Source organism: Trachypithecus francoisi, unplaced genomic scaffold (genome assembly GCF_009764315.1).
Source record: "Trachypithecus francoisi isolate TF-2019V2 unplaced genomic scaffold, Tfra_2.0 Lachesis_group2, whole genome shotgun sequence".
NCBI classification, from domain to species: Eukaryota; Metazoa; Chordata; class Mammalia; order Primates; family Cercopithecidae; genus Trachypithecus; species Trachypithecus francoisi.
In genome coordinates, this window is record NW_022681465.1 from 159,526,501 (window position 1) to 159,583,152 (window position 56,652).

General features: G+C 48.7%; 2 protein-coding genes across 8 annotated transcripts; one reads left to right on the forward strand and one right to left on the reverse strand.

Annotated features, from left to right (window-relative positions):
- Window positions 1-16,667: 16,667 nt before the first annotated feature.
- On the forward strand, window positions 16,668-44,298 carry SEPTIN8 (septin 8). 7 transcript variants are annotated; one of them, XM_033181262.1, is made up of 10 exons: window positions 16,668-17,344; window positions 28,708-28,828; window positions 29,812-30,007; window positions 30,340-30,526; window positions 31,594-31,755; window positions 32,342-32,438; window positions 32,617-32,785; window positions 32,973-33,105; window positions 33,249-33,439; window positions 42,929-44,298. In XM_033181262.1, the coding sequence occupies exons 1-10, from the start codon at window positions 17,315-17,317 to the stop codon at window positions 43,092-43,094; spliced, it is 1,452 nt and encodes a 483-aa protein (XP_033037153.1). In that variant the 5' UTR covers window positions 16,668-17,314; the 3' UTR covers window positions 43,095-44,298. The 7 variants fall into 7 exon arrangements, with proteins under 7 accessions (XP_033037153.1, XP_033037154.1, XP_033037156.1 ...); XM_033181263.1 differs by having other exon boundaries at window positions 42,932-44,298; XM_033181265.1 differs by having other exon boundaries at window positions 30,346-30,526.
- Window positions 43,463-47,740, reverse strand: CCNI2 (cyclin I family member 2). The gene is given in 5 exon segments (XM_033181270.1): window positions 43,463-44,258; window positions 45,692-45,766; window positions 46,646-46,777; window positions 47,194-47,540; window positions 47,543-47,740. Coding segments are annotated over 5 exon segments (846 nt in total). The 5' UTR covers window positions 47,622-47,740; the 3' UTR covers window positions 43,463-44,045.
- Window positions 47,741-56,652: the final 8,912 nt, after the last annotated feature.

Genomic DNA, 56,652 nt, shown 5'->3' on the forward strand with positions numbered 1-56,652 from the left:
CCGAGCTGGGCAGATCAGGTCAGGAGTTTGAGACCAGCCTGGTCAACATGGTAAAACCCCATCTCTACTAAAAACACAAAAATTAGCTGGGTGTGGTGGCAGGTGCCTATAGTCCCAGCTACTTGGGAGGCTGAGGTGGGAGAATCGCTTGAACCCAGGAGGCGGAGGTTGCAGTGAGCCAAGATCACCCCATTGCATACTCAACCTGGAAGAGAGAGCGAGACCTTGTCTCAAAAAAAAAAAAAAAAAAGATAATAAAATGTCCAAACATTTCATTATTCTACCTTATGAATTGACAGCTTGTGTTGAAAATAGTTTTCTCTGGGAACTTTTAAACCATTGCTCCATTTTCTTCTAAGTAACCAATGTTACTAATGACAAGTCTAATGCCATTCTTAGTGAGGATGCAGTGAGCTATGATTGCCCCACTAAACTATAGGCTGGGTGACAGAGTGAGACCCTGTCTCAAAAAAACAAAAAGAAAAAGAAAAAAAGAAAAGAAAAAAGCCATGATGAAGAGGTCATTGGTGGCCTCAACAAAAACAGTTTCCTTAGAGTTGTGGAGACAAAAGACAACTGTCAACTGATAACTGACAAGCGTCTTTTTTGTTTTTCTTGTATGTGGCCTCCTTTTTTTTTTGTTTTGTTTATTTCCATTTGAGAAAGCTTTTAGGATCTTCTATTTATCTTGCAGTTCTGAAATTTCGCCATGGCATGTTTAGGTGTGGGTTTCTTAAAAATAACTCTGAGGCCAGTCTGGATGCAGTGGTTCATACCTATAATCCCAGCACTTTGGAGGCTGAGGTGGGAAGACTGCTTGTGCCTGGGAGGCAGTGGTTGCAGTGAGCTGAAATTGCACCACTACACTCCAGCCTGGGTGACAGAGAGAGACTCTGTCTCAAAATAAATACAAATAAATAAATTAAAGAACATTAACCCGGATCTACTCTTGGTTGGGGAGATATGAGGGGGAATATTCAATATGTGGGCGGTCAATTCACCTCTTTCTGTTCAGTCCCCTTCTGCTGCCGGGTCTCCATGGCATCTGTGGTCTCTGCGTGCAGAGGGAGGGGTGTCTGAACGGGTGGATACAGACCCTCTGTGAGGGTTCTGAGCTCCATCCAATCTGCTTTAACCATGAATAGTCACCTTTCCATTTTCTATCTCCTAGAAACCTGTTGTAATGCTTTATCTTCAGATCTCTTCTTTTCTGCGCTATTGCAAACAGGAATATACTTCAGAAGTTTTCCTAGCAATGTCTGTCATGGCATCTTGGAAAGACAGGAGATGATCCTGAGCTGGGAGGCCCTGGCCTATCTCTCAGCACTCATCCTCTACCCTTAGCTCTTCTCACTTCCTGGAATGGGTCTCCTTTTCTCTTACATTGGGATCTTCTCAAATTCTGTTCCTTCATCTTGAAATAGTTCTCCTTTCCCACCTCCCATTCCATATAGACTTTGTGCCTGGTTAATGCCTGCTGCAGTCTGTGCCCCTTCTTCAAGGGGTCCCCTATGAGCCTCTACTAGATCAAGTCCCCCCTTACGTGTACTTCCATCACATTCTCTACTTTCTACATCACTACATCTCCAACTATTGCAGCTTCTTGCTCAGTGCCTCTCTGCAGACTCTCAGTGCCTTGAAGGCAGAATCTCACCTGCCTTGTTCAGGGCTATACTCCTGATTTGAAGGAGCTCTGTGTAGTCAGCCAGAAGTCAATGTGTGGCTGACTTAGCTTCTAGGAAGCTCCTGGTGGCAATGTGGTTGATGAAAAGGAGAGATCCATGTCAGGGAGACTGATGAGGAAGTATTGCTGGAGTCCACAGGAGATGAAAAAGCCCTGGATGAGGGCAGTGCGGGGAAGGGTGGGGAGAGAAGAGAGCCTGGCTCAGGAGATGTTTCCAAGAGCACAATCAGGAGTTGGTGACCCTTCACAGATGGATGAGGGAAAGAGTATTCAGAGATGACTGCATAGTTTTTGTCTTGTGAGAAAAGAAAACTGTTTCTGTTTGTCAAGATAGGAAAGATAAAAGGAGAAGGTACAAACCGAGTTTGGACGAGTTGAAGTTTCTAAGGTAAGAGGTATTTGTGGATCACCTGAAAGGAAGCTGCCCATGAGGGTCTGGAGCTCAAGAGAGACATCTGGGCTTGAGCCAGGGGGAGTCCTGAGCTTTCAGTTGGTGGCCCATCTAGGGGAAAGGTGTAGCAAGGGCAAGAAGGGACAGGAAGAACCCTGAGGAATCCCAGTCCCAAAAAGGCAGGCGAAGGAATAGCCGTTAAACGGAAGAGGAAGGAATGGGCCTCTGGAGAGGCAGGAAAGCCAAGGGAGGAAAGAATTTCAAGATCTAAGGAAGGGCTAAACTATGCTATGGCCACCCCATGGGACACATGAGGAAGAGCTGTATGTACTGACAAGGAGGAAAGTCCATGCATGAGGTTTTCTAAATAAACCCAGCAACTTCATTCATTTACCTTATGTTTACCAAGGGCCTGCTAGTACTGGGCACTGTTCTAGGCCCTGGGGATTTATTAGTGAGCAAAACAGCAAAATCCCTGTCCTCATGGAGCTGATAATATAGTAGGGAAGACAGAAATAAGATAAATAAATGAAATACATGGTACATTAGAAGATGACAAATAGTGGCTGGGCACGGTGGCTCACACCTGTAATCCCAGCACGTTGGGAGGTCAAGGTGGGCAGATCACCTGAGGTCAGGAGTTTGAGACCAGCTTGACCAATATGGCGAAACTCCGTCTCTACTATAAATACCCAAATTAGCTGGGCATGGTGGTGCACGCCTGTAATCCCAGCTACTCAGGAGGCTGAGGCAGGAGAATCACTTGAACCTGGGAGGCGGAGGCTGCAGTGAGCCGAGATCGTACCATTGCACTCCAGAGCAAGACTCTGTTAAAAAAAAAAAACAACAGAAGAAGAAGAAGGTGACAAGTGGTAAGGAGAAAAAAATAAAGCAAAGAAAAAGGCTATGAAATGCAGGGAGGGTTGAGCATAGGGTGGCAGAGAAGGCTTCACTGAGAAGGTGACTTTTATTTTTGTTTTTGTTTTTGAGACAGGGTCTTGCTCTGTTGCCCAGGCTGGAGTGTGGTGGTGCAATTCTAGCTCACTGCAACCTCAGCCTCCTGGGTTCAAGCAATCCTCCCACCTCAGCCTCCCGAGTAGCTGGGACTACAGGTATGTGCCACCACGCCTGGCTAATTTTTCTGTTTTTCTTTTCTTTTCTTTTTTTAGAGAGGTGGGGTCTCGCTGTGTTGCCCAGGCTGGGTCTCAAACTCCTGGGCTCAAGGGATCACCCACCTTGGCCATCCAAAGTGCTAGGATTATAGATGTGAGCCACTGTGCCTGGCCTATAAAATCGTTGAAAAAATTAGCTGAATGTGGTGGCGTGCACCTGTGGTCCCAGCTACTCAAGAGGCTGAGGTAGAAGGATTGCTTGAGCCTAGGAGGTCAGGAGATTGAAGCTGAGGCTGCAGTGAGCTATGATTGCCCCACTAAACTATAGGCTGGGTGACAGAGTGAGACCCTGTCTCAAAAAACAAAAAAAAAGAAAAGAAAAAAGCCATGATGAAGAGGTCATTGGTGGCCTCAACAAAAACAGTTTCCTTGGAGTTGTGGAGACAAAAGACAACTGTCAACTGATAACTGACAAGCATCTTACATGAGTGAGTTGAAAGTAGGTAACTGTTTCCATTAGGACAGAAAAGGGAAGGAGACATAAGGAGGGCCTGTCAGGGGAGGAGGCCTCCAGACTTTTTTAGATGGAGGATACTTGATGGTGTTGGCCAGATAAGAGGGTAACTGAAGGAGGAGAGAGAGATATTTAAGATGTGGAAAAAAGAAAAAAAAAATCACTGAGACTATTAAACGGAATGCCCAGGGACAGAGCTGGGCACTTCTTGGAGCCCAGAGGGAAAGGTTGTCCAGGCAGCGCTGCTGGCACTTGGCTGGGTGAGGGCTGGGGGAAGGGCTTTGGAGGCTGGCCAGTGCCCAGCGCCTTCAGTTACACAGTAGCCAGCTTGCCCTGGTATCATGACCATCTGTACTTTTCTGAATTCCTACCATACTGTGAGGGCAAGAACCACACCTGATTTATCCCTCTGGTGCCAGCACACAGTAGGTCTTTATTTAATGTTTTTTGACCCAAGGAATAGGTTTTCTTTGTAATAAAAGAGATCAAGGCCGGGTGCAGTGACTCACACCTCTAATCCTAGCATTTGGGGTGGCTGAGGCAGGAGGATCATTTGAGGTTAGGGGTTCGAGACCAGTCTGGCCAACATGGCAAAATAGCGTCTCTACTAAAAATGAGGTAAGCGTGATGGCAGGTGCCTTTAATCCCAGCTACTCAGGAGGCTGAGGCAGAAAAATTCCTCCAACCCAGGAGGCAGAGGGTGCAGTGAGGTGAGATCGTGTCACTGCCCTCCAGTCTAGGCGACAGAGTGAGACTCTGTCTCAGGAAAGAAAAAGAAAAAGGTCAAAGCTTCAACTGAATGAGAAGGGGGCTGGAGTCAGGGAGAGTGGTTAATATTTGGGGCTGTTGCCGTGGAAAAGGGATAGGATGGTGACCAGGAACAAGTGCAGGATTTCCAGGCAGCTCTAGGAGGCCTGCTGAGCAGGGAAGCATCAGGATGTAGTGTTGTCAGGAATCAGGGCTGGTGACACTTTTTTTTCTCATGAAACTCTGTGCAGCTCAGGAGCATGCCGAGAAAGCAGATGAGTTTCGTGTAATGTGAGTTGACCTGCTGTCATTCTCTCAGTGGTGGCCTGGAAGAGCTCATGTAGTTCCCCAGGGCCCTGGCTTCATTCCTGGAGAGTGTCTTTGTCTTGGGTGGGCTCATCTTTTGTGTTTGAAACTGCTGCTGACCAGACCAAATTAGTATTTAAGCCTCAGCCCAAATGTCATCTCCAGGGAAGATCTCCCTCCTCTCATTCTCCCCTGGATCCCTGGCAGGGGGTACCAGGCCAGTGTACTTCCTGATTTGTGATGGTCTGGGTCCCACCAAGACAGCCTGGGCTGGGGGCGAAGTATTTGCTGGGGCAACGCACACATTGGGAGGGTGAGAGCCAGGTTGAGCCATCAGGTATCCACCAGTATGCCTTCAGTAGGATTGCTGAGGCAAGGAGAGCAAGAACTAAGGGGATGGCCAGGACACAGGGTTCTGGAGGCCAGCAGAAAATGAAAGGAATGTCACTCTGGGCAGGCAAGGTGAGTTTGGTGAGAACAAGGGAGAACTAGGAAAAGTTGGCAGTGAGAGACCGGAGTGGGCTGCTAGTACGAGGTGGCTCAGGATTTGGGCTTTGTAACGCTGGTATTTTGCCCTTTTATCTTATTCTTAGCATATTTTGCTTGACTGAGGGCAGATTTCTTAAAGGGATGGTAAGTTGGTCTGTGTATTATTATAATTAACACTTTTTATGTATGCTTGCCTGTTGAATTCTGAACTCTGGCAGGCAGCAGCCATGCCTTCTTTACCTTCATGCCCATAGCACACTGTAAGTGCTCAGTAAATCTTTGTTGTGTAGATGACCCCAGTGTTCAATTGTTGAGGAACTTCTATAGTCATAACCTGGGCCAGCAGGATCCTGAGACGTGAGCCAGCCCTTCCCCTCCCCTCCAAGCGGGACTTCACAGATATCACAGATAAGAACAAATTCTACAGGCCCCAAATCCATAATTCATCAGAAAAACATACTTTCCTTTATCTAAAATGAACTCAGCGTGCCTGACCTGGAGTCAGAAGGCCAGACTAAGTGAACTCTTGTGCCTTCAGGCACCTACCCAACAGCCATTCTCTCTTTTTCTTTCCTAACAGACTCCAGTTTTTCCAGATAGCAATGTGTCCAGCCCTAGTGGGAAATTATCTTTATGCAATGTAGCTTCCATGTACCCTATCAGGCAAGCTGTCTGGAGATCATGAACAGAAAGACTCACAGACCAATTGAAGATGCTTAAGTCACCCTGTTTATTGATCCAATTTAAAGCATACAGTGAGAAGCTAGGGGAAAGAGGTGGGGTAGGTTAACCCAGTTAGGGTATGGGGTAAGCAAGGTGAAGAGAGCACACTGCCTGAATCTTGTGTTCCAGGGTTCACATACTATCCCTTTCTATCCACCCCCCTCAACTCTCTTTCTCTCTCTCTCTCTCTCTCTCCCCACCCACCACCATGGGAGCCATGTGGCACATTATCTGTCCACGCTGACTGTGTGATTATGAAAACAAGAAAATAAGAGTTAGCTGGGCGTGGTGGCTCACACCTGTTATCCCAGCACTTTGGCAGGCCAGGTGGGAGGACTGCTTGGGCCCAGGAATTAGAGACTATCCTGGGCAACATGGTGAAACTCTGTTTCTACCAAAAAGATACAAATTAGCTAGGCCTGGTCCGCACACCTGTAGTCCCAGCTACTTGGGAGGCTGAGATAGGAGGATCGATTAAGCCCAGGAGGTTGACGCTGCAGCAGTGAGCTGTGATCACATCACTGCACCCCAGCCTGGGCGACTGATAGAGACCCTGCCTGAAAAAAAAAAAAAATAAGTAAGTAAAGTGAGAAAGATAAAAGAAAACAAGAGTTAAGGTTGAACAAAGGGGCTCAGCAAACAAGGTGCCTAGAGCTAACACACTTTATCAAAGAAGCCTAGGGGCAAATACATCAGGCTAGACTCATAGCATATAATTTACCTACCAAGCAGCTGGGAAAGAGTACAGGAGGGACCAGAATGGGATCCAAGTGGAGGTCTCTAAGGGGACCAGTTTGAGGATGACAGTTGTCCATCTGAAATTAGCATGATCCCTGCCTTATACCTGGGGGTTTCCATCCCTTTCTATCTCCAGTTAATACTCTTGTTTGTTCTATCCTTTTAAATCTAAGGCTGACACCCATATGTTTCATGTATTCTATGTCTAGCATGTCTCTCAAGTTACCAACTTACTATCTATTCTTAACACAGTTTTTTGAATTTTGCCTACTGTTTTTTTTTCTTTTTCTTTTGCCTGCTACAGTAAATTTAAATATTCTCAATAATACAGCCAACACACATTCCATTAGTCCAGGCCAACCTTTGGCAATCCTTTATCTTCTGTGTGGTCAAATGACTCGGTTCTGGTCACTGAGATCTCAGGGAGTGTTTTTAGTGGGGGATCTGGAAATATTTTCTTCCTTGATGAAAGGAAGAGCAATGCCGGGAAGAAGCCCTTTGTCCCCTTTCCTCTCTTCCTATGTCTTCCACATCTGAACCAGTGGCTGGCACATAATAGACACTCAACAAATACTTTGTTGAGAGAGTGAATGATGGATACTGGTGCCTAGTCTTAACAGCTGTGACATTGAACTTGTGCTTCATCTTCTGATCAAGCTTCATTTCTGAATCCAGGGTTGGGAAGGTGAAAGCAGGGTGGTGGAAATAAATCTTGTGATGTTAATTTATAATAATAATAATATTAGCAGCAGTTAACATTTATTGAAAAGCTTCCTTTGTGTCAGAAATAGTTTTAATCACTTCACATGTAATCCTCACAATAACCATATGAGGTAGAAATTATTATTACCCTAATTTTGCACATGAGGAAACTGACCACAGTATGTAAGTTTACTTACCTGAGGTCCCTCAGCTGGCAAGTGATGGCCCTGGAATTAGAATTCAGATAGCTGAGTTCAGAGAGCACACCCTTAGACACAGTGCCATTTGTATTAGCGTTCTATTGCTGCCACAAATGTTGTGGCTTAAAACAGCACAAATTCATCGTCTTACAGTTCTGGAGGTCAGCAGTCCCACAGTCTTCCTGGGCTGAGATCAGGTTATTGGCAGGACTATGCTTCTTCTAGAGGCTGCAGGGTAGAATCTGTTTCCTTGCCATTTTCAGTTCTAGAAGCTGCCCAAATTCCTTGGCTTGTGGCTGCATCACTCTGATCTCTACTTCTGTCATCACATCTCCTTCTCTGACTCTTCTGCTTCCCTATTATAACACAGCCCTATTCAAGGGCCCTTGGGATTTCACTGGGCCCACCTGAATAATCAGGGATAATCTCTCCATTTTAAAATCCTTAATTCAACCATACTTGCAAAGTGCCCTTTGCCATGTAAGGTAAGATATTCACAGGCTGTGGGGATTAGGAAGTGGATGTCTTGTGGCGGGGGCACTATTCTCACCACCATACCATCTTGCCTGTGGGGTCCCAGAACCCATACCACACTAGGTCCTGGATCAACAAGTCCCAAGTCCTGCAGCAGAAGTTCTGCTATGAACGGAAGAGTATTCCCTTGAACATTCTTCCACTTCCCCAAAGGCTTCTGCCTGGTTACCACTCCTTCACAATCCAGCCCCGCTGCTCCCCACCCCAGCAGGCGAGGAACATTTAGTAAACCGGTGATATGAGCCAAGCAGATGAGGGCTGGGCCTTGGCTTCTTGTTCATGAATTCATCTAGACTGGATTCTGTATGTTAATCAGGTCCTTAGCTTTCTCCATTTTCATTCCCCAGTCAGATGGCCTCAGCCTTGTGGTATGTGTTTTCTTTATTGTGAATTTACCATCATTTCTACTTCTAATTCAACTTCGAGTAATTTCTCTTAGCTCCCTTGAATCCTTTCTTACAACCTCCCTGGCCAGCCCCTTGGTTCTAGGTGAAACTCTACCTCTCAGCTGTCTGAACTTGGACTCAGTGGTTTCCCTGGATTCCTCCCAGCAGCAGCCTTTTCCAGACCCATTTTGTCTGTCCGAATACATTTCCCCCAGAGAGGTGGTTTTTCAGACTTATTTTTAGCTGCAGAAAAACCCTTTGTTGAAAGAAAGCCCTATATATAAAGCAGGCAGAACGGCACTGTTTGGGGAGGTTGTAGAGCCCCACCAGATGAGTCTTTGTCCCCCGCGGCCCCTTTGGACCCTGTTTGAAAAGCATTGCTCTGCAGACCCCTCTCATTTTAGGTCTTGCCTTGCCGATTTGCCTGTCCTTCGTTAACTGTCTCCTTTCCTGATGGCTTCCTCTAGCGCCTTAAACAGCGTGAAGCATTCGTTCTCTCTCTCCACTTCCCTCATGCCCTTTGAAGGTCACATTTTTCCAAAAAAGCAAAACACTTCAACTTCCTCATCTCTGCCTAGTGGTGTCACCATGTGCAGCTTCCTCTCACCTGCTTGTGTCCCACCTGTTCATCGCTGCAGAGATGGAGACCATGCTGATATGAGCTGGATGGCCTCTCTGTAATGGGAGCATCTTAAAGTCCTCCACTTCTATAGACTGTAGCTGTTTGGTTACTGGACAGTTGATATTTTTTTTTCCAGAGAATTTTTTTTTTTTTTTTAGATGGAGTCTCGCTCTGTCACCAGGCTGGAATGCAGTGGCTTGATCGTAACTCACTTCCGTTTCAACCTCTCAGGCTCAAGTGATTCTCCTGCCTCAGCTTCTTGAGTAGCTGTGACCACAGGAGTGCACCACTACACCCAGCTAATTTTTAAAATTTTTGGTAGAGATGCGATCTCTTTATGTTTTCTGGGCTGGTCTAGAACTCCTGGGCTCAAGCCATCTTTCTGCCTTGGCCTCTGAAAGTGCTAGGATTACAGTTATGAGCCACTGCACCTGGCCCAGAGAATTCATTTTGGCCACAGCTACGTTAAAAGAGCAGAATGCTTCTACTTGGGAGAGGCCCAGGGTTCTGGGAGAGGCCATGGGCAGAATCTTTGAATAAGTTTCGTGGAGCTCCTTGTAAAGGTGCTGTCAATGCCCTGTCCTTAGGCCCTCCAGTCCAGGCTTGGAGTGGGATCTGCTCCCCTGCTGGCAGCTCCGGACCATAGAATTGCTGCAGGGATCTCTGTGGACTCAGGGACTGGAGACCTGTGAGTATCCGTGGCCCATTCCCTGAGGGCACCCTGGACCTCATGGAACTTGAGGCTTGCATTTCCAGGTCACTCACTTGCTCGTGTCCCTTCTAAGTCCTGTTCTTTTCTCATTCTAAATAAGTAATTACTTTCATATCTAATTTTGTCTTTAAAACAGTGTATTCTTTTAAAGTAAACAAAATTTTTTTTTGAGACAGGGTCTCACTTTGCCACTCTGGCTGGAGTGCAGTGGCGAAATCTCAGCTTGCTGCAGCCTAGACCTCCCGGGCTCAAGTGATCCTCCCACCTCAGCCTCCTAAGTAGTTGTGGCTACAGGCCTGTGCCACCACACCCAGCTAAGTTTTTAATTTTTCATAGAGATGGGGGTCTCACTATGTTGCCCGGGCTGGTCTCGAACCCCTAGGCTCAAGCAATCCTCCCACCATGGCATCCCAAAGTGCTGGGATTACACATGTGAGCCACCATGCCCTGCCAGTGTATTCTTTTCCTAAAAGAAAGCTTTCCAAATCCCACAAGCTTCAGGCTCCACAAAACCCTGGCTGCATCCCTGAGAACCCTGGACCCAGGACTGTCTCAGTGTCTCAGGACCCAGGCACTCATGGGCTAGGCGTGCCTCTTCTATGAAAAAAAGCAGAGATTCTTATCTCCAGGGCTTTCCAAGGTGTCCCTGGTGCTCTGTCTCCAGGACATCCATGTTAAACGCTTTGGTGGAAGGCAGGGAGGAAGCCTGTCCCCATCTGCAGCATGAGGGTCCACTGTGGAATTCCGAGGCATAGGACAGCCAGAAACCCAAGAGGCCAGGGAAGGGCTGCTTTCTGCTGGCTGTTCCTTCTGTGCCACATGGCTCCCTGTACCCAGCCTCAGTGCAAACTCTTGTCAATCTTTCTGGCAGGCATAAGAACATGGTTCCTTCTCTCTAGGCTAACTTTTCCATCAGGCCAGGACTCTTGATCTAGGCCTCAACCTGGCAACACTACTGTGAGACTGTAATTCCTCAATCTGGCTTTTAAGAATTCTGGTTTTCAAAATGGGAGAGTTTGCCTGCCAGCTGAGACATCTCGGGACTTTGGAATTCAGTAGGCTCTTCGAGTCTGTTCTTGTTTTGTATTGTTTTGGCAGTCATTGGGACAAGTCAGACCTCAAAGCCAGAGGTAACATGTGCTGCTTTAAAAATGTGCAGAAAGCCAGGCATGGTGGCTCACGCCTATAATCCCAGCACTTTGGGAGGCCTAGACAGGCAGATCACTTGAGATCAGGAGCTTGAGACCAGCCTGGCCAACATAGTAAATCCCCATCTCTACTAAAAATATAAAAATTAGCTAGGCATGGTGGTGGGTGCCTATAATCCCAGCTACTTGGGAGGCTGAGGCAGAAGAATTGCTTGAATCTGGGAGGCGGAGGTTGCAGTGAGCCGAGCTCGAGCCACTGCACTCCAGCCTGGGCAACAGAGCAAGACTCTGTCTCAATAAATAAATACATAAGTAAATAAATTAAAAATAAAAATGTGAAGGGACACTGCTGCTTACAGATTATGGATGAATGCTTCTCCACAGAACTTCTCTTTCTCAATTCCTAACAAAATCAAAGAAAGTAAATAAAACAAGGGACTAAAATCTATTATCAGCAACCAATACAATAAACTTCCAAATTGACATCTAAAGAAAGATGTAGAGGATTCTGGAGTGGCAAGGAATGGCACCACACGTCTCTGCTCCCTATCCTGTCCCAAGTGCCCAGAAATGGACCAAAACCTGAACATTCTTCCTATGGCTCCTGAATCTGAAAGGAAGCAGATGTGAGTCATGCCCTGTCTTCTTCCTCTTCTGAATGAGCTGTATTAAAAAGCATGCTGGGGGGAGATGGGAAAGCAGGGAGCACGAGCCACTGAGCTGACTCGGCTGATGGAAATAAAGTCTCCAGAACAACACTCCCCATGGGGAAACTGACCCTGAGTTCTGCCCCTTCCTTGGAAAAGGTGTATAGCATCCTGCTTTCCAGCCCCAATTAGGTGGTATGAGCCTGTACAGGACATTAAACAGGCTCTCAGGACAGGAGCATGCTGAGGCATTCCAACAAAGACCGCAGTCTGCTTCAGCTCAGCTCTCCCCTCCAGACTTCCAAAAAGTGTAGAGAACCCAAATACCCATCCTTCTGCTTAGCTCAGAGGGAAAAATAGGGTCTTAAACAGTGGGGAGACGTCAGTAAGTCCTTCTTTCTGCTGCTGTGTTACAGTGGCTTAAAGAAGGTCTGGACAGAGCCACCAAACCAGAAAGAAAAGAAATGGATGCAAACACATGGCAGCAAGATATTCACGATAAATAAGGGGGAAAACAGAGAGTGAAAGATGACGGCTCCTCCCCACCCCTAAAAAAACTTAAGGAATTTTTTGCAACTGCTTCACATTATGGAATGACTTAAGAATATGAATTTATTAAAGTGGGGGCTCAACAACAGGATGCTAGAACACAAGAATGGAGTGGAAAGACCACAAGTTGAGGACAAAAAACATGTTATTATAGACAAATTAGAACTAACAAGAAAGAGAATGGACCCTATTGAAACTCAAATTACTGAAATAGGGCAACTAAACTAGGCAAAGAGATTAAAGCAATTAGAATTAGTAGAAATGAAAGACAGATAAAGCTGATCTGATACAAAAATTAATTAAGATTCCTGAAGAAGAAAAACCAGAAACAGAACCAAAAGAGAATTCCTTTAATGGAGAAACAAACAAGTACATTTCAAAACTAAAGCTGCAGATTGAAAGAACACACTATATTCCGGAAAAGCTTGATTTGAAATGTTTACTACTAAGACGTCTTAGTTAAGTTATTGAACTAAAAAAAAATGATGAAGAGTGATTTCTTTAGGCATTCAAGCAGAAAAAAATGTCTCCTATAAAGGAAAATTCAGGCTGGCCTCAGGCTTCTTCCCAGAAGGAAAAGAGGCAAAACCTACCACATTCAGCGGGAAAGATGAGACTCAACGATATTACACCCAGCCAAGATATGGTTCCAGTATCAAGGCACAGACAGATACTCTTAAACATCGAAAATACTTCGTGGAAAAACAGCTTAACTATTAAATTTAGTCCATTAAGAGATGAACAAACATAAAGAACTTGCAAATGGAAAAAAAGCCTTGGTAAAAAGACTAGCGATGACCATTGAATTCATTTTAATTAAGAATATTTATCAACTAACTATGAAGTTATGTTTATAGAACAGAATATGAGTATTATAAACATGGATAATGTAACAATAATATGTAACTAAACTTAGCAAGCAGGTCAGAGATGGACAGAATCATGAGAGCTAATTTTTCAAAGCAATGAACACACTGAACACACACACACTCACACACTCATATGTCAAGAAATGTGCATTTTAAGAAAATAACTCTAACCTCAGTGTTTTTTACAATTTTTGTTTAACCTCAGAGGTATCTTTTAGGAAGTAATATCTCTTGTGGTCAAGAAACATTCTTTGAAGTTCAACTCTTTCTTCAGTTTCAACTTCTTTTTCTTCTTTTAAATTCAAGTAAAATTAAGTACTTTTAATTTAAATAGCATCTGTATTATGGCCCAGATTCCTATAAAGTATCTCTATTATCTTTCCTCCTATCAGTAAATATACATAGAAAGTTTTCTGGAATGATATAAATATAGTGTTCATGATGGTGATTTCTGGGTGGTGGGATTGGGGTAATTTAAACTTCTCTGTATTGTTCAAATTATTTAAAATGTACATATATCACTTAAAAACAGGCAATTTTTCTTTAAAAGGGGTGGAAGGCTAATAAATTATCTGTGGCTGATTCTGGTGGTGTATGGCTGATTATTTTCTTGCTTGTCTTTTTTTTTTTTTTTTTTGAGACGGAGTCTCGCTCTGTTGCCCAGGCTGGAGTGCAGTGGCGCAATCTTGGCTCACTGCAAGCTCCGTCTCCCGGGTTCACGCCATTCTGCTGCCTCAGCCTCCCAAGTAGCTGAGACTACAGGCGCCAGACACCACACCCGGCTGATTTTTTGTATTTTTAGTAGAGACGGGGTTTCATCGTGTTAGCCAGGATGGTCTCGATATCCTGACCTCGTGATCCGCCCGCCTCGGCCTCCCAAAATGCTGGGATTACAGGTGTGAGCCACCACGCCCGGCTGCTTGTCATTTTTTATATTTTAATTTTCTAATAAACAAAAATTCAAAGTATTAGAAAAAAAGATTTTCAGGCATCTCACTGGAACGGATAGTCCAGAAACAGACTTGGCAGAGATGGCTGCAGCCTCCCAACATCTGCTCTCCTCTAACATTTTATAGACTTTTTTTTTTTTTTTTGAGACGGAGTCTCGCTCTGTTGCCCAGGCTGGAGTGCAGTGGTGCGATCCATTTTATAGACTTTTTAGCTGTGCGCATGATAGTCAGAATAAAGAGCCAATTTCCCAGCTCTGGCCAATAGCATGTAAGCAGAAGTGCCACATGGCAGCTTCTGGAATCCTCTGAGAGTTGGCTTATTTGCACTGTATTACTATCATTGCCTCTTGCTGCCTGAAATGCAGGTATCACCATATTGGACCATCAGAGCAAGACCACATAAGGCCAAGCAACAAGAAAGTGTGTGTAGAGAGTCGCATAAGCCCTAGACTACCTACCTGGACAGTGTAAGAAAGGAAGACATTTCTATCTTGTTGAAGCAGCTGAATGTCATCCTAACTGATGCACGACCTGCACACACATACAGAAATGTCGTCTGTGATACCATTTGCATTGTACATTAGCGGGGAAAGATAAAACAACTGGTTTGGCATACACATACACAAATCGCCTAGACGTGAAGGAGTTAAAAAAAAAGTTTTATAAGAAAAATTATTCTCTTCTCACAAACACTGTATCTTTGTAAAGTTAGGGAAGGGTCTTTATTTTTAGAAGCCAAAGTAAAAACAATAAATAAAATAACAAGTACATTTGACAACATCAAAAATTTAAACTTCTACATGACAAAAGAAAGTATAAACAAAAGTAACAAAAGTAAAAGACAAGCAAGAGGCCTGGAGGGCAGCATTTCCTGAAGCAAAGTCTTGTCATGTACAAGTTCAGTGTGGTGCTGGGTATGTATGCAGGGTAGAGACGAGGGGCAACAAAGTGTGGGGAGAGCTGTATATTCCCCTTTCTTTTGCACAGAAAATGCATATAGCTTATCAAAAGCTCTGAGGACTTCTACAGAACCCTGTCTGTGTGTGGAACTCAGCATCCCCCAGCTATTTGGCATTGGGACCAATCTTTTTGTGGTAAAAATCTATGAACTCACTTCTAGGTGTATACGAAACACTCAGAAATGCTGCCATAAGAAATAACACTTTGCCATGTGAGAAACGATCATTATATTCACCTTTTGAACCCTCATAGATAATTCTCACTCTTTTATAAGTTCTGACCAGCAGCAGCATAAAATGAGAAAGAAATTTCAGCATTGTGGAATAGGAGGAAGTTCTCCCGTTTACTCCTACAGAGTAGAGTGAATATATTCCAAGAGAAGGAAGTCACCTGTAGTCTGAGCTTTTCCTTCTCGTAGCCACTGGCCAGGACTGTGAGAAGTACATGTTTTGAAATATTCCCAATTAGAGATAAAAGACCATTTTAAAGATAATTTAGGGCTAGTCCCAGAGTGTTGTAATGCAGAACTGCCATACAGATGGCAGTTGGTCGTGATTTCTTGTTAGTTATAGGAAAAGAAAAAGGCAACAGTAGAAACATCTAGGATGATCAATTCAGTATTGACCACACGCTCTCTGGGCTCTGACATTAAGGCCCTTATAGTCTAGAGAGGGAGATTTTATTTAACACTATATTTTAAGTACAACTTAGAGCCCTTTACTTATGTTATTTAATCCTGTAACATAGGTGTTAAACTTGTTCTCTTTTTAGGACCAGGGAAGGGAGCCATAGTTAAGTAACTTGCCTAGCCAAGGTTCAAAAGCTAGCAGGATTCCAACCAGGAAGGTTTGCCATAGATCCAGCTTCCCTAACCACTGCTCTGCCCTATTCCTTGTAGATAACTTTAATACAGCATGGGAAACAGCAGCATAGAGAGAGGAGCAAAATGAAAACATTGTCAGGAAGGTCCAGCGGGAAGCCAGTTCACGTTGGGGACAGGCTACACTTTGCCTGGGAGAGTGAGGAGGGGAAAGCCAAATCAAGCTGACGGGGTCAAACAGCAGAGCCGGGGCTCCTCTTAGGCCAGGTGTGCCAAGTCAAACGTGGTCTTTAGGCACCTCCAGCCAGCACAAGTTTCTGAGTCGGAGAAACAGGTCAGGTTGCTTCTCAGCATACTGGGGTGAGGGGTGTGTGTGGAGGGTGGACCAACCTGGATTAGGCCAGTTGGGGGTAGGGGGTAAACCTTGCTATATTCCCAGAGAGAGCAGAGAGAAAGGCAGAGGGAAGAGAAAGAAACGGGATTTCAGAAGATTTGGGAGCTGCTTTTGTATGGATTGTCAGTAAGAAGGATACAGAAACCCCTGAGGTCTCCGACCCTGGCGTTTAGTGTTAGTTTTCCGAACGTTTTGAGCAGTGACATTAGCGGAGAGAACGTGCACCCATTGGGAGCGGTCGGCCTCTTCGCACAATGGTGGGGCTCCATTAAGACGTTGTCCCAAGCCCTTGGGACAGGCAGGGTGATGGACACTTGTAATCTGATGCCTTGACCGCCGAGCTCCGCTTTTCTATTGCACGAATCCCAGCCTAAACTGCGCATCCTGCTCGTTGGTTGCACAAGGAGCCGAAGGCTAGTGCCTTGCCCGGGAAGGCCGCCTGGCCGGACGCGCGGGTCACGCCCGGGTTCCCGCCCTAGCTCCGGCCGGAGCATCAGGTGGGGCCCAAGACCCCCGCAGACTAGGCTGCTGCGGCCTCTCCCGGATCCGACGGGCCGCCCGCAGCTCGTCCACACTCTGGCTGGTGGTCCCAGCACGTTTGCAGGCTCCAGCGGGTGGAGACGGCTTGGTGGGAGAGACCTCTAGGGCGCACGCCGTGCCCCACTTCCCCCTCACGGGAAAGGCTTCTCAGCGCGCAGACCCAGGAGACTCCCACCCCGGCGCTGCCCCAGGCTCCCAGGGACACGCAGCGGCCCGCTGGGCACCGGCCCCGAGCCCCCCGACACTGCCGTCCCGGTTCCCCAACGCGCGGACTACAAGTCCCAGCAGTCCCCGCAGCTGGCACCTCCCGCCTCGCCGCGGAGACCCCCGGCCGTCCAAGCGGCGGGGCTCCGGCTGCGCTCGTGGCCCGGCCGGGCGGGGAGGCCGGTCCCGCGGGCGGGGGCAGGGGCGGCTCCGCGGCTTCTCCCGCCGCCGCCGCCAAGGGGAGTTTCCAGGAAGTGGCCATATTGGATCCATTCAGCCGCAGCCGCCCGGGCGGAGCGCGTCCCGCTGCCGGCTGGTCCCCGTCGCGGCCCCTGCGCTGGTCCCAGCCCGCCCGCCCGGTGCGGAGCTCGCCATGGCGGCCACCGACCTGGAGCGCTTCTCGGTGAGGGCCCAGCTGGGCCGCGGTGCGCGCGGGAGGCGCAGGGCGCAGGAGGGGCCGCCCTGCAGCTGGCGGGGGGCGCGAAGCGGGCTGTCAGCGCCGCACTGCCGGGCCTCGACGCCGGGCCAGCTCGAGGACCCTGGCGTGGGCTCTCGGTCGCGCTAGCGGGGGGTCTCGAAGCGTCGGGCGGCCTGCCTTGCCGGGCGGCTGGTCGGGGTCGCTTCCTGGGGCGCAGGCAAGGCAAACCCCTTTCGCTGGAAGGAGCAAAGACCCGCCTGGCTCCGGGCAGGTGCGAAGACAGAGTGGCGCCCGTGGGGCCCGCAGGGGAGGTCCGAGACACTCCGGACCCTATCGCCTAGGGTGTTTCTTTCTGCACACTTGGGGAGAGTCCTCGCCGCACAGGTGCTGCGGGATAGGTACAGCCGAGGAGGATGGAGCCCCCAGGATCCGAGGGAGTCCCCCACACGAGCTCGGGACTCAGACTTGAGTCCTGAAGACCCTTGGCCTGCTTTTCCTTCCTCCCCAGCTCCTCTCTGCCCCCGCTCCCCACGCCGGAATCCTGGGTGCGACTCCAGGCAGGTCAGGCCTCAGTGGTCGGGTCTGCGGCAGCCATTCGCCAGGAGCTGGAGGGATTCCAGACTCAGCCCAGTGGGCGTTTATCTGGGCTCCAGTCCAGGTCCTCAGAAGGTTAACATCCCTGGTGGTCCCTGCAGGGGTCTCACTGGGCCCGAACCTGCCGATAGCCAACTTACTCAAGGTTTTCATAATTCACTCGGGGGAGGGAGGCCTTTGGGGGATTGTGTCTGGACGTCCCCCGCTGTTTAAGGCTGGATCTGGGTGTGTCTGGAAGGCTAGGCTGTGACAGTGAAGGAAGCTGTGTCCTCTTGCCAGCATGTGAGGCCCTGGTCGGCTGGAAGGGGGAGGCGGGGGAGAAAGAGGAGGAGGAGAAGGGAGGCCCAGGGCTGTTGGAGGGAGGGGGGAACTCTGAATATGTGAACGATAACGAATTGGTTCTGGGGCTAAATAAGGGAGCCAGAACTTATGTAATTAATGCTATAAATACTGTCATCCGAATTTATATATGTAAATTTTCCCTTTAATCTGAAAATACATTTCTTAGGCTACTTTGGAAATGTGCATGACTAAAGCAGGAGCTCTTGGTTTCATAATTTCTAGACTTGGGTGTTTTATTCTTATTGGGGAGGGGGGCCGTATGTCAGTTAAGTAAGTTTAAATACATGAGGAACAGATTCAGAGCCTGGGCTACTCAGAGATTCACTTCGCCCCTTATTATAAATTGGAATTTATGTACCGGAGGAGGGCAGTGCCTGAATCCTAACAGACCTACTGATTAACTGGAGGCCAAGAGACCCGTGAGTGCCTGGCGTCTCTGCTTGTGTGTCTGTGTGCATTTTCTGTGCCCAGCTGACCAGAAAGTTATGTCTGGGTCTTGTCCGTGGCCGGAGGTTTCACAGTTGATCTTGCAGGTGGGAGAGGTATGTAGAGAAACCAGAACCAGACAGCTTGATAGGAATCCTAGACACTCCTTGTTGGCCATGTGACCTTGGGCAGGTTATTTAACCCCTTGGTGCTCTCATGTGTATAATGGGATAGAAATATTACCTCCCTCATAGGGATACTGTGAGGATTCAACAAGAGAATCCAGAGCTGTGTCTGGCACATGGTAAGGACACATTGAATAATATATGCTACCTATTGTCCACGTGGATGTGAGGGCTGGCGCCCTATGTAAGAAGGGAGCAGAGGATGTATCTGCCCTGTTCATGGCACTCTCCGTAGGGCTTCCATCCCTGCTCATCCAGAGATGGTCCTCAGAGGGTTCGCTGAGAGGCCAGGCTGTGGGCTGGACAAGCCTTCCCCTGGGGTCCAGTGTTTGCTCTCGGACCATTCCTGTGAGGAGTTTGGGTATTAGCTGCAGGGTGGCCAGGGCACAGAGAGGGTACTGACTCAGGCACGGGCATAGAGCCTGAGCGCAGGGCCTTGGTTGCTATGCCAGCTTCAGCTAGAGGGATGGACACCTTCCACACCCTCTGCACTTTGGGCTGTCAGCCTTCTGGGAGGACTTGGATAGGGTTGGATTTGGGTGGAGACCTTGGGTGGAGTTTGGCCTGAATTTAAGTCCGGACTCCATTCACCCCTCCTGGCTTGTCATCTTGGGAAAATCATTTCTGCCTTTATCTTGCTGTAAAATGGGCAGAGCCACACTGGTTCCTCAAAGAGTTTATGGAGGGTTAATTGCAGTCCGTGGCATGTTTGGAAATATGCTGAGGTGTCTTGCAAGCCCCGGGATGTGATGGAGCCGTGACAGGTCTACACTGTCCCTCTGGCCAGCTCAGTGGTCAGACTAGCCCTGCAGTCCTGAGAATTGTCCTGACCTGGAGCTTAAACAGCATACAGAGTTGTACTTTGAGATGGATGTGTGCTGGGTTCCTATGTCCTCACATAGCATGGTGTGCACACCACAGGCTAACAGCCTTGGCATCCTGACTGGGCTCTGCTCCACCCTAGATCAGTATTGGGGTGAGGGTGGGCATCCCCTGTGTGTGGGTGTGTGGAGCAGCCCTCTGGGGAGGGTGTGTTGCCCCTTGCCCTCCTTGGACAGCCAGACTCCTGTCTACTCTTGCTGTGCCCCTCCTCCTAACTGGAATCTTGACTCTGGGGCTCAGCCCTTCCTTCCCTGAGGGCCAGCTCCAGTATTTTCTCCTGCCAGAATCTCACAGGTTCAGACCCCATGGTGAGCAACCCTTTAGGGCTTGGGGAAAGTGAAGCTGAGGGGGAGAGGAAGAAACGTGCAGCACGCAGCCTCACATTGGCGTTCTTCCCAGCCAGTCACTTACCCCCATCTCTGCTTTATCCCCAGCACCATCTGTCACTTCCGTTGTCACCCCCTCAATCTTGATACTCCCCCAAGAAGCGGGCTCTCCAGGGAGTACCTAGTCTCTCCTGAAGCAGGAATTGAGAGCCCTCATCCAAGTGGGGCTCAAGGTCTCTGTCAGAGTGGTATCTCCCCGTCTTGTAAAAACGGCCAGTAGCCTCCTTGCTGAGCCATGCCGAAGAGAAACGGGAGCTGAGCAAGAGATGCCCGTGCAGCTCTCAGGGCACATGTGAGCACCACCTGCAGAGCCGTAGCGCTGCCCTTTCCCCCAGGAGGTGAGTCTGCCTGCCCTCCCTCCGTCTTGGGCATCAGACCGTGCTGTGTGTGCCCACCTTGGGAAGGTCTGTTTGGGCAGTGGGTCACAACTGCAGGGCTGATGGGAAGCATTGGCAGCCCAGGGAGCACATGCTAAAAGACTGACCATGATAGGAACAGAGAGGATGGCAATGAGAAGATGAGCTCAGGGCCAAGGAGGAGGGAGACTGGATGGAGCCTGGGAACCAAGGGTCTGACTTGTGTCAAAAACCTTGGATGGCAGGGAAGGCAGTGGGTGCTTTGAGCGCATTATCTTGTTAATGCTAACAGCCCAGGGTTGGGTGAGGATGCAGACTTTGGTCATTGGCCAGTAAAGGTAGGGGGAACAAGATCCAAATTCCAACACCAGTGATGACAGAGAGGGTGGATATCTTTGCGTTTTGAGCCCTCGGATGGGCTAGGTGGAAGCATATCTTATATTTGGGGCAGTAACTACCACGAATGTCTCTGTGGCTCAAGTCCAGTTACCAGAGGCGAGCAGCTGTAGGATGATAGAGCAAAGGGCCTGAGGGCCAGCTGGCCTCTGTGTGTCCCTTGCAGCCTCCCCAGCCTTCCTGCCTCTGTGCTGCCAGCTTGAGTTTCAGGATCCCCAGGCATGGCCCCCAAGGCGAAAGTTTTGCCAGACAAGCAGATGCGGAGCTATGCGGGCAGGAGGGAGACACATCTGACTGGGGAAGAGGCACCCTCCCAAGGCCTCCATGCCCTCGTGGTAGAGCTGGGGCACTCTGTTGGCCTCTTTTGGAGCCATTTGAAACTTCAGAGCTCCTATAAGAACTGGGGCTGGGAAGAGGCAGTGGAGGACAGGGCAGGGGGCATCTTGGCTTTGCATGCAGTTGCCCTACATGTTCTTGGGGCAAATTAGATATTCTCGTCAGGACACATGGCTTTCAGGTGTTCCCTATCCTAGAGGTCAAATTAGAGGGACAGAACCAGCAGAGGAAGGTACAGGGGCCCATGTCTACTGGCAGGTGGCTGGCTGTTTTCTGAGGGGTCTCCAGGGCTTGGGCTGCCTGATGCCTGGGGTTCAGAAGGGGCTGTGGGTGTGGACCCAAGCCCACTTGTCAGACCTGGCTCTTGGGCCTGGGTACAAACCTGACATTCTGCCTGGTGTTGGAGTGAATGGACAAGCAGCAGAGAAGTATAGCAGTGCCACCCCCATCCCTCCGCCAACCCATGTTGGTGCCTATGCATTCCTCTGTCCCTTTCCAGGACTGGCATCCATCCTGGGGTTGGACGGAAGGCGGGGCACCTTTGCTACCCACTTTCTCCCTCCAAGGGGTTTCATTTGCTGTGAAACAGAGACTGCCTTCTCCTGCCAGTGATATCCAGACCACTCGTGGCTTTCCCTGTTACAAGGCAATGGTGGCTGCCACTGGAGTGCCTGAGCTAAGTAAGAAAATATGAATGCCTGGAGTTCTAGTACATTCTGCAGCCCAGAGCGCCTTCCCCATCTCTGTGGTGGGATAGACCACTCCCTCTCAGGCAGCACAATAAAGGCCAAGAATGTGTCTGTCCTAGGCCTGGGGTTTGGGGTGGCGAGTACTGGCCCAGCTACCAGTAACTGTGCTCTTAGTTTCCTGGAAGTCTGATTTTGATGGGAAAAGTGTGAAACATACGATCCCAAATTAATAAGCTCCAGCCTGGCTGGTTGTATGCAGAAAGGAAAGACAGTGCCTCTTAGTGAGACAGAGAAGCAGAGAGAATGGAGTATTAGGGTCAAGGGATGGTTTTGCTCCCAAAGTTCCTTCTCTTCCCAGGATGGGTGCAGTAGGACTGGCCTTGTGAGGGTGATTGGCAGTCCAGCTGCCATCTCCCTGGTACCTTGACTGCCGTCATGTTGGGACCATGGAGGGTGATCCTTGCTTAAATCTTCTCTCAAGTTTTCTGTTGCCACTGTAGGAGAAAGATGCTTTGGCTCCCAGGTGTCCTTGTGATTTGGGACAGGTATATCCTGCCTCTATTCTTCCTTCCTGGCCCGGGGTAGCAGCATCCCACCCCCACCCTCCCACATAAGTCTCCTTGGTTATTTCCCGTAACCTCTGACCTGGGCTTAGAGGCTTGCTGTGGAATCCTGGGACCAGAGCCGAAGCCTTTCCTGGGAAAATTCCTAGGATTCCTCTCAGGCTCAAGGACAGTTGTGCTTATGACCGCGACCATGGGTTCTGGCTAGAGGCCTCTGCTCTGGCTATTTAAGGCCCAGGCTGCTGGAAGGAGCTGGAGCCGGGGCTAGCATAGTTTGTGCCAGGAACATGGGTGGAGAAGGCTCCCAGTGGTCCATTGACTCCTGGGTCCATTGCTCAGTTACTTAATAGGGCCATCCCCAGGGCTGGAGCTCTCCTGGGGAGTGGGCTTCCTGTCTGCCTGACTGGGTACACTGGTGAGTGGGTGCTAGGCATGGGAACCCAGAGGAAGAAAAGCATCCAAAGTCCAAGGCACTGGAGAACTCTGGAAGGCCTGGGGTCTGGGGGCTGTTCTTTGTTCATTATTCAGTAGCTAATCCACCTATGGTGGGGTATTCTTTCTACTCCCACTGCAACAGTCAGCCTAGTTTGGGGGTTTGGATCACAGGCGTCTCTATTCACCCACAGCTTCCCCGGCTCTGTTGGTTTAGACATTCAATAGATTTCCAGTTCCTTCTGGATAAAAAACCTGTTTTTGTGTGTGGGCAACCATGAGATGCAGTTTCTTCCCAGATCCCACCTTGTTTCTTGGTAAAAGGGGCAGTTCCTCTTGGCTGGTGATGAAGGCTGCTCTAGGAGGCTCAGACAGAGCACTTCCTGATCAGGAAAAGGGCGTCCTAGTTATCCACTGGGCTGCATAACAAAATGCTGTTCTCCACTTCGTCTTGGAACGGCTGGGCATGGAGGCACGCAGCCGGCCTGAGAAGTTATTATTTTGGTTGTCGTCTTTGATGTGCCAAAGAAATGATGACACAGAAGCCTGGGGGCTGGCTCAGGAGCCAAAAGCTTGTTAGTGATTAGAGAGGGGATAATGGCCCCATGGAGTTTCTCATTGCATATGTAGAGCTCAGAGCTCTACAGAGAGCCAACTCTCTCTATCCTGGGACTTTGAAGACATGTAGAACACTTACCCGTGTGAGCACCTCAGGGAGCTAGGTGTGTGGAATGAGCCAGAGGCTTTGGGTTCACCTCTCTCTGGGGTCCAAGTTAAGTTGTCCTGCCTGAAGACTCCTCCCCACAGAGCAGTCTGCCATGGGGCTTCCTGACCTGAGAATGGAGCCCGGCTGCAGGGTCCTTCCAGCTCACTCCCACCAGAGCCGGCTTACAGACCGGCAGGCCTTTGGCCCACACTAGCCCACTGACATGTTGTATTGGGCCCTCATGGTATTCTCAGTTTGTATTGGTTGTCAATCTTTAAAAATTATAGAATTTCACATAAAAATATAGATTTCTGGGCCAGGCATGGTGGCTCACACCTGTAATCCCAGCACTTTGGGAGGCCAAGGCGGGTGGATCACCTGAGGTCAGGAGTTCAAGACCGACCTGGCCAACATAGTGAAACCCCGTCTCTACTAAAAATACAAACATCAGCCGGGCGTGGTGGCTGTGTGCCTATAATCCCAGCTACTGGGGAGTCTGAGGCATGAGAATTGCTTGTACCTGGGAGGCGGAGGTTACAGTGAGCTGAGATCACACCACTCCAGCCTGGGTGACAGAGCCAAACTCTGTCTCAAAAAATACATATATATATATAGAGAGAGATTTTTGGGTTCTCTTTAAAAATGGGAAGATTTGGCAACACTAGACCTGCTTTCCCACAGTTGGCTTGAGTTGTGGAACTGCGGCCGCCATGGATTGAGCATAAGCACAGGCTCTCCAGTTCTCCGCCATTCCCACCTCTCCTCGGGAGCCCCCACACTTAGCTGAATTAGCTGCTGTCTTTCATCCAGCAGGCAGAGAGTGATGTGACTAGAAGCGTGGGTTTCACAGTCACGTTGTCTCCATTCAGATCCTGGCTTTGCTCTCCTGAGCAGTGTGGTCTTGGGCAAATTACACACTCTCTTGATGCCTCTATTGTCTCATCTGGACAATGGGGAGGCTGCTATGGCCTATGTCATAGGGCCGAAGTGTGGACTACATGAGATTAAATTAGAGTTGTGCATAGCAAGCACGCAATACATGTTAGTTATGTCTGTTGTTGTTGCCATTGTTATTAGGGTGCTTCTGCCCTTCACCTATATATGTTACCTGCCTGGCTTCTAAAGGCATTTGAGCTTAGGCTTAGCCCTCTGAGGTCAAGGATCTGATGTCCTCATCTTTTCATTGGCAGCCATCCCAGTTCCTGGCACACAGCAGACATGTCCAGTGAGTGTGTGTTGAGTGACTGAATGAATGAATTGGGAGCCTGCTAAGAACAGGGGAGGCAGAGTAGCAGAGTGGTTTGGGACAAGAGCTTGGTCTACTCTTAGGTCCCTGCTCTGCCCTGTTTCGTTCCCTAGCTTCTGTGTGCTTCAGTTTCCTCCCCTGTAAAATGGGGATAATCGTGGAGTCTGTCATCCACAGTGAGAAAGGACTAAGTGAGAGCCTGGGTGTAAATCACTTGGCTTAGTTCACATATGGTGGTCCTCAGTGAGGTGTTGGTATCATCTCAGACATCCACTCCTTCCTTTAGTTGTGAACACTGAGCTGTTTTACCTTCCACACTGTCCCTCCTTTCCTGGCTCTCCTTGCTTTCTCCCTGTTCCTCTGCATCCAAAGAGTTTTACTTTGGATCCTATGGCACTGAAGATGTTTCAGTTGCAAGTAATAGATGACACCAGTCCACTAGCCTCAGTGATAAAGAGGATATGGCCAGGGGTAAGGGGAAAAGCGTAGAGATAGGGCAGACACTGGCTTCCTCTCTTCTCTGTGATTTTCTTGGCTCTGCCATCCTGTGAGTGGACTGAAGCCTTAGGCTAGCTCCCCTAATGGTTTCAAGATGGTCATAAAGGCTCAACCTGTGTCACTTGCCTGTACCTGCACCAATCATGGGATCATGCTGATGGGCTCCCACCCCAGGAGTTGGAGCTGTGGCCTTACCCACCAAATTGCAGTTCTGGTAGCCACTGGGAGACCTGACTTTATTTCTGAGTCATGGTAGCTGAGATGTGCAGGAGGTCCTTCAGAGGCTGCTGGTTCCTCCTAGGTTGTAACCCCACTTAAGTTGGTAGAGATGCCTGGGGCAGGCACCCTGGAGCAATTAATGCAACTTAGATCACATGTCGATGCCAAATCTATGATCAGGGAGTTGGCATTATTGAGAGTTACCCCTTGGTAAAGCCTGGAGGTCAGATCAGTCTCCTGGGACAAGGTAACAACACTGTCTCCATCAGAGCCAGTGGCCATTCTGTGTGTGTACATGTGTGTACATGCATGCTCCCTGACTGTTCCCTAGGGCTCCTAAACAGATATTGCCCCAGATGTGTGGCCCCTGCAATAACAGAGTATAGTCTGGGCAACAACTTAAGGATGATGACCTCCCTGTACCCCACACTTCCACAGAAAGAGTCGAGCTGTGTGAGGGGAGGCCACTCTGCAGTTGCTATGCATGGATAGGTAGTTTATGTGAGACCCGCCCCAACAATCCCCAGTGCTACACTTAGCCTCTGGAGCCTAGACCTGTAAGAAAGTGGGGGAAAACAGGAATGGAATGGCCTCTGCTTCTCAGTAAGTGCTCTGAGGCTGTGTGTGTGTGTGTGTGTGTGTGTGTGTGTGTGTGTGTGGTTTCCAGACACAGCTGACTTGGTGGTTTGGCGGCAGACTACAGGATGTTGGATTGCATCCTGATTGTGTCACCCCTTGGAAGAAGAGGATGAATAAACACATAGCCTTCTCTGCAAGCACAGCACGCCTTAAATTTTGGAGATTTTCAGTCTTGCCTGTAAAGAAAAAAGCTCTAGACTAACTGTTGTGTCCTCCATTTGATCCTCAAGCTGCCATAAGGAGGTGGAACGGAGACTAAATAATGAAGCCCTGTGTAAGGTGGGCAGGTGCCCCGATGCCATAGCAGTTGGAGGCCATGTTCAGTAACTTGTAAATGGTAGCGTTATCCAGCATGTTGGGCACAATAATGGGAGGGAGGGAAGAACAGAAAACCTGACCTCCCCAACCTCAAGCAGCCAACATCAAGAAGCTTATAGAATAGGTAGAGAATCAATATGCATTAAAAAAGGATAACCAGTAGTACTAGGAAACAGGATAACTGCCAAGTGAGGGGTCTGGAATGTAAGTGCTTGGGGGCCAGGTGAGAGTGGGTGCCAAGGAAAAGGTATAGTAAGCTGTAGAGCCCAGGGGAGGGGTAGAGTTTGAAAGGGGAGCTCAGAGTTACCAGCTGGGCTGGAACCAGGCCAGTGAGGAAGGCCTGGAACGCCATGCTAAGGGGTTTGGACCTGGCCCAGCACCTCCTAGGCTTCATTAACTACTTTTATGTGGGCACCAATGAGAGGAAGCTGCCTTTGGGACCTCCTTGTCCAATTACGTTTGCAGCCCTAAGGAGACCTGGGCTTGAGTGGGGAGATTGGGACATGATGCTTTGGGGCTAGGTGATGGGGAGAAAGGGTCAGCTATAAGAAAAGAGGCTCCGTTGAATGGGAGAGAGCAGGTTTAGGGTTAGCCCTGACTTGTTTGAGGGGATGGTACAACTGCCCAGAGAGGCCATGTGGGGTCTAGGTTGCCAGCACCCACACTTGGGAGTCACTGATGCAAGGCTGCTGTGGGGAGGTGGACATCAATTGTGGAGAAGGTTGGCTTTGAGTGCCAAGGTTCTCTGGTTGGGAAGGAAGGATGGCCAGAGGGGTTCAGGCCAAGGCAGTGGGTTGTGGCGAAGGTCAGCTGCTCGGGTGCTGAAGAGATGCCTTTGCAGGGCAGGAGCCAGGGCCACCCGTCCATTCCTGACCCTGAGCCTATATCTACATCTGCCACTGGTCCTATCTCCTGGGCTGTCCTCAGCTGGACCTGCTTCCCCGCCCCGCAGCTATGGGCAGGAGAGACTCTGAATCCGCTGCCCTTTCCTCTCCTTCTCTCCTTCCTTTCCTCTCCTTCCTCTTTCCAGCTGTCTCAGGGCAGTGGGGCTCAGGAATGGAGGAGGCAGGATTCTGCGCAACATGGAGCTAAGGTCTGCCCTCCAGAGGGGCTGAGCCTGGGAACCTTCCCTCGGGCAGCATTTTACCCCATTCCAGGGAGTCAGAGAAACCAGCCACACAAGATGGAGTGTGACCATGACCCTCTGCTTTAGGTCCTTGTGGTTTCTTTTTATAGAGCGCTGGGCCAGCTCCAGTGGCCCCAGCTCACTCGGGGCCTGCCGCCCAGCTCTCTGCTAAGGCCAGGCCTCCACATTCTCACCTGGAACCTTCTGTCTAGACAACCAGGACTGAGATAGGGGTAGGACGGTGGCAGGAGTCAGGAGCCAGGAGCTGGGGATCTATAGAGAACACCACTGAGGCAGAAGGGAGGAGGCCTCAGAGTCTCGATCCCTCTGGAACCCACCTCTGAGCCCCAGTGGGGGGGTTGTCTGAGTGAGGGCCGGCTCCTTTAGCAGGGTCCATGCATGAGTCCCACATGTGGGTGTGTGAGGAGCAGCAGTGAGCATGGAGGGCCACGAGCCCAGCTGTTAGAGGAAGCCCCTCTGAGGGAGCACGCGTGTGAGGGGGTCAGACCAGACCTGCCTCTGCTTGAGTCCTGCCTCAGTGGGAGGGCCTGGGAGGACTAGGCAGGGGCAGCATCCCCCGTCTCCTCAGAGCTGGCTGCAGGAACAGATGCACTTTGTAATCTGGGCCTCTGGGAGCATCTGGAGCCTCCTGCTGAGTAGGAAAACAGGTGGGCCCTTATGGGTAGCAGCCACAGCCCCTGGGGCCACCTACACCAGGAGAGATGGAGCCCTCAGGCCAGGCATCCCTGGCCATCCCAGGTGAAGCAAAGTCACAGAGTGGAAGGGCCTTTCCCCCTGGGGGCATCGGGCTCCCTCTGGGGAAACTTGGCCTGGAGCTGGCTTGGGAAACTTGGCTTGGGTGTACTCAGGGTATGTCTGAGATTTGTTGAGAATTCAGACATTGGGCGGGGCTGCTTCGCTGTTTTAACTCAGATTTAGCGCCCACCCCCGCAGCCTTGACCTTTCTTCTCCAGTGGGCTCATGTCTTGTTTTATTTCTCTCTTGGCAGAATGCAGAGCCAGAGCCCCGGAGCCTCTCCCTGGGCGGCCATGTGGGTTTCGACAGCCTCCCCGACCAGCTGGTCAGCAAGTCGGTCACTCAGGGCTTCAGCTTCAACATCCTCTGTGTGGGTAAGTGTCAGGGCCTCACCTTAGAGGGTGGGTGAGAACCTCCTGGGAGAGGGGGTGCTTCTGGCCCCCTGTTGAGCTACAAGGGGGCTTCCCAGGCAGAGTGAAACTTTGGGGGTGTCAGGATGAGGATTTGGTTGGTGTCTCTGCCAAGGTCAAGGATGGAGTTAGAGCCAGGGCCTGGCACAGCATTGTCAGGAAGTTACTGGATTGGGCACATGAAAGTGGTTTGTAAACTGTGGGTGTTTATCACAGAGATTTAGGTTCATTTATTCATTTGTTTGATCATTTAAAAAACATGTATTCATTTACTGTTTCCTACCCTGTGTCAAGGACGTTATGGTAAACAGCTCTGCCCCTCATCACCATATCCTGTGGTAAGTGCTCCGGCACGCATATGAACAAATACAGCCCCAAGCAGAGAGGCTCTCAGAGGTTCCCTGGGAGTCCCAGAAGGGCACAAAGTGCTCTGCTGGTCCCTCTGCAGGTGCCCTTCGGGAAGTGGCCCATCCTGAGTTCCCCCAGCTAAAGCCATGTGGAGCTAGGGCTGTCTAGGGCGCATGGGTTGAGCCACTGGTGGCTTTAGACCCTGGCCCTCCTGGTCCCGTGACCACCCTGGTCCTGGGAAGGGTGTTGTGTACAGCAGGTTATGTGTAAGGTGACTGGGTCTGCAGTGGTGTCTACCCAGCTGCACGGCTCTGCCTCTTCCCTGCTCCTTGAGGGAACACATCACACATCACACACAGCTATGTCTTCTGTCCAAGTCCACCTTCTGGCTCTTCATTCCACAGGTTATTTCTGAGGCCACAGGAAAAGATAGTTCCTGGGGAATGGGGGTGATGAGGGATGGGGGTGGGCGGCCTGCCCCTTTCTCTTGTCCAGGGGCCATGGATGCCTGAGCCCTGCCTGGCCTAGCCACCAGCCAAGGACAGCCCCAGTTCCAGCCTGTGACACCCACTTGTTCCCCTCCTGTCCTCACCACCCAGGGGAGACCGGCATTGGCAAATCCACACTGATGAACACGCTCTTCAACACGACCTTTGAGACTGAGGAAGCCAGTCACCACGAGGCATGCGTGCGCCTGCGGCCCCAGACCTATGACCTCCAGGAGAGCAACGTGCAGCTCAAGCTGACCATTGTGGATGCTGTGGGCTTTGGGGATCAGATCAATAAGGATGAGAGGCAAGAGGCGGGAAGGGCGGCCCCACCCAGCCTCTTCCCACCCCACCTACATTGGTCCCCATACCGGTAGCCCAGCCCTCACACTGCAGGGGGCCAGGGAGTGCCTCTTGGGGAGTATCTGAGGCTCTGTGGTCACCAATAGACCAGTTACTCCTTTAGGTGTCTGGAGGAGGGGTCAGCTGCCTGTATCCAGTCAGGGATCCTCGGGCAGAAGCTGTTCCCAGAAAGAAAAGGCCAGGGGGCAGCCTGGCTTGGCCCCGAGCCCTGAGCCCCCCAAGCCCCAAGCCCCTGATCTCAGCTGGCAGCCTCCTGGGTGATGGAGCTGTCTGTAGTTACAGGCCCATAGTTGACTACATCGATGCGCAGTTTGAAAATTATCTGCAGGAGGAGCTGAAGATCCGCCGCTCACTCTTTGACTACCATGACACAAGGATCCACGTTTGCCTCTACTTCATCACGCCCACGGGGCACTCCCTGAAGTCCCTGGATCTGGTGACCATGAAGAAACTAGACAGCAAGGTATCCCTGTCCCCACCCGCTGTCACAGGCTCCATAGTCTTCTGCTGCGATGCGATGTGGGTGGCTGCCTCATGCCTGTCCACCATGGTCCTCAGGGACCTCGTCGGGGGCTTGTGGATGGCCCCCTATTGGCTTGGTCCTCTCTCTGTCTTGCGTCTGTCCCTCCTGCTGCAGTGGCTCCCATTGCTCTGGGCTCTTTCTCCAGAGTCCTGTGCCCTGGGTCTGACCTTGAGCCCCTTGCTTGCAGCTGAATCAGTGTCATTCTCAGTCCTGCTGCCCCTCCCGCTCCCAAGAGTGTTTGTTGCCCTTCACCCCAGGGAACCTCCTTTCCCATCTCAGCCTCTTCTCTGCTCATTTTCTATCTCTCAGTTCCTAATTTCTAGCTCCTCCCTTCACTTCCCCCTTCCTCCCTGATATAAGTGTGCTTTAGTTCTTTCTGAGCCCCTCAGGGAGAGGACAGTTAAGGCCCAGAATTGGGATGTGAATGAGGGGTGGGTACTGGAGGGGTGGAGAAGGGAGGCAGCTTTATGGGAAGGGCTAGAAGAGCTGTGCATTTTGAAGGGCATGTGGCCCCACAGCCCTTGTCAGCTCTCACGCGACTGCCTTCCCATCTCAGGAGTTCATTTTTATTGTGAAAAACGGGATAGCCTGGGTGTGGGAGATTTTGGGATCTTCTTATGGCTACTGCTGATGGGTCCTTTTACCTGCTTAGTGGGGAGCACAGCCCCCGACCACTCCTTCTGTCAGGCCCCAGGCCAATTAGGACCTTCAGAGGATTCTGGGTCAAAGCTGGGTATGCCTAGGGGGACCAGTTTTGGGGCTGGATGGTGATTTGGGGGAACCAGGGCTGTAAGAAGCACTGCAGACAATTGTTGAAACCCATCAGAATGGCCACAGGTGGCTGGGTTTGCACCATGGCTGCCTGTGGGAGTGGCTCCGTCTCTCTGGCCTCCTTCCCCCTGCCCGGGGATATGGCCTGGGCATGGCTAGCCATATCCTGGGCATGGCATGGGAACCATTGCTCAAAAGAGCCAACCAGCCTGCTGTCCTCTCCCCGATCCTGTCAGGTGAACATTATTCCCATCATTGCCAAGGCTGACACCATCTCCAAGAGCGAGCTCCACAAGTTCAAGATCAAGATCATGGGCGAGCTGGTCAGCAACGGGGTCCAGATCTACCAGTTTCCCACGGATGACGAGGCTGTTGCAGAGATTAACGCAGTCATGAATGTGAGCGTTGGGCGAGGGCCTCAGTGCCCTGGGGCCAGAGGGCGAGGAGCCGGCACAGATCTGACACAGCCCCAGGAAACTTGTTCCCCAGGATTCCAGCCTTAGCTTCTCCAGGACAGAAGGGTGGGCATCTGGAGCTGGCCAGTCCTACATCTGTGGGCAGGGGACAGGAGGAATCTGATAGTGGGCCTACACTGGGGACCCCAGGTTTGGGTGTCATAAGACCATGGACTCATGGAGGAGCCTGGAAATGGAAGGAGTTGAGCAGGCTTAAGGGTTTGGGAACCTGGAAGGGAGCCAGGCTCACAGGTCCTTTCAGGGAGCTCTAATGGCCCCTGGGAGGCCTGAGGGCTGAAAGAACAGCCCGGAGAATCAGGAGCACCAGGGAGGGGGTTGAGGGTTCAGCCCACTCCCCTGTTTGGAGTTCTGGGACATTTCTCAACAAGAGAGCCAGGAAGCAAGCATCTGGCCCTGGAGCCTTTGTTCAGGTCTGGCTGCCCCTCCCTAGGACCCAAGGGCAGGGAGGGAGAGTCTGCCATTAGCCTGTGTCAACTCTGGGCTTACGCATACCTGGGCCCCTTTCCAGGCCCATCTGCCCTTCGCCGTAGTGGGCAGCACCGAGGAGGTGAAGGTGGGGAACAAGCTGGTCCGAGCGCGGCAGTACCCCTGGGGAGTGGTGCAGGGTGAGTGTGGATGGGAAGTGCATCCCCAGCTGGGGGTAGAACTGTGTCCCCTGGCCTGCCCTGCTGCCTGTAGTACCCTGTGCTGTTTCTTCCTCATGCGCACCTGTGTGCCCACCCTGACTCTGGAGTCTGCCCGCCTGCATGCCTGCCTGATACCCCACCGGCCCCCTGCTTTCAGTGGAGAATGAGAATCACTGCGACTTCGTGAAGCTGCGGGAAATGTTGATCCGGGTGAACATGGAAGACCTCCGCGAGCAGACCCACAGCCGGCACTATGAGCTCTACCGGCGCTGCAAGTTGGAGGAGATGGGCTTTCAGGACAGCGATGGTGACAGCCAGCCCTTCAGGTGACAGCCTGAGCCAGAGTGAGCCTGTTTTCACAGCTGTGGCCAGACACACCATCCTGGCATCTGTTCCCTGGGGGACCCCACCATCCTCTTACCCCTCGTGCCCCCATGATTCTACCTCTCTGGCTCTGCCCTACCCCATTCCTCCATATCCCATCCTTGGCCTCTCTTCTGTGGGTCTCCACAGCCTACAAGAGACATATGAGGCCAAGAGGAAGGAATTCCTGAGTGAGCTGCAGAGGAAGGAGGAAGAGATGAGACAGATGTTTGTCAACAAAGTGAAGGAGACAGAGCTGGAGCTGAAGGAGAAAGAAAGGGAGGTATGTGCCAGGCTGGGGGCTGGGGTGGGGATGCTGAGGGAGGGAAGGCCTGGCTGAGGGTAGAGGTGGGGGTGCCTTCCTGGCCCAGGCTCAAGCCCTCCTCTTCTTGCTCCCCCCATCTTCTGCCCCCTTTCTGCTGCCAGCTCCATGAGAAGTTTGAGCACCTGAAGCGGGTCCACCAGGAGGAGAAGCGCAAGGTGGAGGAAAAACGCCGGGAACTGGAGGAGGAGACCAATGCCTTCAATCGCCGGAAGGCTGCGGTGGAGGCCCTGCAGTCGCAGGCCTTGCATGCCACCTCGCAGCAGCCCCTGAGGAAGGACAAGGACAAGAAGAAGTAGGTGGCAGGCCACGGCTCTTGCTTTCGTTCTTGTCCCTCACCTCCCTTCTCGCTCTTCTCCCGCCCTCTCTTGTCCCTTTCCTGTTTTGTTTTCCCTCATCTTCAGTGGCTCTCTCCCCAGCTTTCTTGGTTGCCTTTCTTTTTCCTTCACTAGTGATCCAGTGTCTCGTGATCTGGATCGCTCTCATAGTCATGCACTCTTGCTTGCACAGGCAATCTTGTGCTACCCCTCCCTCTCCCTTTTTCTCTCCTCCTCTTCCCCCTTCCGTCTCTTCCCCCCCCCGCCCCCACCATTTCTTGCTTACCCATTCGCTCTCCTGTAGCCCCCTTGGCAGCTGTGGCCCTGCTGCAGCGTAGTGAAGGTGGGGCTGCAGGGGCGAGGAGCAGCCCGGAAAGGGCAGAGCTGCAGGGCTCTGGGAATGCTGGGAATGGTCTTTCAGGCCAGAGGAGGGACAGGACCTGGGAATGTCAGCATCTCCAGCTGACCAGATTCCAAAAGCTGCAGTGGTTTCTGCTTGGACAGCTGTGGCGCATCCCTCCTCAGTCTGTGGGGCAGTGGTGTGGGGCCCATATTGGCTGGCAGGTGGTGACGGAGAACCGTGGGCACTTGCGCCAGCCAACACCAGTCTCCTGGACACTGTGGTCACCACACAGCTGTTCTGAAGGGTCCGCAGCGCTAAAGGGAGGAAAGCAGCTTCCCACAGGGCCTCTGTGGTTTCTTTTGGGGAGAGGAGCTGCCCCTCAAGTAGAGGCTGGAGTTGTTCCTGCAGAGTGCAGACAGGAGAGAAAGACTGGATGGCAGGGAGGCCTTTCCCAGCACCAGGAGTGCAGTCAATGGAGTGGCCAGGTGGGGACAACTCTGAGTCACTTCTCCCTGGCGATCTTCATAGCCTGTATCCACACCCTTAGCTGGAGTCCAGATGTTCTGGCTTCTGGGGCTCTCCCTCGCCCACCCATCTCATTCACAGCCATGCCACGTCACACTATGGGGATTCTATACATCCCTCCTTCTCCCTGCCCTGGCCTATCTTGGGTACCATCTTTCTCTTACCAACCTAGGAACTAAGCAGGTGAACCCATCCTGGCCCTCATTCTTGGGATCCATTTCCTCCTGGGATATGTGGGGGTGTATATGCGCTGGCCCTTCCTTCCTTGGTGGCAATGAAGCCTAGCCATTAGGGCCATGAAGTGCATAGTTAGCTGTGGCCCTGCGCTGTTGCTTCTGGTGTTAGCCCTGCCCCCGCCCCACCCTCAATATGGCATTTCCTAACCACATGTGCATACACGTGTGACACACACTGTCCTTCTCTCCTGTCCCATCTCACATACCCAGTCTCAGGCACATATCTACCAGCACACAGTACACAATGTACAGAGGCACACACATACGAAGGAAAAAAACTCAAAGGACTTCTTGCTGGAGGAAACGGGGACAGAACCAGGCATTTCAGAACTGGTTGCCAATTCTCAGTCCTAAGGTCTGTCCTCTGCTTCAGGACAGACCCTCTTCCATTTTGTAGTTTCCCTCATCCCGATGCCTGGTGGCCCTACCCCAGCTGACAGTGCTGGGACAGATGTGCCCCTACCTGTCCCCAGGGAGGACCCCAGCCCCACACTCCCCTCAGCCATGAATTTCCCCTCTGCTCTGCATCTGCTTCCAGCCCCACTCCCACGCCCATCTTTCGGCCTGGTGAGCGCTGGGGCTCTGCGAGTTGGAACCTGTGTAGATTGCAAGCTGGCAGCTCAGAAATCAGGATTTTCCTGGGAGGGGGTGGAAGTCTATGACCCAGGTGCTGGCACCCAAAGTGACTTTGCTCTGCTTCCTGCCATCTTGTTAAAGAAAAGATAGCCAGGCCGGGCGCGGTGGCTCAAGCCTGTAATCCCAGCACTTTGGGAGGCCGAGACGGGCGGATCACGAGGTCAGGAGATCGAGACCATCCTGGCTAACACGGTGAAACCCCGTCTCTACTAAAAAAAAAATACAAAAAAAATTAGCCGGGCGAGATGGCGGGCGCCTGTAGTCCCAGCTACTCGGGAGGCTGAGGCGAGAGAATGGCGTAAACCCGGGAGGCGGAGCTTGCAGTGAGCTGAGATCCGGCCACTGCACTCCAGCCTGGGCGACAGAGTGAGACTCCGTCTCAAAAAAAAAAAAAAAAAGAAAAGATAGCCAGGATTCCCTAGGAAATAAGCTGTGGAGAAACCACTCAGAAACTACAGACAAGGGGCTGTGGCCAGCTCAGGGTGTGAGAGCCAGTGAAGGTGGGTGCAGGCAGGCTGAAAGGGCACCAGCACAGCCCTTGGGGTGGGGGCTTGTCACTAGTGTCTGGTCTCCCTGCTTTTCCCATGTGGCCAGGGCTCCATGATGTGTTCTCTAGGCCTGGGCCTGGAAAACAGGTCTTTCCTGTTTTCTGGACCTGCTAGAAAGCTTCAGTCAGTTTGGTCCCTGGGAGAGAAAACTCTCTTCCCATGACGACCCTATGGAGGCCAGGAGTGGGGTAGGTGGGGTGACTGGGAATACTCCGTCCTGCCGCCCTGGTCAAGGGACTAGTGTGAGTCGGGAGTGCATTTTTGGAATGGGGGCAGGGGTGTTTTTCATGACCATTTATTTGAGTGGTTTTGATTGGTTATACTTACTCTTTAAATTTGAATCCAAATTTTTTGCAAAATTGCTTCTGAATCAGATCTTGACCCTCAGCCTGGGACGCCACAAACAGAAGTGAATCCTCTGCTTTGCTCGTCACAAATGCCAAACTGACTGCCCTTTCGCAGTGTCCATCTTGCTGTCTTTTGCTTCTGTTTGATTTGGTCTGCATATCTTTTAATGTGTCTATTTTTGTTTTGTTTGTTTTATTTTTATTTTTCAGTTAACGCACGCACAGACTTACATGTCAAGAGTGGACTTTAGACTTTCATGTGTTAAGTTGCTTGAGTTACACCTTGTGACCCTTCTCCCATAACATGGTGTGAGGACGGACTGGGAGCCGGTACAGACTCCAGTGTTTACAGCTTTGCTTTCCCCTACCCGACCCTGGCCCCAGGCTGCCCCAGGCCTGGCGGGCCACCCCTCTCTATGCAAACACGTAAAAGCCAGGAATGCTGGAATCCAAAACTGACGAGGTTTATTTTTTTCAGAGCCAGTGGCTGGTCTTCCATTTACAGTGTCACTATTCCCTGACGGAGCTGTTATGTGCCACTCCAGCGAAGGCCCCAGCCGGGATGCTAGGCCTAATTGTTCAGCGTGGAGATGGCAACTCACGTGGTGCCCTAGGTGCAGCTTCGTGGTCTGGTATACATGCTGCAAAATTCACCCAGTTCCCCTCATTTTAATTTTTCTAACCTAGAGCTTAATTTTAATAACTTTAAAACACTTCTAAATATTTATTTTGGCACCAGCATCAAGACAAATAATATCCTCTCCCATTATTTTCATAAGTAACACAGATTTCCTGATTTTTAAAAACTAAAAATACCGCTAAACCTTTCTTATGTATCAAGTACGCCTATCATATATACAGGGAGAGCTGGGTAATAAACTTCCTGTAATGACAGTGTTTGGCATTTCTTTGTGGATGGAATTGGAACATGAACAAGACCATGTCCAGTGTTTTTACTGTGAATGTAAATGGAACAGCAGCCCAAAGCAGTTGTCTATGCCCCAGAGGTGCTACCTGTAAACAGGGACCAACTCCGTATGTGTGTTAAGTGTTTGACTCCAATTAAGACTCCCAAGCAAATCCTGCATATTCCAAATGCAAAGAGTACTCAGTGGGAGAAAGGTTGTTACCTCAAAGTCATTGCTGCTTTCCTGGCTGGGTCACAGGGTGAAGAGAGGAAGGTGTCTGATGTATACAGACAATGAGGGGAAAAGTGAGCAGCAAAGGAGCTTTCCCCTTCAACTGCACTCTAAAGGGGAACATTTTAAGGAAGTACTAGCAGCTTTGATTCTTCTGTGCTCCTGTTGGTGTACAAGCCACCGAGAATGTCAGTGTTGAGAATATGGCCTGGTAAAATGGGAGATGGAAAATGACTAGACGAAAGGAAGGGTAGTTTTAATGTTGAAGCACTGTGCTGGGCCCTGGAGCTACCCAGAGGAATGCACAACGCTCCCCTCAAGGAGCTCACAGTCTAGCATACTCCCTGGCTGGAAGCCTCAGGAAGCCGTGCTAATTTATTGTGGAGTTGCTAGTTTGCTTTTCATGCCCGTCTTCTTTCTCATGACCATTTCCCCCTTTCTGCCTGGCTTGCATTATTGATTTCCAGGACCAAGTCCTGGCTTCCTCCTGCCTTCCTGAGATGATGTTCTGCTCAGGGAGAGGCGGAGGGGTGAGCTGTGTACGTCCACTGAGGCACGGCCGGGAAGAGGCAGCCTTTAGCTATGAGGGCTCCATGCTCCAGCAGCAGAGCAGGTTCTGGTGACAATTCTCCAAGTTTTTATGCTATGACCGGGGTGGATCTAAATTTTGTGGGGCTGAAAGCTTGAATTATTTAGACAGACTTCTTTAAGAAAAACAATGTTAATATAAAATTAGGTACAGGGTCTTGGAAGGGGCCCTGAAGATTAAGGTTCATTAGCTTCACAGTAAGTCCCCATCTGGTTGCAACTGAAAACTGATGCTTCAGTGAGGGTATCTAAAAAGGTAAACTGGCATATATCCAGGGCAAATGTGGGTTGCCAGTGGCTCATCTCTAGGGTAATTTTATGTCTGAAAGTATGCAGTTGGGTCAGGGCATGACCTTTAAGATAGCCTCTCTCACCTAACATATTTCTGAAGATGAGGCCTGGTGACCCAGCAGGTTCATTGGACACATAAGAAATGAGAATTCCTGGTTCATGGGCCAACCTGGGGCTCTGGAGTGTGCAGATTTGGCCATTCGTCCATTGTGGCCCGTGGGTTGCCTCCCGGATATACTGAAAGGCCATACTCGTGGCTGGCTGCCTGCCTGTGGGCCTAAGCCTTCCCGGTATCTTCAGGGACACTTGACAGACTTCCGTTTTCTCAAGTCTGAGCTGCCTCCACAGGTCCCTCTAGCAAGCCTCACTGCACCTCTCCACCTGCTGTTTGTGTTTGGAATTTTGTCATCTTTAGCTGAGACCAAATTAAACGGTGCATAAAGTGAGCTTAAAACTTGCCACTGTTTAATAAGTTAGCTCTCATAGAATGTGACCCTGTCTGCAGGGTCTCATTTACCCTTCTTTTTCCCATTGTTATTTGTTGGCATTAATAGGGCTGTCTTACAGGATCATGTTGGCATTTACTATCATGTCTTTCATAAACCATGTTTGTTTGGGGTAGAAGAATCACCATATAATTTGTTGTCCAAACTGGGACTATTGAGAGAGAAAGGGGATGCTACTAATTACACCAGATCAATAGGCATAAACCAGACCTGTCCCAGGCCAATGGGGATATATGGTCTTTCTAGTTGTGGGTAACCTGATCTAGGTGGTTTGTAATTGTGCATACTGACTGCATATATGTTTGTGTATGTCTAAATGTGGGCTCCCTGTTAAGCAGGGCTCATGGATACGAGGCCCGAGTGTGGCTTGCTAGTCTGTTATGTTAACATGCTTTTCTAAAATTGCTTCACGTATTAATTCATTTACTCCTGCATTCATTGACTGTTTTTGTTCTTTTCCATTCACTTTGTACTCATTTTTTTTCATTAAATTTTGCATTTATTTTGAGTTTTTGTGGTGTCTTTTTTGGGCAGTAGCTTTTCTGATTTAACAAGTTTCCTGAGCCCATTAATCTGCTACAACTGTGGTAAAATACAGCTTGTCTGTTCTTTGAATTTAGTGGAGGTTGATCTACTTCTGTAGGAATTGTTTTAATAGGAAACCCTGCTACAGGCATCTGTGAAAGGCTCTTGGATAGGTGGGGGATGGAGGGAAGAGTCACAGGAAAGTCACAGAAAGGTAAAGGTGCAGTCTGTGGTCCACGAATCTTTATTGGATAACTGGGTGCAGGACATGAGAAAAGGGGCACCTGCCCTCGAGGAGCGTTCCTCCTTAGCAAAAAGGCTTCCCATGGGACTGCTAATATTTGAGTGTCAGAACTGCTCGAAACCACATTACATGCGTTAACTCCTCTAATCCTCATCCTAATCCTATGATTAGGGACCATTCATCCCCATTTTATAGCTGAAACACAGAGGTTTAAGTAATTAATTACCCAAGGTTACACGGCAAGTAACTGGAGTTGAGATTTGAATGCTGGTAATCTGCACCCTTAATTCCTGAGCTACAGCTGCTCCTTGGCATCTCAATGGAATGATGGAAGAGTAGTGGAAGTGTGGCCAGGTTAAAGTACACAGCCTGATGATGTGGGCTGGTGGACCTGAGACTGTTTTTTAGAGGTAGATAGCCCTAGGGGACAGGCAAAAGTTTGGCTGAGGAAGGGCAGACTGGTGGTTGAAAGGTGGTAAAAAGTAAGTGGGTTTCTTTTTTAAGGAGCTTTCTCCATTGAGCACTAGGTAGATTTGGGAAGACCAAAATGAGAAAATGGGGATCCCTGCAGGAAGAGTGGTGTGAACACATCCCTAATGCAGGCATAGCTCAGCTCTACTTTTGGGAAGGCAGGCAGCAGGGAGGCAAAGTATTCACCAACCTTTGAAGGACAGAGACTTTCCAGAAAGCCAGAGGGAGGAGGGTCTCCTAGGTGGTGGAAACATCATCAAATGACTTGGCTCATTCATTTCAGGGAAGTACTGTTTGGACAAGTTTAAGACAGGTCTATGATGCCCCCTCCCTGCCCTGTTCTTCCTCCCTGTTCCTCCCTGAGCCCACCTACCTTTCTTTCTGCCATAGCATCTGCCTCTGGGCTTTTTCCATCTCCATTTTCTTCACCAATCCCTGCCTTTCTATAGGTGGGGTCAAAAGGAAAATGGATTGTATCCATATTTCTCCCTGAGAAGTGTTCCCCAATCTCTGAGTTGAGGTGGGATAGGAGTTCCTAATGTCAGAAAAGAATATTAGAGGGAAATAGGATGGGATCTGGGGCCTCAAGGCAAGCTTGAAAAGCAGATAAGACTTTTTAAAATCCATAAGTGGGACTTTGGCAATACAAAAGTGAGCTTCCCTATAGAAGAGTTCTATCATTTACAGAAAGTCAGAGCAGAAGGTTGTCTCTTATCCCAGTCCTGGGACTCACAGGTCTACCCTCTGCTTTCTCCAAGAGGTTGAGTTGGATCAGCTCTCAGAATCTAGCTCACATCCAGAGCCACCTGGTTAAGCAGCAGATGTCTTCCAGCAGTTCCCCAAAGCCCGGGACACCCAAGCTGGTGTGGGCCCTCGGGATGTCCTCCTGCCTTATGCACTGTGGTCCCACTTACACTGGAAGGAGGCAGAGGGCACTCACGGCCACCACTGGAAGCTGTGAGCAGCATGGCCTCAGCATCTCCATCTGTAAGATGGGTTCTGGACTAGAGGAGAGTTCTTGATATGACCTAGGAGATAGTGTTCCAAATATATCTGACTCTCACAAGCCTAAATGCATGGTAGCTCAAAATAAGATTCATACAGGATTGGAAGCAATTAAAGTTTAATTTTAACAAAAGCTCCAGCAAGCAAAAGTGTGTCAAGAAAAAATAGAGATGTATACTAACTCTATAATATAGACAATTATGGTATATCTAGCCCTTGACCACTTTGCACCTAGTAAATCATTCCCTTCCCACACCATGGCTTGGCACATTTAAACACACACACACACACAGCCACCATAGTTCAGAGTGGAAGACTTCACAAACCACCTCTGAATGTGTAGCTCAGTCATTCATGTCCCCAACACAACTTACACAGCCCCAGCTGGCATCTGTGTCAGCTGCACTCCCCTGCTCAGAGAATGGCTCTGTGGTAGCACAGCTTGAGAGAAGCAGCTGGCTCCTCCTCCTGGCAGCACTGTGGTTGGAGCAGGCTTGGCCTCAGAACCTGCTCATCCCAACAAAGCACTCAGAGCTGTGCCTTCCATCACAGGTGTTAGCCTAGAATACCCATTCATTAGCACAAAATCCCTCTAGTTAAACTAATAACTGAAAACACTTTGCTTAAGAGTAACAAAGGAAAGATATGTCTAAAGTTTGCTCAAGTTACATTAAACAAAGCATACTTTATAATCCAGTCCTTGTAAAAAGAAGACATAAGCCATGGCCATGGTCAGGTAAATGTGTCTGCAGAGACTGTCCCATGTTAGGAGTTGCAGGCAGGGTAGTTGGGACTGGAAGCACCGCATATATGTTTGGGATAAGCCTGGGAAGTTGGAAGGACCTGGCCAGCTCTGGCAGGTAGAGCAGCAAGAACTGGTCAGAACTAGCCCCAACCCTTCAGCCCTGAGCCAGGCCTGCCTCTTGGTCTCATATTCCAGTGCTCTCAGGGGCCAATGCCAACTCTTGCTGGAGAAGGAAGGAAACACAAGCTGCCATTTGAACATTCATTCATACTCCCTGGCTTCAGGCCCAGAGGAAAAAAAGGGGAGGCAGGGCCATAGTCTATCAGACCACCCTGATCCCTACTGACCCCAGCCTGCCTTTCCCCTCCTCGCTTTATTTTTTTTCCAAGGGCTTAGTTGGGACCTTTTTCTCAGTTACTCTTCCAGAGCCACCTTCCCTTTTTACAGGATTAATAACAAGCCAAAGAACTCATGGTAGTCCAAGCAAGGAGTTTTCACATTATGCTCTGAAGGCCCCAGGGTGGAGGCAGAGCGGCTGGTTGGCAGGTGACATAAAGTTGTCTGTGCAGGATGATGACTGAAAACTTCTCAGTTGCTGCATTACAAGTTCCTTGCAGCAGCTGTACTGCATATCACCAACCTATATTAGAATAGAGTGGCCATCTGCAAGCAGAACCATCATACATTCTAAGAAATTGGCAATTGAGTGCCAAAATGTTAGCATGAAGCAAGTTCGGGAAGGTCCAATCACCCAACTAAGGACCACTAATCCTGCCATCTCAGGGACATCCATTTCCAACCTCAGTAAAGTTGTCATTAGTTTAACCATGCATTCCATCCTAACCTATCTGTTCTGAGGGATTCTGACACCCCCCACCCTTGTGCCCCGAGAATGCTTGCCTCATGGTACCCCTGTACCTGGTACCACACACTCGTACAAAGGAGAGGTGAAGGAGTTTAAAATTTATGCTCCCCAGTATTAAGCTCAGGTTGCTTCCTCCTAAGCCAGACATCCCCCTGACCCCCCAGTCCTCTTGGCTACAAGGGCTCCCATTGAGATAAAGATTCTAGCACTCTCAAGAGACCACTCCCATTGGTCCAGTGAAGAGAACACATGTCCCATCTCAAGTGCATACAGCATGGCCAAGTGTGGAAAGCCTAGCCTTTGGGCAGACTCTTTCCAGGGGTATGGCCAGAACATTTTCCAGAGGCCACAAGGGGAAAGGGTACCCCTTTGGGGTCAGAGTGCATCAGCTAAAGGGGCAAAACACAGAGCCTGGTGTGGGGCAAAGTTGATGTCTACCTGTGCTTTCTTTAGCAGATCAGATATAGGAGCACACCAACCGGGCATGAGCCTCTCCAGCTCTAAGGTGATGATGACCAAGGCCAGTGTGGAGCCCTTGAACTGCAGCAGCTGGTGGCCCGCCATACAGTGCTGCAGCTGCCTGGTCAGGGATGCGACGTGGAGGGAAGGATTCCTCTGAGGCAGCAGCTCCAACACATGGGGCCAGCTCAGGACCACCAGGGCATGGAACTGGAGACCATGGTTTTTAATGTTAGAACAGAAAACCCCATACTTTTCATATATCAATGACCAGAAGTGCAAACAATTTGAATTTCCATCAGGGAACATCAAATGTTGCCCAACCCTTTTCATTCCTATCCATGGCTCCGTAAGGGGCTTGAGGCTTAATGCCCACTCTGTGGCCAAGCTGAGCTTCCACCCCAGAGACAAAAAAAAAAAAAAAAAAAAAGAAGAGTCTGCTTTGTGACGTCATTGTTATCAGTGGAAAGTACCTAGATGACAATGTTTCCGTTCTGAAAAATAGAAACATACTATTCAAGACCAAGGTAGCAGAAAAGTTACTTGTATCTGCTTATCATAAGAAACTCTGCAACTTGGCAACAGTGGCCAGTTTTCATAATGAAACAGCCCTTAGTAATTTAATCTTCATGCTTCATAACAAACCAAAACCCCATGAGATTTCCACATTGCATAATTTTGCCTTACTAACAGAATCATATCCTTAAGGATGACCATCATTCCCCCAACTAAAACAAATACAAACTAATGTATGATATTTTTTTAAGTGCCAGATCAATATGGTCTAAAGCCTCAATAAGGATTGTGTGTAGGTGACTAAAGACAGCTAAGTGAATGTGTGTAAAGTGTAGCAAAAGCAGACAGATATTTATGTACAGTATTCATAGAATGGAAAGTTAAATATTTTTGCAGTGTGTATTTAAAAGAGAAACCATAATAGTGCCGTCTAAAAATCTTTGTAAAGTTAATTTAATGTCCTTTAGAAGTGGGAGTCTGGTGGAACTGTGTTGGATTTAAGATACCTTTTCACTCTCCCGTATGTCATGAGCCTTGTGGGTCACCTCACTGTGGTGCATGTGCAAGGGCGTGTACATGCCTGTGCTTTGCCGTCCTATGTTGTAAACAGCTGTTCCAAAGGCACAAACGAGTTTAGGGTAGACTCTGTAAACGCCTCCTTACTCACTATAGTCAAGAAGTCCAGCGGCGTCCCAATATAAAGGTCCCAGTGCAGTCTGTCCAGAATAGCCAGCTCCATCCTTAGCAGCTCATTCGGGGAATAGTCAGAGCCATAGTGCTTTATAAAGTCTTTTACTTGTGGAATAAACTGTAAAAAGAAAATAAAGAGGCCAAAGCCCTACATCATGTCATAGTAGCTTTTGTTTTCTTATCCATGGGGACTGGGCATTCATGACCTTAGTGGAGTTGTCTTCCTGTGGCCTGCCACAGAAAATGCTTCTGAAAGAAATACTAAACCAGATCTTGGCTATCTGTCAAATCCTCAGGTGGTTATGTATTGAACATTACATGGTCCCCCTCTGAAACCAGGTCTTGATCCCCCAACTGCATACTAGCTCATACCCAACAGTGCTTTGGAGGCTGGGGCTGTGCCGTCTCCCCTGTTCAGCTGCAAGAACTCACCCAAAGCTTTCCAGGAGCCATGGGTTCTCCCTATCCCTATTCCTGATCCCTACCATGGGTACTGGGCATACAGAAAAAAACTATGCTTTTGAGCTTCCTAGTCTGTACCAGACAGACACACATTGATAAAACCTATGGGTTTTTCAGCGTCACAACTGCAAACTTCCTTCAACCTTGATTGAAGGTGGTTCAGTTCTGGCAAATCTATGGCTTTTCCCACAGAGGCACTAATGAGACTTGTCTATGAGTAAACATTCAAGTACCAACTATATTAAAGGTTTGATCCTATGTTTTTAGATGGACAGAAGTATTACTATAACATCCAGAAAAAGGGTCACTTGATTTTTAGTTGGACAAAAGCAACTTGGGCATTAATTCTATTCTAATAAACAGGAGTTTAAAACATTTTTATTGAAGGTTTGGAACTGGACACACAACTTCTTCCCTGCCTCATCAGACCCAGAGATCAGCTAAGGGTCACCCCTGCGGCAATGGCAGTGATTTCACCATCCCCAAAATGGGAAAAGTTGGAGGGAGGTAGGAAAGTTTGGAAAGGCTATTAGGAGATGATCTCCTCCTGAACAGATGGCACAGTGAAATTCAGCCATTCAGGCATGCCTGAAGCACTCATGGGCCCTTGTACTTTACCCCCAGCACATGGCCCCCCTGTCCCTCTCAGGCGTCCCAGAGTTCCCAAAGACCAGCTTCATTGACACAGCCAAGTCCTCAAGTCTCAGGCAGCTTTCTTAGACATAATTGCTTGGGGTGGATGTTAAGTCACATGGTTTGGGAGGCCTTTTTCCTTGCTCAACAGCAGATGCCCCTGTTTAGAGAGAGGTAGCATCTGGTATCAACCAGTGAGGCCATATGTATCTGTCAAGAGTTCAGGTCTCTAGGTTTGGTGGGCCAGGACAGTTCAGCTGTTCTACTTGTTCATTTGTGGGGTCTCAAAGTCTGACAAGCCGATGGAAGGGACAGCAGAGATGCTGGCAAGTTGGTGACTTTTCCAAAACATCCACCATATGTGAAGGGCACAGACCTATCATGAAACTGGAGTCCTCCAGTAATACACCCCTATACCTTAAGTGCAGCCCAGTGTGGACTTCCAAGGATGCATACCTCCTGTTCTTCATTAACTTTTGCAGCAAGCCTCAAGGAAGTAATTGTGGCGCAATGTAGGTATTTCTCTTTTACCTGTGTTATGGAACAAACACATTTGAGCAGAATATGAATGCCAGAAACAAACGGAAAAGCATCTGTGTTTGTTTTTTTTAATATACTTTTTTGAGATGGAGTCTCACTCTGTTGCTCAGACTGGAGTGCAATGGCATGATCTTGGCTCGCTGCAACCTCCACCTCCTGATTTTGAGCGATTGTCCTCCCACAGCCTCCTGAGTAGCTAGGACTACAGGCACGGGCCACCACGCCTGGCTAATTTTTGTATTTTTAGTAGAGATAGGGTTTTACCATATTGGCCAGGCTGGTCTCGAATTCCTGACTTCAGGTGATTCCCCCCCCCCCAACCCCTTTGACCTCCCAAAGTGCTGGGATTACAGGCATGAGCCATTGCGCCCAGCCGTTTGTTTTAATAAGCTTTTTTCCATTTTTAAAAGGCTCCATTTCTCCACAAGACAGAATGTTAGTGCCATTTTTAGATCTGACCAATGAGGATGCTCCTGATTTCAGAACTGCAGATGACTGGGCAGTATTCCTTCATTTCGGGACTGACTGGAGGTGGGAAATACGGCACCTTCTCAGGGAACCCAGTCTCATCCTAGCCTCAAGCTGCCCTCGACAGGTCGAGACAAGCACATCCTACCTCATTCCACAGGAAGCCCTTTCCCAGCTACTTCCTCTCACGCTCCCCAAGCCCCGACCCTGATGACCACATGACCCTGAGACAGCCAGTGTAGGATGTGGAGAGGTTCCAAAACCAGCTCTACCACTGGAAGCAAGTTAGTTTATACACCTTGGTTTAAGCATCTGGAACCCCTCACCTCTCAAGCAGGAATGGGGAGCAAAGGTTAGTTTCTTCTTTCACCATCTGCCACCGTCCCTCAGAGGCCTCCCTACCTTCACTGAAATCAGGAGGCGGCTGAAGATGGTGAGGGCCAGGTTAAAAGTGGACTGGGAGAAGTAAAAGATGTTCTGAAGCCGCAGGAGCCACAGCACGACTGACTCGAAGGCATTGCAGATTTCATCCCGCTAGGAAGAAGAGCAGGTGGGGCGAGGAAGGTCGTTAGCGGCCACTCCTGGTCCCCCAGCAGCAGGAGCCTCCTGCTTAAGGTGCCGGCGGGCAGTGAGAAGTCCCCTCCCCTGCAGGCCCGCTGGGAGTAAGCGCCCCGCTGGCGCAGCGGCTCACCCATCACCCCCACCCCGCGCGCCCGCTTTTCGTCGTAGGCCGAGTTCCTTGATTCAAACAGGCCCTCTTCCGAAGGCCCTGCTATCAAGACGCCCTCTTAGAGAGAAGCTGGTGGGTCTAGCCTCTTGCCTCTCTTGAGGGGCCACACCTGGGGAAGCGCCCGGCCTCCAGGTGCAGAACATCGGAGCGCTGGTGCAGGTGGAGGCCACATCCGCCTGCAGTGTGCGCGCAAGGAGGGCCACACTGCAGGGACGGGTACCTGGGGTTTGCCGCCCCGCCACAGGCGCGCCTCGCGGTTTTGGGCCAGCTGCAAGTGGCAGAGCAGCCGGCGCTCGTCAAGATCGCCTTCCAGGTTGCGCGGCTTGAGGGACTGTGGAGCAGGCCGCGGAGCTTGCTCTGGGGCGGCGGCGGAGACCGGGTCTGCGGTTCTCCCGGCCGTCGCCGTATTGCGCTGGGGCCGCAAGGGGACTGTCGCGGACGCCGCGCGGAGGGAAGCCGCTCCGGGCTGGCTGGTCCCAGGGCACCTGCTCCGGGTGCTCGGAGGCAGAGGGGCCTCCCCCGGAGACGGCGGGAGAGGAACGCCCAGGGCTGCTTCCTCCAGACCGCGCCTGGACGCCCGTCTGGGCTCTGGAGTGCCCTGACCTCTGAGCTCGACGGCTGCGGCGGGAACCGAGCGCCCGAGGCCATGTCGTGAGCGGGATCCTAAGTCTGAGTCGCTGCTTAACCCGGCATTTTATAACCCAGCGCCCCGAACACTGCAGCCTGGGGCGCCGCCGGGGGAGGTGGGGAGGCGGGCTCGGCGGGCCCCACCCACAACGCTCCTGGTGGAGCTACCCCTCGCGCACCCGGCCGTGCTTCCTGGGCACTCGCCCCGCAGGTGCGCGGCGCGCACCCAGGACGCGGCAGGACTGGGCGCGCACAGGCGGGTGGCGGACCCCCACCCTTCCCTCCATCCCCGCTGCTGCCTACCGCACGCCTCCTCCACCCTGCCGGCCGTGCTCCCTGCGCCGGTGGGGCGGCTGGAGACTGCGCTCGCCTTAGGCCGGGACTCCCGGCCGCAGACCCTGGGTCTTACCTCATATTACACACTTGGGGACATAAGACCAGGCAAAGGAACAGCGAGAGCGCCCTCCCCAGACAGGCTTGAAATGGAATTCCAGACGCGCTGTGTGACCTCATGCATGTGTCGTGACCTCTCAGAGCCTTGGCTACCTGTTCTCCAAAAAAAAAAAAAAAAAAGTGATAATACTTCCCTCACAAGGTGATTCATTCATTCATATATATATATATATAAAATATTTGTTTATGTATCTATACATACATATATAGCTATAAACGTATAATAAGGAAAATCATACAAATCATATATATGTATATATATACACACATAAATTTTAGGGGTGGGTCTTGCTATGTTGCCCAGGCTGGAGTGCTGTGGCTATTCTCAGGTGTGATCACAACACACTACAACCTCAAACTCCTGGGCTCAAGCTACCCTTACCTTCAACCTCCCAAGTAGCTGAGACCACCATGCCTGGGTCCTAAGTTATATTTTGTTTAAAAAATTCATTACATTAAATGCATATTAAAAATATATGGGAATACCAGAAGGACAAGAAAGAGAGGAACAGAAGAAATATGTGGAACTATAACGACTGAGAATGAATATTCCCAAATTAATGCCAAACACCAAACCACAATCTAGGAAGCTCTGAGAACATTAAGCAAGATAAATGCCAAGAACTACAGCTAGGCATTCCTATTTAAACTGTAGAAAATCAAAAGAAACTATCAACAGAGTCAGCAGACAACCTGCAGAATGGGAGAAAAGTGTTAGCAAATTATGCATTTGACAAAGGTCATAATATCCAGAATCTGTAAGGAACTTAATTAAACAAGCAAAAAACAACCCCATCAAAAAACAGGCAAAAAGACATGAACAGACTTCTCAAAGGAAGATATACAAGCGGTCAACAAACATGAAAAATGCTCCACATCACTAATCATCAGAGTAATGCATCTCACACCAATCAGAATGGCTACTATTAAAAAGTCAAAAAACAACAGATGCTGGTGAGGCTGCAGAGAAGAAAAGGGAATGCTCATACACTGCTAGTGGTAATGCAAATTAATTCAGTCACCGTGGAAAGCAGTTTGGAGATTTCTCAAGCAACTTAAGACAGTACTATTCAACCCAGCAGTCCCTTTACTGGGTATATTCCCAAAAGGAAAATAAATTGTTCTACCATAAAGACATATATTTGCATGTTCATCACAGTACTTGTCACAGTAGCAAAGACATGGAGTCAACCTAGGTGTCCTTCAGTGGTGGACTGGATAAAGAAAATGTGGTACGTATACAACATAGAATACTATGTAGCCATCAAAAAGAATGAAATCATGTCCTTTGCAGCAAACATGGATGTAGTTGGAAGCTATTATCCCAAGCAAATTAACCCAGGAACAGAAAATCATATACTACATGTTCTCACTTATAAGTGAGCATTGAGTACACATGAATGTAAAGATGGCAATAGTAGACACTGGAGGCTACCAGAGCAGGGAGGGAGGGAGGGGACAAGGGTTAAATAACTATGGAGTACTGTGCTCAGTACCTGGGTGACAGGATCATTCATACCTCAAATCTCAGTATCACGCGATATGCCAGAATCTAAAATAAAATTTGAAAAAAACCTGCAGAAAATCAAGATTAAAAAAAAAAAAATCTCAAAAGAAGCTGGCCTGTAATCTCAGCACTTTGGGAGGCTGAGGTGGGAGGATCACTTGAGGTTAGGAGTTCGAGACCAGCCTGGCCAACATGGTGAAACCCCATCTCTACTAAAAGTACAAAATTAGCCAGGTGTGGTGTAGTCCCAGCTATTCTGGAGGCTGAGGCACAAGAATCACTTGAATCCAAGAGGTGGAGGTTGCAGTAAACTGAGATCATGCCACTGCACTCCAGCCTGGGTGACAGAGGGAGACTCCATCTCAAAAAAAGGAAAGAAAAAAAGGAAGGAAGGAAAGAAAGAAAGAGCGAGCTTTCACAAACAAAACTGAAGGAATTTCTCACCAGTAGACCTGCTTTGCAAGAAATGTTAAAAGAAATTTTTCAGAGAGAAGGAAAATGATGTAGGTCATAAATTTCGAGCTACATGAAGAACGAACGTTAAGGAATAAGTGAAAGTAAAATAAAACTTGTTTTTCTTATTCCTAATTGATCTAATAATCATTTATTCAAAATCATAATAATGTATTTGATGATTATAGGTTATGGATAAGTTAAATGAATGACAACAATGATACCAGGCATGGGAGGGAAGAATTAAGAATACTTTGTTGTAAGGTACCTGTGCTGCCTGGAAAGCAGTATAATGTTACTTGAAAGTGGACTTGAATTAGTTATAAATGTGTATTGCAAACTGTAGGACAACCAGCAAAAAAAGTTTTTAAAAAAGTATGATTTGTGCCGGGCGCGGTGGCTCAAGCCTGTAATCCCAGCACTTTGGGAGGCCGAGACGGGCGGATCACGAGGTCAGGAGATCGAGACCATCCTGGCTAACACGGTGAAACCCCGTCTCTACTAAAAAATACAAAACTAGCCGGGCGAGGTGGCGGGCGCCTGTAGTCCCAGCTACTCAGGAGGCTGAGGCAGGAGAATGGCGTAAACCCGAGAGGCGGAGCTTGCAGTGAGCTGAGATCTGGCCACTGCACTCCAGTCCGGGCGACAGAGCGAGACTCCGCCTCAAAAAAAAAAAAAAAAAAAAAAAAGTATGATTTGTATGCACTAAGAAAGGAGAGAAAACTGAATCATATAAAATGCTAATAACACTAAATGGTAGCTTGAATCCACAGGAAACAAGGAAGAGAACAAGAAATAGTCAATAAGAAGATTAATATTACAAACTCTATAAATACAAACTTGGCTCTGTTTTTTCTCTCGGCTACTTTAGAAGATTTAAAATACTTCAAATTTTATAACAAAGTTATAACAAAGTATTGTTTTGTTTATAACATATGTAAGTATAATCTGTATAACAATAGCACAAAAAGAGGAGGAGGGAACAGAGGTATATGGGAGTTACATTTTTTTTCTTTTCTTTTTTTTTTTTCTTTTTTGAGATGGAGTTTCACTCTTGTTGCCCAGGCTGGAGTGCAATGGTGCGATCTCGGCTCATCACAACCTCCGCCTCCCAGGTTCAAGCGATTCTCCTGCCTCAGTCTCCCTAGTAGCTGGGATTACAGGCATATGCCACCATGCCCAGCTAATTTTTGTATTTTTTAATAGAGACGGGGTTTCTCCATGTTGGTCAGGCTGGTCTCGAACTCCTGACCTCAGGTGATCCGCCCACCTCGGCCTCCTAAAGTGCTGGGATTACAGGCGTGAGCCACTGCGCCCAGCCAGGAGTTACATTTATATATGTCACTGGAATTCAATTATTATAAATCAGAAGTATTATAGATTCTGATAAGATCTATATCGGAAGCCTAGAGCTTTTTTTTTTTTTTTTTTTTTTGAGACGGAGTCTTGCTCTGCCACCCAGGCTGGAGTGCAGTCACTGCAATCTCTGCCTCCCAGGTTCAAGCAATTCTCCTGCCTCAGCCTCCCAAGTAGCTGGGACTCCAGGTGCCCGTCACCATGCCCAGCTAATTTTTGTATTTTTGGTAGGGACGGGGTTTCACCATATTAGCCAAGCTGGTCTCAGACTCCTGACCTTGTGATATGCCTGCCTTGGCCTCCCAAAGTGTTGGGATTACAGGTGTGATCCACCGTGCCCAGCCTTTTTTGTTTGTTTGTTTGAGACAAAGTCTTGCTCTGTTGCCCAGGCTGGAGTTCTGTGCGCGATCTTGGATCACTGCAACCTCTGCCTCCTGGGTTCAAGCGATTCTTCTCCTGCAGCCTCCTGAGTAGCTGGGATTAAAAAACAAAAAGCAGGCTGGGCATGGTGGCTCACGCCTGCAATCCTAGCACTTTGGGAGGCCGAGGAGGGAGGACTGCTTGAGCCCAGGTGTTTGATACCAGCCTGGGCAGCATAGAGAGATCCCATCTCTACCAAAAAAAAAAAAAAGCAGGGCATGGTGGCTCACGCCTGTGGGCCCAGCCACTTAGGAGGCTGAGGCAGGAGGATGGCTTGAGCCCATGAAGTTGAGGCTGCAGTGAGCCATGTTTGTATCATTGCACTCCAGCCTGGGTGACACAGTGAGACCCCATCTCAAGAAAGGAGGGAGGGAGGGAGGCAGGGAGGGAAGGAAGGAAGGAAGGAGGGGAGGAAGGAAGGAAGGAAGGAAGGAAGGAAGGAAGGAAGGAAGGAAGGGAAAGAGGGAGGAAGGAAGGAAAAACAAAAAGCAAAATGGGATACTTACATCTAATATTATCAATAATAATGTTAAATGTGAATGGGCTAAACAATTGTATTAAGTCTGCTAGGGCTGTGTAATGGACTGAATGTTTGTGTCCCTCCCAAATTCATATATTTTTTTTCTTGTTTTTAAGACAGAGTCTCGTTCTGTTGTCTAAGCTAGAGTGCAGTGATGCCATCTCGGCTCACTGAAAGTTCAACTTCTTGTGTTCAAGAGAGTCTCCTGCCTCAGCCTCTCGAGTAGTTGGGTCTACAGGCACGTGCCACCACGACCGGCTAATTTTTGTATTTTCAGTAGAGACGGGGTTTAGCCATGTTGGCCAGGCTGGTCTTGAACTCCTAACCTCAAGTGATCCTCCTGTCTTAGCCTCCCAAAGTGCTGGGATTACAGTACTGAACTATCACACCCTGTTGCAAATTCATATTTTGAAACCCTAACCTGCAATGTGATGGTATTTGGAGATGAGACCTTTGGGAGGAAATTGGGGCTCTCAGATGTCATGAAGGTGGGATCTTTGTGATGAAATTACTGCCCTTCTAAGAAGAACTTGCTCCCTATCCTCAGCTTATTCTGCAAGGCAAGTATCACCCTGATGCTCTAACAGAGAGAGAGAGAGAGAGAGAGAGAGAGAGAGAGAGAGAGCCAGAACAGAAAACAAGGTTGGTTTTAACATCTAAAAATCAATATGTATCTGATAAAGGACATAAACACATTTTATCAGGAAAAGCATCTGACAAAATCACACACTTTTTCATAATAAAAAACACTCCACAAAGTAGAAAATTTTCCGGTGTAAAGCGCATTTATGAAAAACCTGCAGATAACATCAGACTTAATAGTAAATGATCAAATGCTTTCCACCTGAAATCGTCAATAAGACAAGAATGTCTGTGTTCACCAGTTCTGTTCAACAATGTACAGGAGAGTCTAGCCAGGGCAATTAGCTAAGAAAAAGAAAGAAAAAACATCCAGGTTGGAAAGAAATCATATCGTCTTTATTTGCAGATGATATGATTTTGTATATAGAAAATCTTAAGGAATCCACTAAAAAAAAAGTTTGGGAAAGTTGCAGAGTACAAAATCACTGTACTATAAAAGTCAATTTTATTTCTGTACACTATAATGAATAATCTGAAAATGAAATTTAAAAAACAGTTTCATTTACAACAGCATAAAAATAATAAAATATTTGTTACAAAAATTAGCCGGATATGGTGGCACGTGCCTGTAATCCCAGCTACTCGGGAGGATGAGGCAGGAGAATCGCTTGAACTCAGCAGAGAGGTGGAGGTTACAGTGAGCCGAGATTGTGCCATTGCACTCCAGCCTGGGCCACAGATTGAGACTCCATCTCAAAAAACAAACAAACAAAAAATAAAATATTTGGGAAAAATATTAATATAATCAAAAAATGTAAAATGTATACATTGAAAACTATAAAACATCACTAAATTAAAGAAAACCTAAATAAATAGAAAGACATTCTGTGTTCATGGGTAGGAAGACTTAAAAGTCTTAAAATGGCAATACTCTCCAATTTAATCTATATATTTTGCATAATCCCTGTTAAAATTCCAGCTGTCTTTTTGCAGATATCGACAAAGTGTTCCTGAAATTCTTAAAGAAATTCAAGGGATTCAAAATGGCCAAGACAATCTTGAAAAAGAAGAAAGTTGGAGGCCCCACCCTATCTAATTTCAAAACTTACTACAAACATAAAGTAGTCAAGACAGTGTGGTATTGATATTAGGATGGACTATACATCAATGGACTAGAATTGAGGGTCTAGAAACCAATGCTTGCATTAATGATCAGTTTAACAAAGGTGCCAGTTCAATGGGGTAAAGAATAGTTTTTTCAGACAAGATCAGGCTCATTCAGGGTGATATGGCTATAGACAAGAATAGTCTTTTCAGCAAATGGTTCTGGGACAGCTGAATATTCACATACAGAAGAATGAATTTGAATGCTCCATCACACTGTATACAAAAAATAACTCAAAATAGGGCCAGGCACAGTGGCTCATGCCTGTAATCCCAGCACTTTGGGAGGCTGAGGTGGATGGATCACCTGTGGTCGGGAGTTTGAGACCAGACTGACCAACATGGAGAAACCATCTCTACAAAAATACAAAATTAGCCTGCCGTGGTGGCTCATGCCTGTAATCCCAGCTACTCAGGAGGCTGAGGCAGGAGAATCGCTTGAACCCGGGAGGCAGAGGTTGCCATGAGCTGAGATCGCGCCACTGCTCTCCAGCTTGGGTGACAGAATAAGACTCTGTCTCATAAACAAAAAACAAAAAACAAACAAACAACAACAAAAAATCCCCCACAAAATAGATTATAGACCTGAATGTGATAGCTAAAACTATAAAACTCTAGGTAAATCTTCATGATCTTGGGTTAGGAAATGGTTTCTTACATATGTACCAAAAGCATAGTGACAAAAGAAAAAATACATAAATTGGACTTGATCAAAATTTAAAACTTTTGTGCTTCAAAGGACGATATCAATAAAGTAAAAAGAAAACCCACAGAATGGGGGAAAATATTTGCATATCATATACTTGAAAAGGGCTTTGCATTCAGAATATACAGAGAACTCTTACAACTTAATAATGAAAAGACAAATAAAATGGTCAAAGGATTTGAATGAACATTTCTCCAAAGAAGTTATACAAATTGCAAAAGCACATGAAAAAAATGCTCAACAAACATCATTATGATCAGGGAAATGAAAATAAATAAAAACTCCAGCAAGATACTACTTTACACAAAAGTGAGTGTTGGCAAGGATGTGGAGAAATTGTAAACCTTACATGTTACTGGTGGGAATTTAAAATGGTGCACTACTGTGGAAAACAACTTGACAGTTCCTCGAAATGTTAAACATTAGCATTACCAAATGATCAGCAATTCTACTTCTAGATATGTAACCAAGAGGAAGGAAAACATAGGTTCATACAAAAACTTGTAGCAGCATTATTCATAATAGGCAAAAGGTAGAAATAAACCAAATATCCATCAATGACAAATAGGTAAAAAACATGTTATAGCCATACAATGGAATATTTTTCAGCCATAAAAAATAACAAATTGCTGATATATGCTACAATAGGGATAAAGTTTGAAAACATTGTAAGTGAAAGAAGTTACTCACAAAAGGTTGCATATTGTGTAATTTCATTTATATGAAATGTCCAGAATAGGTAAATCCATAGAGATAGAAAGTAGATTGATGGGTTGTCTAGGTCTGGGATATTGGCAGTGGGGTGGGAGGAGGGTTGCAGAGAGCAAGGGGGAGTGGCTTATGAGTGTAGAGTGTCTTTTTGAAATGATAAAAATGTTCTAGGTTATGGTTGCACAACTCCATATATAGTAGGAACTATTGACTTGTACAATTTAAATTGGTGAATTGTATGGTATGGTGTGTAAATATCTCAGTAAAGCTTGTATGTGTGTACATATATAAAATATTGAATGGTGATAGGTACTATGGAGAAATATAAAGTAGGGAGGGAAAAAAAGAAGAGCTGGGGCTGAAGGTTGGAATTTTAAATAAGGAAATCATACTCGGGTTCACTGGGATTATGTGAACAAAGACTTTCTGGAGGAGATGAGTGGGTCAAGTGGTTATTTAGGGAAAGAGCTTTCTAGGCTACCTGGGTTTGGACCTGGACTCTGTCATTGTTTGTATGTATGACCTTGGAAAAGTTATTTAATAGTCCTGTGTCGCAATTACTTTATCTGTAAAATAATAATAAATAGTATCTATTTCAAAAGGTTATTGTGTGGATTAAATGAATTAAAAAAAGAAAGCATGTAGAACAGTACACTGGCACTATGTAAAATGCTTTACCATTATTTTCATCAGTTCCTACTGCAAGCTCACAGCCCTTGCATGCTAAGATGGAAGCACCACGGGAATGTTGGATGATGCAAGGAGGCCAGGTGGGGCTGGTGCAGAAGAAGCAAGAGGGAGGATTGTAGGGCTTGTGGCTTTAGCTTTGTAAGATGGCAAATCAATGGAGGGTTTTGAGCAGAGAAAAGAGAAGAACTGATTCATGTTTTAGCAGCAGCGCTCTGGCTCTTGTCCAGAAAGGGGACAAGGACACAATCAAGGAAACCAGTTGTGAGCGATTGTAGTAATGCACGTGAGAGACGATGGTGGTGGGAGAAGTGGCCAAATGGTTCCACTACGAAGACAGATACAACAGGCTGTATTTAAAGATAGAATATTCATACACATGAAAGAGCTTGCAGTTTTGACCTGAGCAGTTGTCGGAATTAAGCTCCCACATATTGTGACGAAGGAAGTCTGAGAAGGATGAGAGGGAGCCCTTTTTAATTTTTTAATGGGG

Coding starts and splice junctions, on each gene's coding strand:
- SEPTIN8 (XM_033181262.1), top strand. CDS start 17,315: ATGGCGGCCACCGACCTGGAGCGCTTCTCG. Junction 31,756..32,341: donor AGATTAACGCAGTCATGAAT/GTGAGCGTTGGG, acceptor GCCCCTTTCCAG/GCCCATCTGCCCTTCGCCGT. Junction 32,786..32,972: donor GGTGACAGCCAGCCCTTCAG/GTGACAGCCTGA, acceptor GGGTCTCCACAG/CCTACAAGAGACATATGAGG.